The sequence below is a fragment of the Camellia sinensis genome, chromosome 5 (assembly GCF_055761805.1).
Source record: "Camellia sinensis isolate YWXY chromosome 5, ASM5576180v1, whole genome shotgun sequence".
Lineage (NCBI taxonomy): Eukaryota > Viridiplantae > Streptophyta > Magnoliopsida > Ericales > Theaceae > Camellia > Camellia sinensis.
This window is the reverse complement of record NC_138965.1, coordinates 97468661-97540749: the sequence shown is the minus strand read 5'-3', so window position 1 is coordinate 97540749 and position 72089 is coordinate 97468661. Positions and strand designations below refer to the sequence as shown.

Below are 72089 nucleotides of genomic sequence, written 5' to 3'. Positions count from 1 at the left end.
CGGAATGTTGAAATCTTTCTTGGACATTTCTATTTCGAATGTCACTGCCAACAATATACAAAAATATTGCAACCTGCTCTTGAACCAAGACTTTTCGTCCAATTTCAAGGCCATAGTTTTTCTATAACAAATCACACAATTGATAAAATACCTCTCTTTCCATTCGAAATTTTTTAAATATTCTTGTCTGATTCCGTTCTTGTAATTCTACCATCCACTTCCACACTGTTAGAGAATATGTCCGAAATGGTTCTTTTATCAAATAATTTGTCGCATATGTCACTGTAACTGTCGTTGCCATAGCAACGAGCATATTATTATTTTGTTGGGTTTACAATGTGCTACGTTCATCTTCATCATCATGATCATCATTCCATTCATCGTCATCACTGTTACTCATCTTTAAAATACCAAACTCATTTAAAGGCTCCTTATTTACTATTACAAGAATGAAATGAACACACAATGATTTTTATTAAAAATACAACTAATTATTGAAAACACAATAAGATTTGTTTACCAAAATACCTGGGGGCAAAATTATGGAACACACAATTATTGTCTCAGCAAAAGACCTACTTCAAGACAGCTAAAACACCGAAATTGATGGATACTTGAGGCCAACACATTTACATATATATGTTTATATACTTAACCATTCACCCACCATTCATCTTCAAGATTCAAATAAATGCCACCTACCATTCAAATGACATCCACCTAATAAAAATTGCATCTGAGGATAGAGCTGAATGACATCCACCTAACGTTCAAAAATTACATCTCAGAATAGAGCTAAATGACAGCCGCCTAATAAAAACGAATGCCACTTACTACTCAACCATTCACCTACCATTCAACTAACAATGACAGCCACCTAATAAAAATTGCAACATCCAGCACAACCATTCAACCATTCAACTAACAAAGTCCAACATAATAAAAGTCTAACGGAATATTAATAAAAGTCCAAATAATGAGTCCAACATGAAAGTCCAACATACTCATACATAATATTAATAAAAGAAAAAAATAATGAGTCCAACATAACAATCCACCATTAATAATAAAAGGCTTAATAAAGGTCTTAAACATGAAATAATAATAAAATTCAAAAACATCCAATTTCAGAAACAATTAGCTGTGATAACCTGTGCTAGTCTCCTCAATCTCAATCTCCAACTTTAGAAACCTCAGCCGAACTTCATCCGTAGGAAGTGTCATGAAGCACTCACGATGCTTGTCTCTTAAGAACAATCTGGCAGCCCATACATACAGCTCATCATCCAGGGACACACCAGGAATGCTTTCCAACTTCGCCAAACATGCTGCAATTGAAGGATATCTTAATGAGGTTTGTGTTGAAGTTGTTGAAGATGACTCAACCACATTGACTATACGATCAAGTGTCTTGTTAAGTAGAAATGCACCAGAAACTTTCTTCTTTGTCTTGCTATTGTTTAATGAACCATCAGTGTTTGATGGACGTTTTTTGTTTAAATTAGAAGGATGAACCACCTCCAAATTAGCATCATCACGAAATTCAGCATCATGTAAGGTATGAAATTCCTCCAGAGTCTCATCAGTGTGAGGCATAACCCCTAAGCTAGGGGTGTATGACCATTCTCCTATAGCAGCTGCATCTAAGAATAATATGTCTAAGCCTTTAGTGAATTGCTACGACATACGCTGAAATTTAGCAGCATCAGGATACCTTTGTATCAATTACAAAGGAAAATTTAACAATTTCAACTTACAAAATTTGGTCTGTTTAAACAAAAAAACAAACAGAATATGTACATTAAGCAATTCACTTACCTCTAATTTCTTAGTCCACCACTCATCAGATACAGATATAGCTCCAGTCAATGAATCACAGCCTAAGCCTGTCTCACCTCTTAAAAGATTATTCTATAAAAGGCAATCTTTTTTCAACACATCCCAATGATTTTTCATTTGTATTCGTTGGTATGCTTTTCCAGTCATAGTTTTAAACTTACTTATCATATTTTCTCACCCGACCCTATCTAAGTGTGTACCAGGTCTGTGTCCAGCCTTCACTTGCTCAATACAAAAGCTTAATAAAAATTTCATTTGATTTTGCATCCAAGTGAGCTTTAATGGATGGTGCTTGACTTGATTTTCCCTTGTTCTTCCTATTTTCAAATTGTGTTTCCTCATGGGTACTCATTCTATGAAAGAAAAAAATTCTTTAAAATAAACTCATTCATCATTGCTTGCATTACAACAACTAGATTAGTACAAAATAACCATACATGGCAATTAGGACAGACATATCAACATTCATTGGGTACAAAGCTTAGTACAATGGTTCATGGCAAACTACATAGCACAAAAACACCAGGTATCTCTAAAAGCCACCTATCATCATTTGAAGAGTAATGCAACTGACATAACAATACAAATTATGAGCAGACCCACAACAAGCTGCTTCATGAATGTTAAGGATTGCTCAAGCATTTGGTTCTTGACTTTGAGTCCTACAGTCTCGATATTTTGATTTTGATAAAGCATTCTCTCGTTCCTCTACCTCTCTACCATCGTCACAGATTTTGGGGTACACCACCTCCAAAATTGACAATTTCTCTTCTCACAAATGAAATACAGTCTCCCTTTAGATGGCTTGTCAGACTCGGTAACCCTTATGGCAACTCTTAGACCACAATCACATTTCAAAGCCTCATACCTCAAGTCCAAGGTCTCAGCACTGGAAGAATAGTTACTAGAGAATGATATGCCTCTGCATTAATTATGAAGAATTGAATCCAAATCCTCTAAAATTGATTGGGAAGTTAATTGTATAATACATTTTATTTGGTCATTTTCTGATTCCAGTTTTATGAAAGTTAATTGAGATAATACTTCTCACACAAATCTAAGCACACACCTTACATATGAACCAAAAACAGACCAAAACAATAAAATGTTTCTAACATTATTCTAAAAGAGATAGGAATTCATTAATTTGAAATGAAATATAAAATATAAACTAAAGTTCATAGTTTGAAATGAGACAGGAATTCATTAATTCATTATAAACTAAAGTCATCATACCAGATTTGTTCAAAATATAATGCTATTGATTAGAAATTCATGACAATTTTTTATACAATTTACTAGTATCATGAACTTTTTGCTTCGTAAATGTGGAACCCAGAACACATCTATTATAGCCACAAAAGTGATGAGGCTGAGCATTGGATTTGGCAAATGCAGCCAAGAAGTATTGATTGAAAAAAAATGTTTCTAACATTATTCTAAAAGAATGCAAAAGCACTCCCTAATTCATATCACCAATGAACTAACTAAAGTCCATAATTTGAAATGAGACAGGAATTCAATAAAAATATAGAAATAATCACAGAGCAAGCATATACAAAGCACTCATTGGTCTTAAATTCCCAACAAGATAATGAACAACCAGTTTAGTTGCAAAGAAAGTCAAACAAAAACAAACCCAATTTTAACATGTATTCACATAAGATTTTTTTTTTTTTTTTTTAACTGAATGTATTCACATATGATTAATAAACATATGATTATAAAATGGCAATCAACACCCTGCAAAATTTGAGTATGAACACAACAGCCAAACCTTGCAAAATGTTAATTTCAATTCTCAACACAAGATAGAACCATAAAAAAGGGATAATTTGACTGACATTAATTGGCTTCAAATGTTATATTTCTATTATGACGTTCTGCACAATTGGTATCTCAATGCATTCTGAAGAGGAAAAAGAACAAGCCAACTACATGACTCTCACCAGTCAATCAATACATCAGCAAAGAAGCAAAGCTCCAAAACATAAAACAAAAAAAACAAAAAAAATTACATATTCAAGCAAACCAAATCATGGAGACATTTTCCTTCACAGCAATATGAAAAATACAAATGAAGTCAAAACCACAAGTTAAAAAAGCCTTACACTTCGCAATAAATTCCATAGACAAATTCAACCTATTTCCCAAAAAAAAAAAAAAAACCCCGACTGTTGGTATAGTATCAAACCATTTCACAGTAATCAGAGAGAGAAGGGAAAGAAGACAGAGAGAGAGAGAGAGAGAGAGAGAGAGAGCGAGGTAACAACTCGCACATCATTTCACAAAGCAACCCAAAAAAAAAACCCTAAATTGATGTGTATATATATATTTATCTATGTATAACATACAAAGGGCATGAAATCTTACCTTTTTTGTGCAGATCAACGGAAAACAAGGGACCAAACTAAACGATCGGCTACGATCTTGGAGATGTGGAGGAGTTCGACATTGGTCGCCAGAGAGGAGAGGAGAAAAAGAGAGGACAGTGTGAGAGGAGAGAAGAGTGTTATGTCAAGTGCGAAAAGGGTTTATATAATGGCATTTTCATAATTCCCTCAATTTTGGAGGGGCATTTAAGTCATTTAAGCCCTCCTTACAAACTGCGCGCATAAGTCATTTTTCAAAAGCACCACACGAGCTGCTTTGCAAATTAACCTGAAAATGGCTTAAATTAAGCTATAATTTGATGAGTTAAGTTGCACCAAACACAATATTTTAGCTTAAATTAAGCTAAAAGCTAAAATAAGCAGCTTTTAAGCTATGCCAAACAGGCAATCCCTCATTTGAACATCTCGGATTCAGACGTGGTTTGACCACACCTCAACCAATCAGAATCACCCACGTGGCACCTTGGCTAACCACCTAAGCCACGTGGACAACTCAAAATTATGTCCCTACACTTAGCATGATTTTAAAATTAAGTTATGATTTCTAAGTTATTTAATATAATGACATTTAATTTTGATTTATACATTTACTTTTGGCAATAAATGTGAATTGTAGATTAAATTTTAACAAATTAAACCATTCAACTAACTTTTGCACTGTTTCAAATTAAAAATAAATATTTTTTTATGAACGTATTTAGTCCTACCCGTATCTTACTTTTTTTAGATTTTATCGTATCGACGTATCCGTATCGTACTAGTACCAATACACTTACTTGTACCCATGCTTCATAGATTTCAGGCTTATCAAACCAAGCCGAACAAATAATTAACTGTTCAAGTTTAGTTTGAAAATTTTAACGATGTGTTTAGGCTTAGCTTGTTTAGTTAACGAACTAAGCTCAAACAAGCCGAATACAAGTCGAACTCGAGCTATTTGATTCATTTATCACCCCTAGTGACTATTGGAGATTTCTTATTTTTAAAAGTTTCAAAACTTTATTTATATTTATTGTGTTTATAGCGATCCTGGTTGTCCCTTTACTGTTCTGTTGTATTCCGGACTCGGTTCCGTGAAGTTGATAGTGGTATCTATCTTGTTATCATCCTTTAATTCCACTTGATTGAGTTTTAAGATGTTTTGAGCAGGGTTGTTACAGGTTGGTTAGGCCTTGGTTTCAATCCTTTGTTGTTCAGTTTTTAGACGGTCCGCTCGAGCGGGTCTTCTTGCGCTCGAGCGGGGATTGCACAGCTCCAGTATTTCGTGTTCCTGCAAAACTTCTGCAGGTGTGATTTCTACGCTCGAGCAGATTTCTTTACGCTCGAGCGGTGGCGCTCGAGCGGGTTCCTTGACGCTCGAGCGGGTAGTACTTTTTGGGTATAAGTTCTGGGAGGGGGAAATCTGCGCTCGAGCGGACTGGTTTTCATGCTCGAGCGGATGTGCTTTATTCTTGTGTCTTGGCGCTCGAGCGGGTCCTTTTGCGCTCGAGCGGACCTAGTTTTTGTTCTTGACGCTCGAGTGTTGTGTTTTCCACTCGAGCAGGAATGTTGTATATCAGTTGGCTGTGAGGCAGTTTTAAATCACTTTTTCTCATCCTTTCTCTCTCTTACTTTTCCGAAAAAGCCATTTGAGAGCCTCTCTCTCTAAAACCTTGCCTTCTCTCTAGGTATTGATCTAGCTAGGGTGCTTTCCTCACCTTTGGCCTTTACAAAAGAGTTGTTGATCGTCGAGGGCTATCTTTTGATCCGAGAAACTCGTGGTTTGGAGCAAGTTCCTTTTCATCATCATCTTCGTTGGGTGTCATCTTTTGAGGTAGGGATTCCTACTCACACTTATGGTCTTTAACCTAGATTTTTAGTTGTTTTGATAAAGTGTTGAACTTGGGAAATTTTGGGACTTAGGGTTTCAAAATGTATTAAAGAGGGTTTTGTGATTTTGGGCTCATAATATGTATTTTGGGTTTCAAATGGTGTTATTGATGTTGGTTGTTGATATTTAGACCATTAGGTCAATATTGAGAAATGGGGTAGAAAACCCTAATTTGGTTGAATAAATTAATTAGTATAATTAATTTGGGAAAATTTGTGGACTTATGGAATTGAGTTGGAAATAATGAAATTGGCTCATTATGTTGTGAATTGATGGAGTTGGATTTATAAATCGCTCACTTTTGAAAACATTGATATTTTATCTGTTGGAGCTATTATTATCTGTTTAGAAATAATTGCTTGGGCTACCCGTGGAGGGTAGTTTTGATTGTTGTAGACAATGCATGATGATTAGGCAAACTAAAACTAATCAATTGGATATGTCATAGAGTATGACGGTTAATAGAATACATTAACGTTATGTATTGATTGATTGCATATATGACCTTTGTGTATATATGTTGTGTGTGTGGGAGGAGATAGGGGATGTACTCCACGGTTTAGAGGAAGATATGGGATGGACCTCTAAACCGAATGTTGTTTGAGAGGAGATAGGGGATGGACTCCACTGATACAGCTCATATGCTTGTCAGATAATGTGTTGACACAGCTCATATGCTTGTCACTGGAAGTATTGATACAGCTCATATGCTTGTCATTGGAAGTGTTGATATTGCTAATATGCATATCTGTTGAAATGTGGATACAGCTTGTATGCTTATCTGTTGAGATGTTGATACAACTAATATGTTTATCTATTGAAAATGGGAAATGTTTAAAATAAGTCATTATCTCACACATGTGGTTGGCCAGGCTCTGAGCCGTTGTTAAGAATTGTGAAACTGATAAGAAATGGAAACTGAAATGAAATGAGACTGAGTTATGAATTGGTTTATGGAAACTGAACATTTATCAATTTCTAATGTCTTAGTTATTGCTCATACTGTGTTTAGCATATCTCTACTGGGCGTTGGCTCACCCTTTATGGGACATTATTTTCAGGTACAGGTAGTATGCCACTTCCAAGGACATAGCTTGGATGTTGATGAGAGTTGAAGACTCTTCTTTTATTTATTTTGATGTATTACATGTAAATTCAAGCCAAGGGCTTAACATGTATTGAGTTAGTACTCTTCTTTTTTGTAACCAAGTGTTAACTTGGAAAGCTGTAAGCCCTTAGGACATTTCCTTTTGTTGTTAACATGTAATACAGTTGTAGAATTACTCTGATAAATAAGAAATGGTTAGCTTATTTTATATCAATGCATGTCTAATGAGATGGGTTTTATCTATTATTTTGAGTGCGTTACAGTTTTATTATTATTTATTTATTTATTTATTGATTTATGTATTTTTTTTAACAATCATATTCGTTTGAATTTTAAACAAGTGTTTGATTTCAAAAGGAATGGGTGTGTCTGTTCTTAACAAACATCAAATAATCTATTTAAATAGGACTCTTACTCAGGAAAAATAATAACAACATATTATGATTTTCTTTCTCTCTCATCTTCTCTATATATTTTATATTTTTGGGTAACCGATACAAACTTGGCAAATCCATCTAGTGCAACTGTGCATTGTATCATATCCCTGTGAGTTTTTGGGTTGTAACTAGAGTCATTTGTGATTGCTAGAACTTGCACGGAGGGAGCGTATATTGACTTTAAGATAGCGTTTTTGACGTGCCTCTCACAATTAAATAGGCTATTTTTTGAACCACCTTCTTCGTCTTCAGTATTCTGTTATATATATATATATATAATTTTATCAGACTATATAAAATCTATTTTCAGAATATGTTTTATTTAATATCATTATTCTGCAAAATTGTTTTAAAGAATTTATTTTTCAATTTCCACAATAATCTAAAGTCGTTAGTTCTGTAAAATATTTAATCTTTTCGTTATTTTAATTTTGCAATTTAATTTGTTGGACTTGAATTAGTTCCTATTTTGTAGTATTTTAAATTAGTTGTGACGTGTAGTTTTTTTTTTTTATACTTCGTTCAGGGCACTAGTTGGACTTTTACACTCTATTCGATTCAAGGATTATATCATTTCGTTTCAGGTGAGTAGTTTCATGCTACGTATTTTTATAAATGTTCCCCTACCCTGAACTGTTGGAAAATTAAATTGTTGTTTTAAGACTAAACTGTTTTGATAAATTATTATATTATCAATGGAATCAAATTATTTCTGAAACATGTGTGAACTTGGCATACTGTAAACTATTTGTTTTGGTTATTAAAAAAAATTAAAATTTATGTTCTCCATCAATTCGGTAACATGGAATAGTAAATTTGTATTGCACAAATATGTTTTATCTCGTTGACTTGTATTGCATAAATCTGTTTGATACATTGACTTATACACACACCCACACACACACATATATATATATATATAGATTAATTCTTACAAGTTGAAAAACTTGTTTGTTCTGTATAGTTGTTTTTTTTAATTAATTATTCTTAGGAAAGTTGTTGAGTAAAATCAAAATTTTCACATGATAAATATTAAATTATTTAAAAGTATATAGTTATCCGATGTTCTCTTAAGTATAGAGCACTTTATACAATTTATGGTATTTAACTAGCATTGTTCATGTTATAAATTATTATGTTCAAATTTGTTTTGTATTAAATACTGTCACATTTTACCATTATATCTAGTCTTAAATTGTTGGTAATTAAATTTACAATTATAATAACATTAGTATTTGTTTGATCGTTATTTGTTACAGATTAATATCCTGTTTTGCTCTCTTGTTCTTTAAATATTTAAAATGGTTAATTTAGAAGAAGTTGTTAGTGTGAAGCCTGAGAAATTTAATGGAAAAAAAAAATTGAAATATGGCAAAAACAAAAAAAAAATATTGGTTAACCGTATTGGATCTTATGTCTGCTATAAAATATCAGGATTTTGTTGGATCTTGGGTGTCACCCAAACAAATTGAATTTTATTGCTATAATAGAATCTTTAGTATTTTGTCTGACCATTTGTATGATGTGTATGAGTTAACTACCTCGACTGCAAAAGAACTATGGAAAACTTTGGAGGCCTAATATGGAATTGGAGATGTTGGTATTGATAGGTTCACATTCTCCAATTTTAATGTGTATAAAATGAAAGATAACAAACTTGTAAGAAACCAAACACATGAATTTCAAGAACTACTCAGAAAAGTAGAAAAGAAAGGAATAGATTATTTTGACACCTATTCACATGTTTTTATGATTACTACCATTAGAATCTTAATTGTTGTAGCATCCATATATCATATAGAAATTCCTTAAATGGACGTTAAAGATGCATTTTTAAATGGAGATTTAGATGAAGAGATTAATATGAAGTAACCTAAAAGTTTTGTGGTTAAAGGACAATAACATAAAGTTTGCAAGTTAGTTAAATCTTTGTATGGACTTAAGTAAGCTCCTAAACAATGACATGAAAAGTTTGATATGGTAATTTTAGAATATGGTTTTACGATCAATGAACATGATAGATGTGTATACTTTAAAGAAAATAATGGAAAATGTATTATTTTGTGTTTATAAGTTGATGATGTCTTATTATTTGGAACAAATTTAGAAATAATTAAAAATGTGAAATCTTATTTGTCTTCGAAATTTGATATGAAAGATTTAGATGAAGTTTATATAATTTTGGGTATGAAATTAGAGAAAACAACCAATGGTATTATATTAAATCAATCTGGAATCCTAGAAAAGATGTTTAAAAAGTTTGATTATTAAAATTTCAAACCTGTTTCAACCCCTTATGATCCTAGCATGAATTTAAAGAAAAATAATGGTGCACTTGTATCTCGACTTAGATATTCTCAAATTATTAGATCACTTCTCTATATTGCTAATAAGACTAGACCCGATATTGCCTACACTGTTGGGAGATTAAGTAGACACACTCACAATCCTAGTAAAGATCATTAGGTTTCTATGGAAAAAGTTTTTAAATATTTAAGAGGAACTTTATATTATTTACTTTGCTTTAGTGATTTTCCTAATGTGGTTGAAGGTTATAGCGATGCTAATTGGATAACATATAGCCTAGATGTTAAGTCTACTACTAGATACATATTTATGTTAGGTTTAGTAGCAATATCTTGGGATTCTAAAAAACAAACCGTTATCTCAAAAAGTACAACAAAATCAAAACTTATAACTTTAGATACTATGAGTATTGAAGCTGAGTGGATTAAAAATTTACTCTTTGATATTCCACTTGTGAAAAATCCTATATCTGCTATTTTCATACATTGTGACAATAAAGTTGTAATAGAACTTATGAGACAAGTACATACTAATAAAAAGATGAACATGCATATGCAAGTGAGGCATAAATCTATAAGAAGTTTGGTGAATAAAAATGTTGTATCTTTGAACTATGTGAAATTTAAAAAGAATATTGTTGATCAGTTAACAAAAGGTTTATCTAACAGTTAGTCTTAGATTTATCCAAGGGGATGGGTCTAAGCCCATAGGGAGTCAACTAAGGAGGTAACCCGACTTCTGTGATTAGAGATCCCATAAAGGAAGTTCAATGGATTGAAACAATCCTTATAACGTGACTTTTATTCTAGAACTTTAAATAAGGAGACTTTTATTATGTGTGTTCTCTTGCTCATCCCTAAGATACTGATATAAATGTGATAGTTAAGAAAGAGTACTTAATCTAAATGAATTCAAGGCAGGCATACTCTCGCAAGATAGATATCCGTCACTTCTATCTTTGGAGGATTCACCTAAATGAGAACGTCGTGAAGCTGTGACCGTAGGAATATGGATGTTTCCTAAAATTCTCATGAGAATCAAGATTGAGCGCATGGCTACTAATAGTGCTAACTCACGCTATAGTTATGTAGCATACCATATGTATAACATGTGGAATTCTGGTAAAAGAGATTTAGTTCAAGACCTCTTTCACTAAGATTTCTTCAAAATGAAGCTATTGACACTAAGTGAGGTTCAAGTTTGAAAAATACCCACACCCACTGTATGGTTTTAGTGTTGTCCATATTATCATTATTATTTTTGTATTTATTTGATGGTTTTACAAAGTTTTGAATCGTGTGGGCAATTCTTGGAGATTTCCTATTTTAAAATCTTCAAAACCTTATTTATATTCATTATGTTTTGTTATTATTTATTTATTGATTTATGTATTTCTTTTAATAGTCATATTTGTTTGAATTTTCAACAAGTGTTTGATTTCAAAACAAATGGGTGTGTCTATTCCTAATAGGCATCAAAGAGCCTATTTAAACATGACTGTTACTCAGGCAAAATAATAGCAACGTATCGTGATTTGCTTTATCTCTCATCTTCTCTGTATTTTCTATATTCTATTTTTCTAGGCAATCGATACAGACTTGGTAAATTCATCTAGTGCAATTGTGCATTATGTCAGATCCCTATGAGTTTTCAGGTCGTATCTTGGAGTCATTTGTGACCATTAGAACCTATACAGAGGGAGCATATAACGAATTTAGGCCAGAGTCATTGACGTGCCTCTCACAATTATACAGGCCATTTTCTTCTTCTTCTTCTTCTTCTTCTTCTTCTTCTTCTTCTTCTTCTTCATCAAATCTATTTTCAGAATCTGTTTTATTTAATATTATTACAACAAAATTGTTTTAGAGAATTTATTTTTCAATTTCCACAACAATGACAAGGCACTCTATATAAAGTTTTGCATCACAAGAGATACAGGTTTGTGCCCCAAAAGATGCATATACATGTGAATTGTGTATTCTTTTAATTGACTTTGTGTATTCAGTATTAGTGAATTATTTCTGACTTTAGCATCGAAGTGTTGTAACATGCCTGAGGCTTACCCACGCGCGTTAAGCAGTTCGGACCTTCGATTTCGTTTATCTAGGCTCACGAGTGCAATGTGACATATAACATGCCCAGGGGTTACCTGCGCGTGTTAAACAATTCGGACCCTCAATTTCTTTGATCTAGTCTTACGAGTGCAACGTGACACATAGATGAGAGTCTAGATTTGGCAACTTTATAAAAAAATCCATTTTATTACAAAACCACTTGCCAAAAATGGACTGCGTCATCAGATCTCAGAGTCGCTACATAATGTTTTTGGAAAATTAGGAAACTTGTGACTCGTGCCAAGGCGATTGTTCGTCGTAACCAATGATGTTTGGCTCGGAATCTTTGGTATGAGAGGGGAAGGTCATTAATTGAGCACCCCCCCCCCCGGCTCACCCAATCAATAGATAGGCCTCTACTAAATCATGATATGAGTTTTATTTCCTTTATATGTTCATATTCTGATTATTTAATAAATCCTAAAATTTACTATGTAAAGCATACAAGTATAGACTATGCCATTCATTTTGGAGCAATTTGATTTCATGTGTTTTGAAAGAGTTTTGAAGATGTACAACTCGATAAAATTGAGTTTACAAACATGAAAATCAATATTATTCCAAATTAAGCGACACAAACTCTATCCACCGGCATTCATACAGTTATATCAAATAAGCAAGTAGCCTCATGGTAGAATACTAAATATAGTAAGCAAAACATACACAAGTGAGATGCTAAAGCGTAAAAACTTACATATTTACCAACATCCCGCGAACAACTTCAAAACAAAGTTAGTAAAATATGCATGATCTTATATACAAAATCCTAATGCAATTCATTTATGAAATGCAACTAAAGATTTATCTTCTACTAGATGACATGTGAATCACCTCAAGAACATGAAGTAGCGCACATAATCATATAAGAATCAATCAATATCCATAGGTGCAAATTTAGCTGAATTTTATGGCATTAAACATGGATTCAAAGCATGAATATGATGACAAGAAAAATAAACTACATATTCACAGATATGGAAAGCAAATAAAACAACGAGATAGAAAGAAGCAGAGGTGGGAAATTATTACAATACTTTTAAATATTACAAACCCAAATAAAAGGAGGAGAGGAGAAAACAAATATTGGAAAAAAAATATTAAAATCCTCACAACTCAAAAAAAAAAAAACAACATAGAAAGAAAACAAAGTCTTCATATGCCTTAGAGATCACTGGAAACATGTTCGGTTCACCGCTGGAAAGACTGCTCGGTTTTGTCTCAAGGTCGTGGGCACGCTGGGCTAGGGAAAAGGGGTTGGCCAGCCAAAGAGGTGAGATGGACATCCAAGAAAATTAGCCGGCCGGCTGAAATGTTGACCGGTCGGCCAACTAGGCTAGGCCAAAACCTTGTTATGTTTAGAAAATTGAAGAAAAAACAAACAAAGGGTATGAGAGTGATTCAACTCACCACTTCTAGTTAGATTACAACAGATTATAACACAAAATTAAGACAAGAAACAAGATAGAAATGAAGGCAAGAGACTTGAAACAAATGGAAATCAAGACAAGAAACTTAAAACAATATGGAAAATACAAGGAAATGAAAGTGTGTGAAATTCACCTTCCAATGAGAGATGAACTTCTTGATTCACAAACTTCCTTTTTGATCACCCTCAAGCTTAGGAAGTGTGTTCTCAATCCTCAATTCGAAACCAGAATGGAGCTCAGGAAATGTTTGATGTGAAAAAGTGGCTAACTCTCTTATTTTTCCTCACTTTCAACAACACTCACTCTTTCCTTTGATCAATCACTACTGACATTCCATCTTTTATACATCCAAAACAACTCCAAAAATTCTGAAATAACTGAATTTTAGTAGTGATTGATCAAAGGAAAGAGTGAGTGTTGTTGAAAGTGAGGAAAAATAAGAGAGTTAGCCACTTTTCCACCACACATACCATCAAACATTCCCAGAGCTCAATTCTAGTTTCAAATTGAGGATTGAGAACACACTTCCTAAGCTTGAGGGTGATCAAAAAAGAAGTTTGTGAATCAAGAAGTTCATCTCTCCTTGGAAGGTGAATTTCACACACTTTCATTTCCTTGTATTTTCCATATTGTTTTAAGTTTCTTGTCTTGATTTCCATTTTGTTTCAAGTCTCTTGCCTTCATTTCTATCTTGTTTCTTGTCTTAATTTTGTGTTATAATATGTCGTAATCTAACTAGAAGTGGTGAGTTGAATCGCTCTCATATCCTTTGTTTGTTTTTTCTTCGGTTTTCTAAACAAAACAAGGTTTTGGCCTAGCCTAGTTGGCCGACCGGTCAATAGTTCAGCCGGCCGGCTAATTTTCTTGGATGTCCATCTCACCTCTTTGGCTGGCCCTAGCCCACCGTGCTCGCGACCTTGAGACAAAATCGAGCAGTCTTTCCAGCGATGAACCGAACATGTTTCCTGTGATCTCCAAGGCATATGAAGACTTAGTTTTCTTTCTATGTTTTTTTTATTTTAATTTGAGAGTTGTGAGGATTTTTATATTTTTTTTGTAATATTTGTTTTCTTCTCTCCTTCTTTTATTTGAGTTTGTAATATTTAAAAGTGTTATAATAATTCTCTACCCCGCTTCTTTCTATCTCGTTCTTTTATTTTCTTTCCATATCTGTAAATATGTAGTATATTTTGCTTGTCATCATATCCATGCTTTGCATCCATGTCTCATGCCATAACATTCGGCTAAATTTGCATATATGGATTTTAATCAATTCTTATATGATTATGTGCGCTATCTCATGTTCTTAAGATGATTCACATGTCATCTAGTAGAAACTGAATCTTTAGTTGCATTTCATAAATGAATTACATTAGGATTTTGTATATAAGATCATGCATATTTTACTAACTTTGTTTTGAAACTGTTCGCGAGACGTCAGTAAATATGTAAGTTTTTATGCTTTAGCATCCCGCTTATATATGTTTTTCTTACTATGTTTAGTATCCTACCATGAGGCTACTTGTTTTACTTGATATAACTATATGAATGACGGTGGGTAGAGGTTATGTCGCTTAATTTGGAATAATATTGATTTTCATGTTTGTAAACTCAATTTCATTGAGTTGTACATCTTCAAAACTCTTTCGAAACACATGAAATCAAATTGTTCCAAAATGAATAGCGTAGTCCATACTTATATGCTTCATATAGTAAATTTTAGGATTTATTAAATAATCAAAATATGAACATATAAAGGAAATAAAACTCATATTATGATTTAATAAAGGCCGATCTTTTGATCGGGTGAGTGAGGGTGCTCAATTAATGAACTTCCCCTCTCATGCCTAAGGTTCCGAGCCAAGCATCCTTGGTTACGACGAACAGTGGCCTTGGCACGAGTCACGAGTCACGAGTTTCCTAATTTTTTCAAAACATTAGGTGGCGACTCTGAGATCTAATGATGCAGTCCATTTATGGCAAGTGGTTTTGCAATAAAATGAATTTTCCATAAAGTTGTCAAATCTGGACTCTCATCTATGTGTTACATTGCACTTGTGAGACTAGATCAAAGAAATCGATGGTCCGAACTATTTAACGCGCGCGAGTAACCCCTGGGTATGTTACATTTTCTGCCGACTCTGTTAGGGATTGTATGAAACCTTCACTCGAACTCCATGATATGACTTTTATTTTCAATTATATGTTTATTGCATTGCATGCATTGGTGCGCTTAAAGTCCCTGTGTTGTCCAAATATTGGTAGGAGCACGGTCACACTTTTTGTGACACTACACCTATCTCTACGTTACTTTGGAGGCCTTGTGTTATAACCTTTTGAGATATGTCAAAAAGGTAGCTTTACTATCTAAGGTTCTCAGACTTCGAAGAGAGGCTACATTGACTCTTCTGATTTTCTGGGATTTTTATTGGTTATGACCCAAAGGACTCTTTAGTAATGTCACCTTGACTCTAACTCCTAAAGTAGAGCCAACCTTGTACATATAGTGAGCTATAGTACCTTTCAAAATTAGGATAGGATGCTCTCTCATTTCTAGGATGTATGATGCCATTTGTCTGAATAGTGAAGCACTAGATAATTTCAAAGCTAGGACATGGTAACCCTAGCCCCCATAGGGTTGTTTGTCCTTTTTCCTGCTATGTGCAATGTATAGGATCTTAGGTTCTCAAATTCTGAATAGTGGTTCAGGCATTTTAGTTTATGGGGTTCAGTTTTTTTCGGTGGGGGCATACAACGATCAATTGTGCGAATTGGGTCGAAGTGCTACTAGATTTCTGATTGGAAGTTCTGTTTTGTTTTTTGCTAAGTTGTTGTAGCACTATTGCTTCAGAAAAGTCAGATGTAACAACCCAACCCATGATTAACGTTAATCCTTGCTTAATTATGCCTTATTAGTAATTAAAGAGAAATTTTGCATCATATGTTGCCTTATATGTTTTTGTATCTATTTAACGTAGAAAGATCTGTTCATGTTTTCGTTTCGGTTTACGAATTGAAGGCCTTATCGGCATCCGATTCAGAAATTGACTTGATTTTTGTGTTAATTAGAATTTTTAGAATTTTATGGTAGGTTTAATTAAAATTCGGTTCATAACGATTAAATTAGATTAATTTAATGGCTCATTTGATTAGTCTTAATTAACTATCATTAGGCAAGCCTATATAAGGCTTCTTAAGTGCTCCCACTCATTCTTTTCTTCCACTCCAACACATCTTGAGCTCACAGACACACACACAAACGTGTAGAGAGAGTGAGAGACCAGGGAGCAGTCTTCAACAAGGAATTTACTAGAGAATTAAGGAGAATTGAAGAAATTGAACAAGAACTCACTAGAATTCAAGAAGTTGAGAGCATAAGGTAAGAAATCAAGTCTTTAGTTGTGTAATTAGGGTACTTATCATTTATATTCAAAGGAATTAAGTGAGTTGAAGCAAGAATTAAACTTAATGAAGTAGAAGAGAAGAGTACATACTTGCATGTGCATTACATTGCATTTAGAGCATGTTGTTTAAGAATTTTTCCCATGTATGTTCATATTTTGGTTGAAGTTCAAGGATTCACAATGTTTTTAAGTAAAATATCTCATTTGATCATGTTTTGGAAGCTATGAACTCAAATAAACACATGCACGACATGTTCACATCATGTTCTTACATTTCAAGTTGTATTTTGCACAATTGACATACTTTTGAGCCTTGATTTCATGAAATGATCTTCAATTCTTTGTGTTTTCCAAGGTTGGACATGTTTTCTCAAGTTTTGGGGCCCAAAGGTTTAGTTTAATGGCTTTGAATTTGAGTTTGAGCTTGTGAGCAAATCTGGAAATTCCAGAATTTTGCTCCTACACTCGAGCGAAAGAATCTACGCTCGAGCTACCACTTTGTGTGCGTGCACTTCCGCTCGAGCGACCAGAAGTCCACTCGAGCGTGAAATGCATGCTCCCAGAAGTTCTTATGTTTTGCAAACCGCTCGAGCGACAAAAGTTGCGCTCGAGCGAGGGCATGTCTCTCACGCTCGAGCAAGCGTCAAGCGAGCATCAAGTGGAAAAATCAAGCAACTAGCACTTTTGCAAAAGTTTGCAAACCTATTGAGCGACCACTCACGTTTTGCATGTCTACTCGAGCGTAGGAAGTTACGCTTGAGCGAAAACTCTGTTTTCAGCAATTTTTGTTAAGTGTTTTCAAATATATTTTTGCATCCTTATTGCATCCTAGGCATTCCTAGGCCAAGATTACGACATTATAATGAGAATAGAGAAGTAGAAACACACCAAAATAAGAAAGAACCAAGTTAATGACGTCGGGTGTGTAATTCAACACATATTCGTTCTGTATCTGTGTAGGTCACGCACCACAAAATCTCTTAATTGCCTACTATGTCCGTTTACTTGGAGCCATCTATTATCTGTGAGTAATAACTTAGTAAAGTTGTGTTCAAGTTAAATTATTTTCTGTATATGGAATAAGATCTGTTCTGTGAAATGCCATGTTTAATACTATGAATGATTGTCCAACTCTGACAAATGTTTGTGGTATTTATGCTATGATTCAAGTATGCTATCTGTACCCAGACCGGAGGTTCCTTATAGAACTGACAAGTTATCTATACCTGGCTAGAGGTTCCTTATGGAACTGACAAGTTATCTGTTCCCAGTCCAGAGGTTCCTTTATGAAACTGACAAGTTATCCGTACTCGACCGGAGGTTCCTCTATGGAACTGACAAGAATGATGTAAGATGCTTTGTAAATGATCTGTTAGCGCTAATGGATAAGCCATGTAAAATCAAGCATGAACTCTGGTTTTTGTATATGCTCAGAACAAGAATTTGATGTGAATCTGTTTCGATATGAACTCTGATTTCTGAATTGATTATGGGACATCATTCATTTAACCCTATACTCTGTTATTATTCACTGGGCTCCCGCTCACTATTTATATTATGTATGTAGGAGATCAGGCACGTGACCAGGCTCAGAGTTGAGGACTTGGTGTCTCAGTCTTTTTTTTTTTTTGTCAGCCAACCTTTGTGCTTCCCGAGGAGGTTCCAGATTAAGTCAAGTCTAGTGGCTGTGTTGTTATGAATGTATAAAACTTTGTTTCTTTTGCTCCACGAACAAGTTTTTCTATTTTTATGTACATGAAGTGACGTATAAATACTGTATCTTTTGACGTCACTCGCAAGTTTATGAAAATTTAAGATTATCTGTCTCATATATGTCTTCACAGCATGATGGACTATGTATATTTTATGTATTTGCCTCCGCGGTCCCTAATTGTATATTATTATGTTAAGAGGCCTTTGGTAATCCAAGGATTACTAGCTGGTTACAACGCTAAACCCATGGGGACGGGTTTGGGTCGTGACATCGGATATTCCATAAAGTCTACTATTGTAAATAAATATAACTTGTGGGATATCCAACCATTTCTGTGAATGGGAAGTGACCACTTATTGATTACACGGGCTTTATTTTGAATGTTGTGGGTGGCCCATACTTTGACTAGCAATTTGAGAATGGTTTTATTCTAAGTTCTGAATTAAGTGTTGAGTTTAAGTTTGATTCCACCAAGTCTGTAGACTTGGGATTAGGCTCGAGGCATTCTAGTGAGTCAGAGTCTGTTGATTTCGAGAGTGCCAACCTAGACATTTTCGTCCTATCTAGGTCTTCTTTGTCATTTTCTCTTGAGTCTGTCGTCATCGCTGAGTCGGAGTTTCTTTTGAATAAAAGCGCCATAGATTCTGCCTACTTTTCTGTGCCTTTAGTTCATTACATTGACCAAAAATTACAAAAAAAATTTCCAAAACTCTGACTAGCAATTTGAGAATGGTTTTGTGGGGGCCGAGTATTAGGAGTCGTAGAGATTCCAGATAGTCGGACCTGGGAGAGTCAAAATTCGTGGCACTCGGCATCGGCTCGCAAGCTCGGATCCACCTTTACTCGGCCAAATAGCCGATTAAGCAAGGGGCCAAGTAAAGAGCGGTCTACTACAAAATGTGCCGAATATGGAGTTGGAAATGGACCTAATCCTGAGGCCCATGGAAGAAAAGATATAAATAGAAAAACATCAACCAAAAAGAGGCAGGTGAGAATTGTTGTGCTTAACTTAGAATACAAGCATTCTTGAGTGTGGAGACTAACTTGTCCGTTGGAGTGCTAATTTCGGCACCCCCGACTGGAGTGTTTATTCCTTTTCAGATGACTAACAGCGGATTACGAGCGTCCTCCAAGATCAGAAGAGTATTTCCAAACCACTTCTCCACAATGGGCGCCGTCTGTGGGAATACTCAAACACATCCATGGCGGGCGCAACGGAAGACCCTCTGATAGCCACTGATGAAACAATGCAAAGAGACAACCTCACTCCATCAAACATGCTTGGACCGGACACCATCCCTGTAAGACGCGCTCTGAACTTCGCTTCACCCTCGACTCCAAAGCATGAAGCAATGCAAGCGATCATGGAACAAGCAAAGCAAAACGAACAAAGATTGGAGAACATGATCACGGAGAACGAACGTCTTCGTGAAGATTTGGCCTTGGAAGTGGCGAAATCCAAACAAGTTGTACGCCTAAATCCGGAACGATCTCCAAAGGCAGGTGGTCGACGATCTCGAGCCCGACAACAAGATACTGATAGCAACTCCGACCCATTATCCTCGGAGGCCAAGAATAAGGGACGATCCAAAATTTCTAGTTCTTCTTAAAAGAGTCCCCGTACAAGGCGTAAACGAAGAAGAAACAATTCGGATGAAGATCAACACGATCCTTTTGTATGACGGATTGCAAAAGCAGTGCTATTCAAGAAATTCAAAGCACCATCATTCACCTCATATGATGGTAAATTAGTACAAGAAGGCCGGCTACAACAGTACATCCGAAAAGGCAACCCAACCAAAACAATAGCCTTAAGACAGGATTCACATTCGCTCCGCTTGATCCACATGATGTACAGCCTGCCAATGTCATCGGCGATGCACGCGATTCAATCGAAGTCTAACCCTCAAGAGCAACTCACTCCGACTAAACGGCCCCATGAAGCCGAGGTTATCGCTTTTGATGATTCGGATTTGGCTAGAGTAACATTGCCCCACATTGATCCCTTGGTAATTGAGTTACACGTAAACCGATTCACAGTTAAGCGCGTACTCATTGATCCGGGGAGCACATCGGAGATTATGTACTACAAGACATTCACCAAACTCGGCTTCTCCGAATCAGATCTCTCTCCGGCCCCTTATCCACTATTCGGCTTCAATGCCAATCCAACGTACTCGTTTGGGAAAATCAGACTTCCCGTTTGAGCAGGTTCCCGAACAGTGGATGTAGGATTCTTGGTCGTCAAGTTGCCGTCGCTGTATAATCTCATCATGGGGCGATCCTGGTTGCATACTATGCGAGCCGTGCCAAGCACCTATCATCAGCTGCTCCGCTTCCCGACAGAACGCGGTATTGAGCAAATCCGTGGCTCCCAGAAATCGGTACATGCGTGTTATCTCCTTGCTGAGAAAATGCCAAAGGAACTACAGGTGAATTCCATTGAGATGTCAGATCGAGAAAGCCTCGACGATATTGGGCGGCTCCCAAATGAAAAGGCCACGGAAGGCTTAGAACGAGTTGAAATCGATGGAAGCCCAGACAAGTTCTTCATGGTCGGCACCTCTTTGAGTCAGGCCGACAGACAGCAGCTAATATCTTTCCTGCTCAACAACCTCGATGTCTTTGCGTGGACTCCGTACGAGATGCCGAGTATAGATCCGTCAGTTTCACAGCACCATTTGAATGTCGATCCTAAGTGCTAGCCGATCATTCAGAAAAGCTGGCGGTCAGCCGCAGAGCACACTGCCACCGTTGTCGAGGAGGTTGACAGGCTGCTTGACGCCGGGGCAATTAGGGAGGTGACCTACCCTACATGGCTCTCTAATACAATGGTAGTGAAGAAGAAAAATGAAACTTGGCGAGTGTGCGTCGATTTCACTGACCTAAACGAAGCCTGCCCAAAGGATTGTTTTCCTCTTCACATGATAGACCAACTTGTAGATGCTACGGCGCGCCATCAGCGTATGAGCTTTCTTAATGCCTACAGAGGTTATCATCAAATCGCTATACATCCGGAGGACCAAGAGAAAACTGCATTCCTCACCACAGGAGGAACCTATTGCTATAAGGTAATGCCTTTTGGGCTGAAGAATTCAAGGGCAACCTACCAGAGACTGGTCACCACCATGTTCAAGGAGAAACTCGGCAAAACTATGGAAGTGTACATTGACGATATGGTGGTCAAGTCCAAAGAAGAGCAGAATCATATAGCCGATCTGGAAGAGACATTCGTCATCCTACGCAAATATGAAATGAAGTTGAACGCTTCCAAATGTGCGTTTGGTATCGACTCTGGCAAATTCTTGGGCTACATTGTAAACCACAGAGGAATCGAAGCCAACCCAAGGCAAATCACAACAATCCTGGAGCTCGACTCCCCTCGTTCAGTAAAGGAGGTTCAAAAGTTGATGGGGATGGCTGCCGCACTCAACAGGTTTATCAGCCGGTCCACAGATCGCTGCCGACTATTCTTTCATACACTACGGCAGGGCAAGGCTTTTGAATGGTCCGCCGAGTGCGAAGCCGCTTTCATCGGCCTGAAGACCTACCTCCGCTCAGTACCACTCCTGACAACACCCTCTGCTGGCGACCCGCTCATTTTGTATCTGGCAGTTTCTGACCGAGCCGTCAGCGCCGTATTGATAAAGGAAGAACTGGGGGAACAGCGGCCAGTGTATTATGTGAGCAAGGCAATGGTTGACGCTGAAACACACTATCTTTCACTGGAAAAGCTCATCCTAGCCCTAGTTATGGCGGTAAGGAAGCTCATGCATTACTTCTAGGGGCATAGCATTAGGGTACTAACAGATTATCCCCTCCGATCAGTACTACGCAGTGCAGAAGCATCTAGACGTGTTTCAAAGTGGGCTCTGGAACTTAGCCAGTACGATATTCAATTTATACCCAGAACCTCAATCAAAGGACAGGTGCTTTCCGATTTTATCGCCGAATTCACTGGGGACCTTGCCGACTTCAAGTCTGGTCTTGCCGACTTCAAGTAAGATGAAATTCGACCGAAACTGAACTGGAGGATTTATGTTGGGGACATCTGACAGTTGTATTGTGATGGATCGTCCAATCAACGGGGCAGTGAAGCTGGAGTTGTAATCATGACTCCCGACGGCGCAATAATTGACCAGGCCGTCAAGCTCGGCTTCGAAGCATCAAATAACGAAGCCGAATATGAAACCCTTCTAGCCGGTTTGTGGAATGTGCATATTCTAGGTGCTCGGCGTCTGCTTGTGTTTTGCGACTCAAAACTGGTGATCAATCAGCTAAAGGGGGAGTACACGGCAAGAAACGACCGTATGGCGGCCTACATGAAAACGGCCAATTCCTTGTTGGCAAAATTTGACCATCATGAGTTAAACTAGATAACACGCGATCAGAACACCCATGCAGATGCGTTGGCTTGCCTAGCCTCCGCAATCAACTCAGAGATTAAACGGACCATCGAAGTAGGATTCATCCCAGAGCCAAGCATTGGCCCTTCGGAGGAATTCCAAATCAACGTTATAGAATCTGCACCAAGTTGGATGGATCCCATTGTTGCATTCCTATCTTCTGAACAACTCCCAGAGGACAAGAAAGAAGCGCACAAGCTGCGAAACAAAGCCATGGGATACTACTTGGATCCGCAAGGAAGGCTTTATAAAAAGTCACTCTCTAGCCCATATTTGGAATGTGTGCACCCAGACAAAGTCGAGGACCTTCTGACTGAGATACACGAAGGCAGTTATGGTGCCCATTCTGGCGAACGCTCTTTGGCCCATCGAGCTATAACGCAGGGGTATCATTGGCCGACAATGAGAACGGACGTCGAGTGTTATGCAAAAAAGTGTAAACAGTGCCAGAAGTTCTCCCCGTTAAACTATCTGCCTGCTGAAGAGTTGAACTCTATCACCAGTCCTTGGTCGTTCGCCCAGTGGGGGCTTGATATCGTAGGACCATTACCGAGGGCCCTAGGGAACAAGCGATATCTGATCGTCGCAACAGATTACTTCACAAAATGGGTCGAAGTTGAGACATGAACACACATTCGAGATGCTGACGTTAAACGCTTTGTGTGGAGGAATATCACAACACGATTCGGCATTCCCAAAACTCTTATCTCAGACAATGGTACCCAGTTTGATTGCGGCGTGTACCGAGAGCTGTGCAGCAAACATGGTATCCGGCCTTACTTTTCTACGCCGGCTTACCCCCAAGCAATGCCCAAGCAGAAGCCTCTAATAAATCCATCTTGGACGGCATCAAGAAGAGGCTAGAGAAAGCCAAAGGCAAATGGGTCGCAGAATTGCCGAGTGTGTTGTGGGCTCATCGAACTACACCGAGAAGATTAACTGGAGAAACACCGTTTGCCCTATGCTTTGGAACCCAGGCAATCTTACCCCTAGAAATCGGCCACCCGACTCTCAAGTCGCAAGTTTTTTATATGGGCCGAAACGACATGATACTGGCTTTGGATTTGACTCTAATCGAAGAACGAAGAGACCAAGCCCTTACGTCCATGACACAGTACCAGCAGTAGCTGGCAAAGTCGTATAATCAACGGGTTCAGTTACGCCGCTACGCACTAGAAGAGTTGGTCCTGAAGAAGGTGCTTCCAGCTGACAGGAAACCGGCCGATGGAAAATTAGGTCCTAACTGGGACGGCCCCTATCAGATTGATTCGATCGCCGGAGTAGGGGCATATCGGCTCAAAGACATGTCAGGAAGGAGTCTGCCACGACCCTGAAATTTCACGCATTTACGCAAATTTTATTATTAACCCGACTTGTAGGACATGATGCTTGTTCCGAACTGTTCGCCATGAACATCTCTTTTTCTGTAATACAAAGATTCTCATTCACCTACTACAGAATCTAGTTCAAAGATGTTCTGATTAAAGCCTCCGGATTCGGAGCCCCATCGGCGAATGACGTCTTTGGGCCGATTAAGCCTCCGGATTTGGAGCGCCCTTCGTGGATATCACGATTGGCCAAATCAAGTCTCTGAATTCGGAGCCCCATCGGCGAATGACGTCTTTGGGCCGATTAAGCCTCCGGATTCGGAGCGCCCTTCGTGGATATCACGATTGGCCAAATTAAGTCTCCGGATTCGGAGCCCCATCAGCAAATGATGTCTTTGGGCCGATTAAGCCTCTGGATTCGAAGCGCCTTTTGAGGAAATCACGATTGGTCAAATCAAGTCTCCGGATTCGGAGCCATCGGCGAATCACGTCTTTGGGCCGATTAAGCCTCTGGATTCGGAGCGCCCTTCGTGGATATCACGATTGGCCAAATAAAGTCTCCGGATTTGGAGCCCCATCGGCGCATGAGGTCTTTGGGTCAATTAACCCTTTGGGTCATGCATAACACAATGATGTCGATTAAATCAGGCCGAACAATGTCCATTCAATCGTCTGAAATACATTTATTCAAACATTTATATAACAAAACACATGCAAACACGTGTGTGCCGAACAAAACTTATAACAAACCATTGAAAATAAAATGTTTTTTATTTGACCAACCAATAATCACACAATTTTAGATGCAATCCGCATTTGAACATTTACAACGAATATTTTTATTCGGTGTCTCCCTCATCATCGCTCTTTTCAACTTCAAAGGCGGAAAAGGGCAAATGATCACGATGATCCAGGCCACATAAGTTGGAATCGACACCCTTCACTCGGAGAGCCTCCGCGGCCTGAAGAGCCGCGATCCAACCATGCTTAAAGCCCCGATTCTCGCATCAGCAGACCTCCTCAGCAAGTGTCTCTTTCGTTTTGTCGATCCTAACCTTCCGGCCAGCATGGAAGCCCTACTCGTAACCCTTGGCCCTCGCATTTTCTATGGCAAACATGCTTGTCATATCTCGGTCAGCGATGGCATGACTCAATAGCCGTTGGGTCACCCTCTCATCCACAATCAGGTTAGATTGACCCACCGCATGCAGATCGACGACTTTAACCTTCCTAAGCTCCCTAAGCTCGCCATCGGCTTTCTCCGCACGAGCCTCCGAACTGCAGACCCGTAGCGCGCAGACGCATGCCGACTTCGTAGGCAGTGTACAACCCCTTCACCGCCCCATGAATACCTTCTCGAAACACTTCAAAATCTTATCGTCCAACCATCGATTGTTGGACTTCCGGTGGAAAGATCTATCAAGTGAACTCGACTGCTACACCCGGATCATTAACGATGGAATCTGCCTCAGTCATCGGTTTATTCCCCACGAACACTGTAAAACTCAATGGTCGTGGCGTCGCATTTGACTCATTACTCGGTCATGGTCGTGGGGAGCTTCCTCGTTGATGCTTCTCTCTTCGAGGCGATCTGCTTTGATGGCTTGAAGGTTGACATTTTTCGTTTTCTTTGGACGTCCTTCCTCCCATACGCGCAGGCTCGCTGCTGCGATTCATCGCAGTATCTAGTTCAGCCAGCATTCGTCTGTCTCCTCTGCTATTGAAGAACAGTCTGTTTGACATTCGCCCTCGCCCCAAGCTAGTCCGAATCGAGTCTAAATAAGAATAAGTGGACCCACTGGCACGAACTCACCCCTATTATTCGTAGGTATGCAGCGACCCCGAGGTAATTTCATTAATGCTTTTGACAGTCTCCAAACGACGGATGCCGATTGATATGTGCCACAGCCACTTCATGCACTAATTTTTGGCTTGTTAAAACGGCCTAATTATCTAAACGGCAATTATAGGTGAATGCCTTGAAGTCCATGCACTGGCTGGGGCAAGGGCAGATTTATTAATCTAACCGGCTAAGCATCTTGGCCCCATGCCGATTGATATGTGCCACAGCCACTTCATGCACTAATTTTTGGCTTGTTAAAACGGCCTAATTATCTAAACGGCAATTATAGGTGAATACCTTGAAGTCCATGCACTGGCTGGGGCAAGGACAGATTTATTAATCTAACCGGTCGAGCATCTTGGCCCCATGCCGATTAATATGTGCCACAGCCACTTCATGCACTAATTTTTGGCTTGTTAAAATGGCCTAATTATCTAAATGGCAATTATAGGCGAATGCCTTGAAGTCTATGCACTGGCTGGGGCAAGGGCAGATTTATTAATCTAACCGGTCGAGCATCTTGGCCCCATGCCGATTGATATATGCCACAGCCACTTCATGCACTAATTTTTGGCTTGTTAAAACGGTCTAATTATCTAATCGGCAATTATAGGCGAATGCCTTGAAGTCCATGAACTGGCTGGGGCAAGGGCAGATTTATTAATCTAACCGGCCAAGCATCTTGACCCCATGCCGATTGATATGTGCCACAGCCACTTCATGCACTAACTTTTGGCTTTTTAAATGGCCTAATCATATAGTCGGCGAATATACAGAACGTTTGATCTAAAACAGCAACAAAACAATACCATTCATTAAATACAGCAAAGAGTAAAATGAATTTTCATTAAGTAAATTGGGCACAAATTGTAGCCATTTACATATGAAAATTACTAAACAAAAAGCTGTAAAATGCTGAAAATTACTAAATAAAAAGCTGAAAACATACACGCAAATCCTAAAACAAAAACAAGAGCCGCCCAAATTAGTCCTCGGAGTCAGACTCCAGCGGCTCAACATCCACTTGCTCATATGGAATTGGCGTAGGCAATGTTACATCGACAGCAGCAAGGGCTTTGAGCCAGCCGTGTTTGAATTCCCGATTTTCAAATTTGGAGACTTCGTCTACGTATTCATCAAAAGCAGATTTTTTCCCGGCATCGAATGCGCTAGAAGCCTTCAGATCAGCTGTTTCCTTCGCCGCCTTTATTTCTTCCAACTCAGCCTCCAATTTAGAGATCGCGTCCTGGGCCAATTTAAGCGCGTCGTCGCTCGCATCCGCTCTATTCTCGGCGACTGATCTCAATTCTTCAGCATTGCGAGCTCTCTCCACCTCGAACTCGGCCCTACTCCTTTGGCCGTCAACCTCCGCTTGTAAACAGCCAATATGCTCGACGACATCGTGATGACGACAGCCCATCTCGGCTATCCTTCCGACGGCCTGCAAAACAAGAAGTTTAGACCAAAACAATATTGGCGTTAAGTGAAAAGACAGTCAAGATATATACCAAAAGAGCCGATTGCGCGGCCAACGCAATTGCAACCAGATCCAACTCCGCCCGAAAAGTCGCCTTGTCAGTAGGCAGTGAAACGGACATGGCCATGCCGAGTGCGACCGCTAGATCTTTGATTACTGAAGCATTGGAGGAGATCAGCGTATTTTTTATCTTCGGCTGAATAACAAAAGGTGAAATCACATCCGATCCTTGCAAACGAGGTCGTTTGTCGACGCGGTCTTCTTTTGAGCCGGCCTCGACCTCGGCAGTGCGCTTCTCCACCCTTTGCTCAACCTCTACACTTGCCTGCACAAAAGGTTCCGCCTCGACACTCCCGTTTTTTGTTGTTCCCTCCTCAATAATAGGCAAGGAGGATTGGGACTCGCCAATAGGTGGGGGCTGAGATTCGGTAGCCCGAATGGCGTCTGCCCTTCTTCGCGCGGCCATCCTTTTCGCGTTCACCTTCTTGGCAAGTTTAGTGAGGCTCAACCCAGCCATATCTTCTGTGTACGCACCGGGAAGATCCTCCAGACCGTGAAAAATATCGTCAAGTGGAAGGTCCTCTCGAGCCGAAGTGGATGGAGGATCAACCGAATTAAGGCCAGCTTCTTCGAATGCTAACTTCAAAGCCTCGTCGACCTCGGCTTCGGATTGGTCTGACTCGGTGACCTCAGCTACTTTCGGTCGCTCCTAATCTGATCCCCCAACACCGACTTGCCTTACATTTTTGAAATCAGTCAAGATAAGGGCGGTAAGAAACTCCTCACCCTTCGGAATTGGGATGTTTTCCGCCGCCGAAAAGGTTGTATAAGTCAGCTCGTAGCGGAGCAGAACATGGGCCGCCCTCCCCTGTTTCTGAAGACTCAGCCGGCCAAAATACTTGAGCGCAGCCTGGATTTCCGAAAGGACGGCGTCGTCGGTTGAGGTCAAGACTTTCTTCAAATCGTTTCCTGCAAAAGCAAAACCATGAGGTCCCGAAAATGAAGCTTCATAGATTATAACAAAAAGTAAATAATTAAAAGAAGATACTCGGCCACCTGGTTCGCCCCTTTGCCTAGGAATACAATCAAGGCGGTCCTCGCATTCGCCAAATTTCCAGTTTCCTTGGACAACGACCATAACATCGTCGACTCGCTTTCCCAGAGCTGGAAAGCATGGTCACTAGTTGATGGTCAGTGTCTTTCGCTCTAAGGAAATAACGCCCATGCCGACCAGAAGACTTGGCCAAGGCATAGCAATGCCGAATAACGGGAATGCCAAGGCTAAGCCCACGGCGATGGTTTAGTGCGATAATCCCCATCACGATCCTAAAGAAGTTAACATGGGATTGGGAAGGGATTAAGCCCCAATGGCAGAGCACGGCCCTAAGGAGTGGGTGAAGGAGGAAACGGACTCCACCCTCTGCGATTGATAAGAGAGGGAAGACGATCGTGGTTTCATCAACCCTCTCTATATCGAGGGTGCCGTCTGTCACAAGTGACAGACGAACGTCATCAGGAATGGAGAAATGGCGTCGGAAGCCAGAAATTCGATCCAATGAGAAGAGATCTTTTAAATGTTTCGCCATTTCTCCCAGCCAATAGGAATATGCTAAGCTAAAAAACAAAGCAAGGAAAGAGATTCAAAGCAAAGAAGGAGAGAACTTACAAGAGGCGAAGAAGATAGAGAAGAGAAGGAAGTTGCAAAGGTAATTCGGAAGGCAGTCTAGCGACGAGCGTCTAAAAGCGTGTATGCATTTGAAAAGACGTCGAAATTTTAAATCATAATATGTAAGGCCTAATCCCTACCCGTGAACTACGTAAGGCCTAATTCCTATCTTTGGGATACGTAGGCAGCTTCATCCTGAAGTTCGGTCCCAACCAGTTTTCAACTTGCTTGTCTCATCCATGTTTGCTTGGTTTATCTTTATCCAACTCAAATGTCTTATCCATGTTCAATTGGCTCATCTTCATTTGGTTCAATTGTTCTATCTCTTTTTCATGGAAGATTCAATCGCAAGACAGATCCTGCTCAGGTTACTTGATTTGAGGTTGTGCATCTTAGGGGTTGATTTCATGTTGGTCGGGTAGTGATCATTCGCAAAAACAGATTTTGAAGACTTTTAATGAAGTCAACTAATGTTTCTCAAAAATTATTCCATTTTTGCAAAACCAAACCATTCTTTGGACCAAAAAGGGGAAAATTTTCAGTGCTCACAGTTTGACTCACATGGTTTTAAAACAGAGAGTGGAACAAATATTTAAATCTAACTCTCATGTTGGTCAAAATCTTTTTACAGAAAATCAAGAGAAAAAGTCAAAGCAATGAACTAGGGGCATAGTTAAGTCAAGTCTTCTATATTTTCCCTATACTCTCGAGTCCTCATTACCATGATCACATTTCACCCCCGTCGTACAATTCTTCAGTCAGCCGGTCGTCCGGGCGGTGGACCGGTGGTGGTTTTTGTTTTGCAATGCCATGCCCGCGATATTCTAAACCGCGCTCGCAATTGTTTTGGTAGCGCCCGCGATGTTTATGACCGCACCCGCAAAGAAGTTTCAAGTTCCTTTCATTCCAGCAAATGTAAATAATGTGTATGGATTGCTTTTTCTTGGTTTTTCTTTCATTGAGTCATTTTTTGATTTCTAGTTAGTCAAGGGCTCAATGTTCAATTCAGAAGTCATTAAAATTCAATCATTCGCAGATTCAATTTCGAAACAAAATGTTTTCATGCTCAAGTGATGTGCCATTCACGCCATGATGTGCAGAATAAAACCCATTTTATTAAGATTTAGGGTGAGCCCCCCGATCAACATCAAATATAAAAATAAATAACTAAATAAAAATTTCAAAAAAAAAACAAAAAATTTGAAGCATTGGTGCTCATTCCTCAGAAAAAGAGAAAAAGAAAAAAAATTCAAAATAAAAATAAATAAATAAGGGAGAGAACTTTTTCTCAGATTCTGGCAACAGCCCAGCAGGAAGTGTAAGGGCCCATCCGCTTCCATTCTCAGTTGTCTCATCTTCACTCTCAAGACACCCTTGAAGACCCTGCCTCGGTATTTGCGGAGCCTTTAAAAGCAATCATCTCTCGTCGGCCATTGAATGCAGTTTATGAAGGAACTCTAAATCGGGCCACGGATGTCGCCTGTCGTTTCAGCTCCTTGTTCTGCTTTTTCAAATCACAAATCTCCCTTCGGGCATCTTTATACATACGTTGAATCAAAGAGAGTTGCACTAACAGTTGATGCACTTCAAATGTCCTGTTCTGCAGTCGACGAGACAAATTAAAGACTGCAGTCACAGTCTCCACACATGACCTCAGCGTATTTGAGTTAACTTCGATGTCAAACTATGCTGCCATTATATGCTCAACTGACATCGCTAAAAAGCTGAAAGCAGGGAAATGAAGAGGGGAGCGCAGTTGAGGTTCAAGGGATTCGGAATCGATTATCTCTATCGTGGACTCATTGAGGTTTGGAAAGAGAGTGAGAGAACCGCAGGAAGAGGCCATGTCAAAGGAGAGTAATGCAAAAGAAAGAGGTTTCAAAGTGGTGGCAGAGAAAGTTTGCAGCCTTTTGCTCTGCCTCTCTCATAGGCTTCGGCTTAAGAAAAGAACGAGGAAGAAAAAGAAGACAAGGTGGGAGAAAAAGCTCGAGGCATCGTTGAAGATCGAGGCAACCTGTCGATCAAGTGCTGCGATTGTTGAAATCGCATGCTAGACACGACGCTCAAAGAAGATGAAGGAAAAGAGAGAGAGAAAGAGAGAGACAAAAACAAAAAAGGAAAGAGAGATGTGTATACATATACATATATGTATGTATGTATGTATGTGTGTGTGTGTATATATTATGTACATATATGTCTATGTACATGTAAATATGTTTATATTTTGTCCGTATTTGTATATGTGTGTATCCGTATATGTATATAGTTTGTCTATGTGTATATGTATACGTATGTAATACGTATTTTGTATATCGTTCGTATGTATATGTATATGGATGTATATGAATACAGTATATCGTATTTATTCAAAAAAAAATACATATACAATGAAGAAAATAAAATGAAAAAATAATTTTGTGCATCCATCAAACCATCTTTGTGAATCGACCGTTCATGTGCATCTATCGCATAATTCAACCGCTCTCATGCATTTATCACACAACATGTTACATCTGTCGTATCCCACCAACTTTCCTTCTTTCATGTGAAACGCGTTAAGATTTGAAGTTCACTCGATTAAAGCCTTCTCCCTCTCCGTATGAAATACAGTTAGGTATGCTTGTTGGTTACACTACTTTTCATCATTTCGCGTGAAACGCGTTAGGATTTCAAGTTCACTCAGTTAAAACCTTCTCCCTCTCCGTATAAAATACGGTTAGGTACACTTGTTGGTTACACTAGTTTTCCTCCTTTCACGTGAAACGCGTTAGGGTTTCAAGTTCACTCGATTAAAACATTCCCCCCTCTCTGTATGAAATACGGTTAGGTACGCTTGTTGGTTACACTACTTTTCATCCTTTCGCAAGAAACGCATTAGGATTTCAAGTTCACTCGGTTAAAACCTTCCCCCTCTCCATATGAAATACGATTAGGTACGTTTGTTGGTTACAGCACTTTTCTCTTTTTGCATAAAACGCATTAGGATTTCAAGTTTACTCAGTTAAAACATCCCTTTCCATATGAAATACAGTTAAGTATGCCTGTTGGTTACACCATCTTTCTTTTTTTCATGTGAAACATGTTTGGAGTTGACGTTTGGTTGCTCCTTTCTATGTGAGACATGTTGGACCTGTTTTAATTAAGCTTAAGGCTTGTTTCATATGCTGTTATCTTGCTATATTTATCATCATTGCATTGCATAAATTTTCAAACAACCAACTTCGCGAAGTGTGTAAGTCCAACTTTCAAATTGCATTTTGAGCATGTCATTTGCTTTTTACCCCTGGACCACACTGGTTTAATTCCTTGTAAAGGGATACATAGGCAACCTTCGGGTTTAACCAACTGTATTACATCTTGTTTGTTTGCCCAAGTCTTACGGACTTGTCAAAAGGGTCGTCTTCAAGCTTTGACATTCACTCACATCAAGAAATGACTTTGAGTTCTGTCAAAGAGGGACAACTGTAGACACCCCATTTTAACCGACCCTAAGACTTAGGTGCTTCATTTTGATTGCCCGATGATGAAAACAAGAAGGTGTTTCTCATAGAATCCTCAATAAGAAAATAGAGTTTGAGCTTTATTTCCAATCCTAAGTCTGTTTTGGCCAAGTGTTTTAATTAGGAACAAGTCTTCCCATCAAAAAAATAGTCACAAATTACCTTTCCAATAGAATATTCCGTTAGAGAGACGAATATTCCGTTAAGACAAGGAATATTTTGTTAAGTCAATGAATATTCCGTCCATATACAGAATATTCCGTCCATATACAGAATATTCCGTCAATGCTGACTATGACGCTGACGTGGCGATCTTGATGACGTGGCATGACTGGATTGGTCTATGCTAATGTGCCTGTTTGGCAGAAATTATAATCAGCTTAATTTAAGCTATTTTGATGTGTTTGGTTTAGCTTATAGCTTATAGCTTATAGCTTTTTGGAAGTCAGAAATCAGCTTATTCTTTGAGTGGGGCAGGAGATGCTTTAAGAATAAGTCAGAAATCAGCTTATGTTCATAGTTATAAGCTATAAGCTGTTTAGGCATAAGCTATAAGCACTTTCCCACAGCTCTACCTAACAGGGCTAATGTTGTGGTGCTGACATGTCTTTACCTAAAAAAAAATGAAATAAGAATGCTAGTAAAGAGGTTTAAACCCCCAACCAAAGACCCAACATCCTAAACCTTAACCACTCTGCTAAAGCCTCACCTTGTGTTATATTTTCCCTCAAATAATATTTGACCATTTCAAACCAACAGGCAGAGAAGGTGTATTTTTACAAATTTGTGTTTTTTTTTTTTTTTTTTGTATGGGACACTCCCTTACCCCATTGCCCCCCCCATATATCACCAAATACATACATAACCATCCCTCATTGTCAAAAAGAAATTTGTTTGCATCCATAAAAGAGAAATACAATCTAACCACCTTGAAAACTTTGCCCTACTATCACATTCTTGTCTCTCACCTTCTCTTTGACCTTAGCTCTTCCTCATTGCCTATATACATCATCAGATTGTGTAGAGAAAAGGAAAACCACAAAATTGAAGAGAAAAGAGAGAAAAAAGAGATAGAAAGTTCAAGTTTTAAGCCAAAATTACTTCCATCTTCCATATACACCTTCCATGGCTTATACACACTGAAATTCCACCTTTTATACATCCAAAAAAATTCCAAAAATTCTGAAATAGCTTAATTTCAGTAGTGATTGATCAAAGAAAATAGTGAGTGTTGTTGAAAGTGAGGAAAAATAAGAGAGTTAGCCACTTTTCCACCACATATACCATCAAACATTCTCAGAGCTCCGTTCTAGTTTCGAATTGAGGATTGAGAACACACTTCCTAAGCTTGAGAGTGATAAAAAAGGAAGTTTGTAAATCAAGAAGTTCATCTCTCCTTAGAAGGTGAATTTCGCACACTTTCATTTCCTTGTATTTTCCATCTTGTTTTAAGTTTCTTGCCTTGATTTCCATCTTGTTTCACATCTCTTGCCTTCATTTCCTTCGTGTTTCTTGTCTTAATTTCATGTTATAATCTGTTGTAACCTAATTGGAAGTGGTGAGTTGAATTGCCCTCATATCCTTTGTTTGTTCTATCTTTGGTTTTTCAAACAAAAAAGAGTTTTGGCCTAGCCTAGTTGGCCGACCGGCCAACATTTCGGCCACAACCGGCTAATTTTCTTGGATGTCCATCTCGCCCCTTTAGTTGGCCAGCCCCTTTTCCCTAGCCCACCGTGCCTGCGACCTTAAGACAAAACCGAGCAATCTTTCCAACAGTGAATTGGAAAATGTTGGCCGGCCAGCCAACTAGGCTAGGCCAAAACTCTATTTTGTTTAAAAAACCAAAGATAGATGTCACGACCCAAACTCGCCCCTATAGGTTTAGCATCGTAACCGGCTAGTAATCCTTGGATTACCGAAGGCTTCTGAACAGATTAACAAAATTAAGAGGGCTAGCGGAAGCAAATACATAATATAATTGTCCAATGAGCTGTGCTGACTTATATGAAACAGAATAATTAAAACTTTATATACATATCCGATAGCCAACCATACGTTATACCCACACACATTACAGTATTTTAAGTACAGCCAACAACAACAAATCAAGTCTTAAACGTAGACAGAACCCAAAGGACTGAACATAGGACACTTCGGGAACCTCCACGTGAGGCGCAGTGGTTAGTTGACAACAGAAACACAGCACCAGGCAAAAGCCTTCGGGCTTGAACTCCAGAACGTTCACCTATATACATATATATACAAACAGTGAGCTAAAGCCCAATGAATAACATTAAGGTAAAGGGGTTAGTGAATGAAATCCGAACATATCATAAGCGGAAAACAGATCAGAGCATAATCATTCTCATATCAGAACATAATAATGGTACATCCCATAGAACACATTACAGAACGTCTTCCGACTAGAGTAATCGATTCCGGATACCGATTAAACACATATCACCACAATGAAGTGGCTAACGAGATCTCGTAATTACTTGTATGTCATGGACCCGCATTTTCATGCCGTCCCCCATGACTTGGGACTATCTATGGATGCCATAATAGATTTCAAACTTGGGATGTTCGTTCACGTAAACAGATATCATTTCAGAAATCATAGCTTATCACATTTCATTTGGAACATAATTCATATCAACATATCTTTACAGAATTGTTACTCACAGTGGTTCCAATAAGTGGTCAATCAATCCTCGAGTCTTGACCTACAATCACAAAATACATAACACAAGCATGTCTTATCATTACACATTCAAGTGGCCAACACGGCTTAGCTTACATTACGTTGGTTCTTATTCTTTCTTATCACATTGCCTAAAACACACACACACTTGCAGTCTCGGAACTTGGTACATCCTTTTCTTAGTGTGTTTCTAATCCATAACCTCATTACTATGGCTTAATTAAGGCTTAGGAATGCCTAGGATGCAATGAGGATGCCAAAACATGAGTTGGAACACTTAGGCAAATTTTCTGAAAATAAGGTCCCCGCTCGAGCGTAGACTTCCTCGCTCGAGCGGACATGCAAAACGAGAGGGGTCGCTCGAGCGTGACTTCCTTCGCTCGAGCGACCTGTAAACTTGGGAAAAAGTACTGGTTGGTCACAATCCACGCTCGAGCTACAACTCCCACGCTCGAGCGGATCAACAACATGCAAAGGGTTCGCTCGAGCGTCAAAGTGGTCGCTCGAGCGGAGAGCTCATGTTTGAAAAAAAATACTGAGAGCTCGCATTCTCCGCTCGAGCGCAGGTTTCCTCACTCGAGCGGACTGTGAAATTCTGGGTTTCCAAAAACAGAGTTTGAGCTTCAAAATGCCATTTCAATGGCTTCACTCATGCATAGCTTGATCAAAACACTTGGCAAACTTTTCTAAAACACACATATATGATCATTTTCAAACCTTTAGCTCAAGACTCATGGATTTAGCAAATTTGAACCTAAAAGCTCATGCATAAAAGATTTTCAAACTATTTTCTTGATTTCTTCAAAACATGCAAATGGTTGGTATGAATCCATGAATTTCCAAAACATTATGCAAGATATGAACTCACATGCTTGCAATGACTTCAAAACTCTAACTCAAAATGATGGAACCAAAAGGTTAACCTCCAAGGCTGCACATGCAAGACATCTACAAGCCCAAAGACCCACTTCTCTTGCTAATTTCATGAAAATGGTTCAAAGATATGTTGAAATCATGATGCATGGAGGAATAGCTACAGAAATTAGACATATAATCCTTACCCAAGGCTTTAATTTCAGAAATGTGAGATGAATTTCCTAGTTTTCTTCTTCTTCTTCTAACTTGTGAGTTCTCTCTCTTAAGCTTGAACTCTCAACTTAATGAAGTATAAAGGGCCAAGGAATGTTGCCTACATTCTCTCATATCTCATCAGAAATTGCACAACACACACTCTCACATTTGAATACACAACACGTGCACACACATGCACTACTCCAACATACCCACAAGGATTTATCCTCTACACTCAACACCACCAAATGCCTCAACACATTATACACTCAAATACATCTTGGATCATTAATAGGATTAGATTAGGTACCAATCATGCATCATTTAAATCAAACACAAATAACCTTAATTAGTCAAGATTAGCACAAAATTCAATTATTCAAAAATAGTTCCAATTAAGGCTTAATTTAATCACATGCAATTTTACAAAACTGAATCAATTTTTAACAAAACTTTTCAGATGGTTCTAAAAATTCTAATTAGTCAACCCATGAACTCAAATTCGGTTTCTAAAAGTATTTAGGCTAACAACTTCAGATTCTAAGTAGAAACCATAATAGATAATTCTATGAATAACAGATAGAAAGCCAAATCATGAAGAATTACGTAATAAACTCATAATCCATTCTATTTACTTAATTAGTATCCTTAATTACTGATTAGTAGCTAATTACGAGTCGGGGTTATTACAATAGAACAAACAAAGGATATGGGAGCGATTCAACTCACCACTTCTAGTTAAATTACAATAAATTATAACACGAAATTAAGGCAAGAAACAAGATGGAAATGAAGGCAAGAGGCTTGAAACATAATGGAAATCAAGACAAGAAACTCAAAACAAGATGGAAAATACAAGGAAATGAAAGTGTGCGAAATTCACCTTCCAAGGAGAGATGAACTTCTTGATTCACAAACTTCTTTTTTGATCACCCTTAAGCTTAGGAAGTGTGTTCTCAATCCTCAATTCAAAACTAGAATGGAGCTCTGGGAATGTTTGATGGAAAAGTGGCTAACTCTCTTATTTTTCCTCATTTTCACTGAAATTCAATTATTTCAGAATTTTTGGAGTTGTTTTGGGTGTATAAAAGGTGGAATTTCAGTGTGCATAAGCCATGCAAGGTGTATATGGAAGATGGAAGTATTTTTTGCTCAAAACTTGAACGTTCTCTCTTTTTCTCACTCTTTTCTCTTTAATTTTGTGGTTTTCTTTTTCTCTACACAATCTGATGATGTATATAGGCAATAAGGAAGAGCTAAGGTCAAAGAGAAGGTGGGAGACAAGAATGTGATAGAAGGACAAAGTTTTAAAAGTGATTAGATTGGATTCCTCTTTTATGGATGCAAACAAATTTTTTTTTGACAATGGAAGGTGATTAGGTATGTATTTAGTGATATATGCGGCAGCCAATGGGGTAGGGAAGTGTCCTATACACACAAAAAAAAAAATGCAAAAATACATCTTCTCTGCCTACTGGCTTGAAGTGATTAAATATTATTTGGGGAGAAACATAACACAAGCTGAGACTTTGGCAAAGTGGTTAAGGTTTAGGACCTAAAGTCCTAGGTTGGGGGTTCAAACCCTTTTGCTGGCATTTTTGATTTTTGTTTCTTGTTTCTGGATAAAGACATGTCAGCGCCACATCATCAACACGGACAAATCTAGTCATGTCACATCATCAGCACAGACCAATCTAGTCATGCCAAGTCAGCATTGACGAAATATTTCTTGACTTAACAGAATATTCTTTTTCTGGGTAAAAATATGTCAGCGCCACATCATCAACACAGACCAATCCAGTCATGCCACGTCAGCAACACCGTCACGTCAGCGTCACAGTCAGCATTGACAGAATATTTCCTGACTTAACAGAATATTCCCTATCTTAACGGAATATTCGTCTCTCTAACGCTAGAAAGGTAATTTGTGACTGTTTTTGAGACGGGAAGGTTTATTCCTAATTAAAAAACTTAGCCAAAATAGGTTTAGGGTTGGAAATAAAGGCTCAAATTCTATTTTCTTAATGTGGATTCTATGAGAAACACCTTCTTGTTTTCATCATCGAGCAATCAAAAGAAAACGCCTAAATCTTAGGGTCAATCAAAATGAAATGTTTATTAATGTCCTCTCAATTGATAACCAATCCGAACAAATATTAATCTTGGTCTTACAAAAGTAGATCTTTGCGAATTCATCTCAAAGTGTTGCCTACTTCATTTCCAGTAATCTCTTGATTGTGTAATTAGATTTTAGCTCACACGCCTACTATTCAAGTTCATTTCATGAAAAGCTTAATTAGTTCAATTAATTTTATTCGATCGAGAATATTAAATACATTCGACAACCTTACTATTGTGTGCTCTATTTATTTATTTTATTACAATAAATTTAAAAAAAGAATAAATTAAATTACTCAGAGATTCAAACTTGATAATCATATAAGAAAAGGCCTCATCTCTAAGAGGTGCGTCTGGCCAAGTTCGAGCCAAATTTGTATTACATAGTAAGAACATTTATATCTTCCTAAATCTTTCTCATTTAACTTTTTTGGATTTTGGAGGGCTATTAATTAAATTGGATACACTACAAATACACTCCTTCAAGTTTACTTAAAATATAAATTGTTCTATGTAGTTTTGAAAATTACATCATGCCCCTTCAAATTTCTAATCACATAATAAATTACCAATTTTATTAATAAATGAATAAGTCAATTAACAGTTTTTAAATGTATAAGAAAAATATTTCAATTAACAATTTAGGTAATTTTATTATTGAATAAGAGAGTAGTTATGAATTTTATTTTTTCTATTAATTTTGTTATATAAAGAGTTCTAACTAGGAAGTATTTGTAATATTCAAAAGTATAGAGGACAATCCATATTTTAAGCAAATTTTAAGAGGTGTATTCGTAATTTACCCAAATAAATTTGACCATTCTAAAATTATTTGAATTTAGATCACTAATAAAATCCAATTGTAATAATTTTGTACCTTTTAACAAATGTTTGAATTCAAGTTCTAAAAATAAGCATGTATGTGTTTTTAATTTCTTCAATTTCTAGTTTATTATGTAATTAAAAAATAAAAAAATTATTGTAAAATGAGCGAATGGGGCTAAAATTTTTCATTCCAAATCCAACCCAAACCCCATGAGCTAAAATATTATCCAAGCCCTAGAAATATCGAATTGAGTACTTTTCAAAATTGGAAAAAAAAAAATAGGTCTCATTTGAATTTAATATCTACACCACACATTATATTTTCTAAATACTATTGAAATATTTTGCATTTCTATACCTAAATTAACAGAAGTTAACCAGAAAATAATAGTTTGCCACAACGCTTAATACATAAAAATAAGATAAATTACAGTCACCTCCCGTAAGATTTGGAAAAAAAAATACAGTTTGTTCCACACATTTGACATAATTGTTCTAGACTCCTTTAAAATTTTAATTCGCATAATACTTAGACCATTTTTTATCAGTTATTCGTATAAAAAATTATTTTGTCATTTATTTTAGTGTATACTCGACATCTGCATTAATTTTAGTTGCTCTAGCCTTATAAAAAAGGAAAGTAGTATAATTAGGTCAAATGTGCGGGACTAATTGCATTTTTTTTAAACCTAAGGAAAAGCAAGTGCAATTTACCCTAAAAACAATATGCTTTACCCTAAAATTGTGTTTAGATTTCAAATTTGAGAAATAATTTGAAAATAGGAAAAAAGAAAAGAGAAAGGGAAAACATATACATATATATATATATATATATCTTTCATTTCTCATTTTCCTTTTTCTTTTTCTTTTTGGCTTTTTCATTTTTCTTTACAATTTAAAATCCAAAACAAAACTTCTTGTACCATGTAGGCTTGAATAGATGCAAAACTTCCTCATCAGCATGGACCACTCTTAACATATTTGGATATCAAATATACCGAGAAAGTTGTGAAGTAAAAAACAAAAAATCAAAGGAAAGTGCAAAGTTTTTCTCTTATTCCTTCACAAATCCCTTCATAAATTTCAGATCCAAATACAGCCTCGACGAATTCACAATGCAGGATTGCACAACTACTAACATTTCCTTTCCAGGGGAGAAAAATACTTCAAAATTCAAAAGTTGTTTTTCTTCATTTTAATTTACATCTAAAAACATCATAAAAATAGAATAAACAGGCAATTTCTAATTGAAGTTCACTGGATTCATCAACCGTACACAGTTTGTCCAAGCCTGAACTGCTTGATTTGCCACAATATAGCAATTAGCAGAGACTCGGAGGAATGGCATGAGGAAAGAGACGAGGAATAAACTTTTAATTTTTCAAGAGAATTTCTAACCAATTTTCCCGAGAAAATAAAATATATTCAAAGATGGTTATATCATTTCCATATTCAAAACATTCAACACAAATAAAATAACTAAAAACAGTTATCGTCATGAGAAAAATTGTTGATGAGACATGTCAGAAGAGCGCCCCACAAAAAATAGAATAAAATAAAAAATAAAAAGTGAAACAATTATTGAATCAAAGGGCATAGAAACTAGTAATGCTAGCCTGAAAGAGCGGAGTTGAGAGCACTATGCACATCCACTCCGATTTGGGCTTCGGCTTTCTCCAAATCGGTTGTGGCTGAGTTCAGTTTCTGGGTGAATTCTGCAAGACCCTTTTGGACCAGGCTTGGGTCAATTTGATCAATTGGCACAGCCTCGACGGCAATTATATCTGCATAAGAGTTTGCATGGATGAACGCAAACCCGCTGCTAACAAAATACTTGGTCACTTCGTTGCCTTCATGCACTGACAAAATCCCGGGTTTCAGCTCCGTAATTGTTGCTACATGTCCAGGAAGAACACCCATCTGTCCAGTTGAAGCTGGAATTATGACCATGTCAACCTGCAAGATCACACATCTAAAAGTAAGATAGATGAAGACAACCATACCATTGTTTCACATGTTTAAATTCACCACTGCTGAAACTTGTATCCTTATTCCCATTGAGATATGATGTCAAATTGTGTGTTAGAACGAACAGGGTAGTTAAGTTCTTATTTATGTGGGATACAGATCAAATAAAGAGGATTGATTTTAGATTGCCCCACCCCTCTTCAAACAGAATTTCATTGAAATTCTAATTCTACAGGTAACAATGAAGTCTTCTTTCCATGTCAATTCCAGTTCTAAGCACAACTCAATTCTAAAAGATATAGTTCATAATATCAGCCTTTAAATCTTGATCTACATATCATTTGCGATATTACAGTTGTGTAGTTCTTGAGGTATTGCCTCCAACAGAAGCTCTACACTTAAGCGCAAGTTTGTTTGGGGGACACAGCCTTGAGATTGGATTAATAATAACAAAATACATAATCCCAGTTTGGCTAAGAAAATTGGTTCGGATAATAGTTCACCTAGACAATTCCCAATATGGAGGGATATTGAATCCCAATAAGAGGGGTGGGATATGAAATGGAGGAATAAGAAAAGGTTCAGACCAAGGTTTTAAGAAGCGGCCGCAACCGTTACGTAACGCCGTTACGTAATGGTTTTGGCAATTACCGTCACCCGTTACGGTCGCTTTTGCAGTGTGATTGAGATTCACAGGTGTGTCGGCCGTAGCGGCTGCCGTAGCGGTCGTAGCGGTGCCGTAACAACCGTAACGGCCTGTTATGCACCGTTACATAACGGTTCCAAACTGTTTCTTTCGAAAAAAACACACAAAAAAAGGCTGAAAATGGGGGAAGAGGGATAGAGAGAAAAGGGAAGATAAAGAGAGAAAATGGAGGAGCAAGAGATAGAGAGAGAGAAGAGGGAAGATGAATAACATGTTATTGATTTGTTGAAGCTGCTTCACCTATGTTATTCTATTCAGCTGCTATCACTAAACCATTTTGTTTGTGTGCGTCTATCTATATATTGTTTGAAAATAATAATAATAATAAGTGTGGTCATTATCTATTTGGCTTGGTTAAAATATGTATATATATATATATATTTAGGCTCTTATTTATTCTCTTATTTTTGTCAATGTTTATCTTTTATATAATAGTTAGTGATTGATTTTTTGTATAATATAAAATCATTAATTATTAAAATAAAATGTAAAAAACTCAGTTTATAGTAATTTAAAAATATGAAATATATTGGATCATACTAAAAAATTTATAAAAATTGATCAATATTTATTTTTAACCCAATAAATATGATCATGGAAAAAAAAATATGTGTATCGATAAGTTTTTTTCAAATTGTGTGAAAAATAAAAAAATTCACGATTCCGGTTACCGCAACCGTTACACTACGACCTTTACACCCCGCAACCGCAACCGCGTCACCACCACCGTTACGGTGACCGCAACTGCTTTTTAGAACCTTGGTTCAGACTAATCGACTAAATGACTATATTGATAAAAAATATTATCAGTCCCTCCTCATAATCTTGAACCAATCCAAACATGAGATAGGATACACAATCCAAAGAGATTGATAATCCCAAGACTATCAATCCTCAAATGCTAATCTCATCTATCCAGTCCATCTAAACAAAGATGGCCTGTGAGTTTCAGTTTGAGCGAGGAGGAATCAATCTATACACATCCATTTCTTTCTTGCAAATTGCAATTCTGCAAAGAAAAATGCTTCAGAGCTTGAATTTTCTGTGGCTCCAGTGGCCCGAAACGAAAACGACATCGTTTTGGATTTTTTTTTTTTTTTTTTCCTCTTTTATATCTGAAACAGAAACAGAGGGAGGAAGGAAGAGAGAGAGAGAGAGAGAGAGAGAAGGAAGAAAGAAGGAAGGGGGAAGAGAGAAGGAGGGGAGACCATCACCAGGACTCGCCATCCTCTGTGTATACATAGATTTGTGTAGACACATATAGATCTGTGTGTGTATACACAAATCTGTATCTCTCTCTCTCTCTCTCTGTGAAGTCTCTGTGTGATGATGATGATGTGTTGGTTGTTGATGATCTCCTCCTCTCTTCTTTCTTCTTCTTTTGTTTTCTTCTTTCTTCTTCTTCTGTGAGTTATGGAAAGGATGAAGAAAAGGGAGGGGGGAATCCCAAAACGACGTCATTTTGGGATTTCGGGCCACTCGAGCCACGAAAAATTCGAGCTACATGGTGGGATTGTTCTGCAAAATACATTTGGACTCAGTATTTGGAAGCCTCGTCAAATCAGTAGATATAACATTCACTGCAAACAAAGTATATTTGACTGGAGGAATCTCAGTTAGCATTTCCAGGAAATCAATGTGTATCTCATTGAAACACCATAACCTTGCCAGTTACGGTTTCCCTTTTTGGAGTCAAAAGGCTTGTCAGTTTGTGATGCCTCAAAGCATTTTTTGTTGCACATAAATTAATAAACGTTACTAAATGTAAACAAAACATGGGACTGCCCCCAAACCACAGGAGGTCAAAAAATTTATCCTCGTAAAGCACAAATAGTACTGAAAAGTTAAATGCACAAAAGTAAACAATCCCTATTCACCTTCAAAAGAACACAAAACCCAGCAGCACCAGCTGTCGAAGTCCATCCAACTGTAAATATATCATATACCCAGTTTCCACCTTCTTGGTGGATGTATTTCTTTACCACAACTGGGGAATACTACGACTGTAGGCAGAAACAATGACCAAAAGCAACTACTCGAAGAAGTTATTTTACAAACATTACAATTCTTTTTTCTTTCTTTTTTTTTTTTTTTTTGATAAATACAAACACTACAATTCTACTATTGAGAAAGTACATTTATTACCCATGTGAAGCTGCCCAATACCAGGAACTAAATATCATTCAAAAATCATAGTGAACTACCAAAAAATCACAAGCTAATAATGCCAACCTTGATTATTGGAAGAAATTTAGATGACAAAACAAAGCTATCATCTTATTCCTTTTCATTTTCTTGTTTTTAAACTTGGCCCAAGGAAAAATCAGAAAAGTGAATCAGTGGCTCTTATGATGATTGGACAAACAACACTATTTCCATGCATTTTAAAGGTGAATCCATCATAGCACACATAGAATAAATAACTGTACAAGTGTTAAGGAAAATAACATATAAATGTATATACAAATACCAATTTGCATCCTGGAGGAAAACAGACAACCAAAAATCATATCAATAATAGACTCATAGCATTGCAACAGCCTAAGAGAAGTTTCAACAAGCTCTATCTCACAGCATGCTAAGCCTTTAACAACCATGCAAGCTCTTCATGAATGACAACTCAGGTGGACTCTAAACAGAGTTCCAAATCTTTTATTCAAGTTTTATCAAGCAACCACTAATCAGATGTAACACAAATAAAGAAAATCCAGCCACATCAACCAGAATGCAATCAACAACATTTTAGCTAAGTAGTCATACCAAATAAATAAACAAAACCTTAAGAAACACTAGAGAAATTGAGAAAATAAGGCCCTTAGAGCCACAATGCTCAAAATGGCTCTAATCGAATTTTCCATTAGCAAGAGTTCTACAATAACATTTGATGACACCAACAGAGTATTTAGAAGAGCATATGGTTTTCATAGATTTAGAAAAAGCTTATGATAGGATGCCTATATAATATGGTGAGTGTTGAACAAAAAGATTGTGATCAAAAGCGTATATTGATGCGATAAAAGATTTGCTTTAAGACTTTTTAAAGGTTCAAGGCACAAAAAATATAAGGACCATTACACCGAAGACGGACGAGCTAGACAAGATTTTAGAGAATTTGAAAGCTGAAAGGTGAAAGGTGTAAGGTGTAAGGTGAAAGGTTGAGAGTTACAAAAAAAATATAGAACCTTAAAAAAAGTGAAGAGCAACAACACTAAACACACGCAATGTGATGGAAAGTTATAGGAAAAGGGTTCCAAACACACTAATTGTATTTTTCTAGACCATGTGTATTTTAGGGCTTTAAATCCCTAAAACTTTAATAAAATAATTCTTTTGTTTAAATTTTCTTTTGTCAATTTTTTTGCTTTTCATAATTGAAGGTTTCACTTGTTTACAATGTGTAATTAATTATTTGGAATCCACTAAGAAGCACAGACATGGATACAGATGCGGATGTAGACACGAATGCGGACACAGCGATTTCAAAAAATGGGGACACGGACACGGCGACTAATATTACATCCACAAACAATCAATATTAACAAAAACCAACTCTAATTCTATTTTTATTTTATTTTTTTGATAAAAAAAATTTAAATTAACATTTACAGTTTATATCTTTTTTTATGGATGATCTATTAAGTATTTAAATTTAAGAAAAAAATAATAAACATTCAACATTCATCAAAAGTACTAAATAAAATGGGAGAAAAGACAACTTGGCATGTCTCTAGTGTGTCCCCGAAGTGTCCCTTGCGTGTTCCCTAAAAATAAATTAATTAAATAAGGAGACATGCCACACGTGTCCCCGAAGTGTCCGTGTGTCCAACACGGATACGGCACATGTTTTGAAGTGTCAAAGCTTCAATCCAAATCAAAAATAGGAACTTACAATTAAATAATCAATATTGTTTAGTCCAACAACTAAACAATGGATGTTAGTGACATGAACTTCGAAATGTGTTAAAAAATTTCACATTTCAAAATTTATGTCTACGAGAACATTTGTTGCATTTTTTAATCAAAATACAAGGGAATCACTCCTCGTGTTTTATATAAGTCATTTAATGATGCACAAAGAGATATTGTTGACAAAGAAGTTGCTTGGATTTTCTAGGCCATTGGTTTACCATTTAATCTTGCAATGTCTCCTTACTTCCGGAAGTACTTATGGACTCTATTAAGGGCTAGTTTGGCATGTACTAAATAAGTCAAAAAGTCAAAAAGTCACTATCTTATTTAAGTCACATCATCTTATTTAAATCACATCACCTCTCTAACACATCACATCAAACCCAACCCAAACCCAACCCAAACCCACCAATAAGTCAAAAAGTGCACTTTTTTAGGACATCCCAAACCAACCCTAAATATCAGTACTCATAGAGACTAGTACTTATAGACTCCAGTAAAAATACTCCTTCATATGATTGGCTACGTATGACTTCACTATCACAGGACAAAGAACATGTTAACAAGTTACTCCAACCTATCAAAGATACGTTGAGGGAAAACAGGGTTTCATTGGTCTCTAACAGGTAGTCAAATAGGCAGCGAAGACCTCTCATCAACATAATGGTTGCATCTGCAGGAGGAGCTAAGTTTCTAAAGCAATTGATTCAAGTCGAATTATAAAGAATATAGACTACAAGTGATAAGGATGTACGAGAACCAAATGTTATTAGATTGTAATTGATAGTGCATCCAATTACATGGTTGCAAGGCTGAGCATTGAAACCAAATATCCACATATATTTCAAACTCCATGTGTGATGCAAAATTTAAATTTGGCCTTGAAGAGCATATGTGACCCGTCAAAAAAATCAACTTAATATGCCCAATGTAATTGGATTTCAAATTTGGTTACTGAAGTACAAAATATTCATAATTATGTCCTCAACCATAGCATGGTATAGTCTATCATTAATGAATACTCTAGTTTGAGATTGTTAATTGTGGCACCGAAAAATTTATTAGGAAGATGGCAACATTGTGGTTGAAATTAAAGCCCGAGAGTCATGGTCTATGAAGCATGGACATGGCAAAATCAACGTCGTGGCAGTGTCGGACAAGGGGACACGTACGGGACACGCCATCTGCCGTGTCCCTTTAATTTAATTTTTTTTTTTTTTGTAGGAGACACGCCCGGGACACGCATGTCCAAATCTAGACACGGCATGAGACATGGCAAGGAGAGAGAGACAAAGGAAAGAGAGTGTGAAGGAAGAGAGTGAAGAGACAAACTTGTCGAGCGATCGAAGGCATCCAATTGATCGATCGAACATCCAATTGTCGATGATCTCTATCCCTTCGACTTCACGACTTCCACCGTAAGAATCTCTCTCTCTCTCGCCTTCACTCTCGCCCGCGTTGTCTTCTCTCTCTTCATCGCTCTCGCTCATGTCTCTCGTCTTCTCTCTCTGTTGCTCGCGTCTCTGTCTCTCTCTTGCTTGCCTTCTTTCTTATCTTATATATATATACATATGTATTAGTATATATAAGATAATATTATTTTATAAGTATATATAACATATTATATATTATTTATACATATTAATAAAAAAACACATGTATATAAAATAAAATAAAAAATTATCAAAAACACATTATTTAAAAAATATAATAAATAAATAAATAAAATAATTAACGTATATTAAAAAATATATATTTCTATAAAAAAAAAATTGCCATGTCCCCTGCTGTGTCCGTGTCCTCATTTTTTGAAAATTGCCGTGTCCGTGTCCGTGTCCGTATCCATGTCCGTGTCCGTGTCCGTGCTTCATAGGTCATGGTAGGATAACTTAGATTCTATGAAGCATGGATACTTCTAGAAGGCAATATATGTATCGTACTCGTATCGGATACTAATACTTCTTGGATACTAGCAAATACGTAGCCAATACTTTATATTAATTTTGAAAAGTTTTGGATACTCCAAGTCACGTTTCCGAACTATTATGAAATTAAGATTGTAATAATTTTCGCATGGTATTACAATATAATTGTTACGGAAAAAAAAAAAAAAAAGTGAGATTAAATTAGTACCCTCCTTTTTTCAAAATTAATCAAAGTAATAACCTACTCTTAATATGTCATACATGTGTCCATATTTGTATTCATACTTTGCAGAAAATAAGGATAAATAAATAAATAAATAAATAATAATAATAATAATGCTAACATCGGATTTCTTTCTCTACACTTCAAATTTATAAAAAAAAAAAAAAAAAATCATTTTATAGGACTCATGGCATGTATGTACACAGTCAATGTAAAGTCTAATTGAAATACATAGCAAGGGACAGTGGGCCACTGCCAGTGGGTTTTATGAGTTAGTAGAGGCAGTTAGATCCAACATGGAAGCCATGGCTGGTGCATTAAATTTTGAGAACAGAGCAAAGAAATTGCTCACATGTGTACGGGGTTGGTTTGGCTCGGGTTCACCCCCAAACCATCCATCGAACCGACACTATCGGGTTCAAACTCATTCATCCAATTTCAACCGACCTATTCTTTGAAATCGACCAACCAAAACTACTTGGTTTCTCGGTTGATTTGGTCAATTTCGAATCGTCACAAGAAAAAATGGGGAATAAAAGATTGAAAGTTTAAGAAAACAAATCTCAAACTCATAATCATACAATACATGTTGAGTTTAACAAAATCAAATCACAAATCTGTGAGAGAAAATAGAGTGAAGGGAAAAAATAGAGAAAGCATGAACAAAATCAACTCATCGCCACCACTGCTGCTGATCGCCATTGCCACCGTTGATCACCACCGCTACTGCCTATGAAACACGGACACTTCTCTAAAGGCAACATACAGGTGTCCGACACATGTCCGACACGAACACGCGGTTAACATGCAATGGACAAGTGTCTGACACTCTAACGTGTCCAGAATTTTTTTTGATTTTTTTCTAGTCGGACACTTTGCGGACACACTCAGACACTTGAAGGACACTGCGGAGAGAGAGAGAGAGAGAGAGAGAGAGATGGGGGGAGAAGAAGGCTCTCACCTATAAACCCTAGGCAAAGCAGGCGAAGCTTTTGAAGGTCCCTATTCGCAAGTAGGTCTCTCTCTCTCTCTCCTCTTCTCTGTCTCATCATCTTCGTTCTTCTCCCTCTACTTCGTTGTCTTCTTTACTTTTTTTTTCCTTTAGACTCTGTTTTTTACTCTCTCTCTCTCTCTCTCCATCATTTCTTTCTCTCTCTTTTTTCTTCTCTCTTTTTTCTCTTCAATTATATATTTTTTGAATTTTATTCTTCCCCCTTTTATGAGGTCATCTATTGGATAAGAACAAAAAATTTGGCAAGCCCTCTATTTTTTAATATTCATCTTTGGCTATAACATGCATAGAGCAAATTAATTTTATTTGAAGAAAAAATAAATTTCTTGAAATTGCTCAATTTATTTATTAGGTAAAGTGTTGAAATTAATGAATAGTTGTATATATATTTTAAAATATTTGTTAATATTATTTTACATTTTTTATTACTTATCCATTTTTTTTAAAAAAATTTATGACATAATAAATAAATAAAATTATATATTTTGAGCGTGTCCTCAGTGTGTTGTGTCCCTTATTTTTTAAAATTTTGCAGGTCTGCGAGTCCGTGTCATGCCCGTGCTTCTTAGGCTACTGCTCATCACCACCACCACTACCCATCATCACCGCCACCATGGATCGAGATTAGTCTCCATGATTATCCACCACCATTGAAGAGCAAGATCAAACACATTATTTGATCTCTGAGAGGAGATGTAGTGTTTAAGAGATGAGAGAGAATGAAAGGAGAGAGGCGTAGATGAGAGAGAAAGTGGAGTGTACAGATAATAGGTAGAGAGAGAATGAGTAAGAGACAGTAGAGAGAGAGAAAAAAAAAATAGAGCGGGTGGGAGAAATCATTAAAGATGGTTCCAGAGAATTGTGAAACCATCTGTCTCTCATTGATATATCAGACTAATTAAATAATTGAAAGCGTCAGTGTAATTGGAAACATAAGTCTAGTCTCTCAAACAAAATAATAAAGCCAAATAAACGGAACTATAATATCTTAATGTAAGAGTATGCAGTCGGGGTTAGTTTCGACAAGCCTAACAAATTTAGAACCGTTTTTCGAACCAAGAACTGAAAATCTCAAAATTTTCAAACCATAGGCGACCATAGGCTTATTCGAAATCGTCCGTATCTGCATCGGTTCAGGCAGGTTAGGCAAGTGGGTCAGGTTAGGTGAATCCATGTACACCCCTACTCCATAGTACAAAAGCACAAGAAGCATAAATAGGAATTAATTTTCAAAAGTGTTTGATTAGGATTAATTATTAGAGATCGTGTTATTTTTGCCGAATACTTGTTCCAAATTACTTAGAGCTCGTTTGGCAATTCGCTATTTTAATTGGTTTATTCGCTTTTTACAAAAAGTTATGCAAAAAAATAAAGAGTGTTATGATTGGGTGTTTTGACTTTTTGGCTATTTTAGCCAAAAAGCCACATGCCAAACATCAATCCACTAACCAAGCAGCAACCTACATCCCCTAACCTCAAGACCTAAAACAATGCTTGAAATTATAAAACAACAAATCTTATTCATTCTTGTTCACGACACAACAATTAAGTGATACCACTTCCAAAGATTATGTGATTATTTACAACGGGTTAGTCCATAATCCATAGAACAAGCATACAAAATAACTTCAAATGGCACAATAAACCACTAACTTCCTAGAAATAAGTAATATAGTGTCTTTCAAAACCAGACCACCTAAATAACCAAAACATTAAGTGAACGAAAAACTTCTTCTAAATCTAATAGTTGACCAACTCACTGAATAGAGTAATAAGCCCACTACACTTTGCCCCGACATAGTCAAATGGTTTCTCCACTTCTTTTGTGGGGAGGGGGGAATGTTCATCCTCAAAGATAAAACACTCACCTCAATTGTTGCCATGGCTACTAATTAAAAAAAAATATCTATAGTACATGTTGGGTACACAATGTTAGTTCTTGCAATTGCTCTAAGAACAACCATGAGGATGCAATGTCAAATGTCATAAAAGACATGTAAAGTCCTCCCTAACCTCATATGATTCTATGCAAGATGGTGGAACACGGTCTGACCAGTCGTATCAGTCTAATAGAGTAGACAATAGATTATGTTCAAACCTCACCGCCTACACAATAATTAGAATAGTTGCACGTTTGACCCCCTTACAAAGAAGAGTCTAGTCGTGTGAGGGGGAGTGTTGAAGATACAAATAATAAAGTTGGCCCCCTCTCTCTAACAGCTTAATCTCTTGGAAGAATTAGTGGTTAACAATTCAATAGTTTCACCTTCTCCTCCCATATCTCAATGAAACTAAAAATGCCATGAGTGAGGAAGTATTTACGATCCGAAAGGGGCCAATGTTGCACTTTCCTACAAGCTTGAGGCTAAGCTTTTAAGTTGCCATTCCAAATAAGTGTAAACACTTCATAGTGTATATAGATATCAGTTCTGCTGGGATACAACATTTTCTACCTCACTCTCATTGTCAGTAGGCGGCAACAAATTGTGTCTCCATAATGTTATTCATATAGATCAGTCCTGCTACAAACACACCATTTTCTACTGCATTTTCTAAAAATGCAAATAAACATACAACACTATTTAATTAGGGAAAACTATAAAAGGGGCTTGATAAAATTTCCTTACCCTCTCAGGTAAACAATTGGATTCACATGCCCCATTACCGCTATTACCATCAACAACATTTACAGCACAATCAGACTAGTCACTAGTTGGCACGCCACATTTCGTGTACTGCACTTTTCACAGAAGATGCATAAATTAGAAATCAATGATACCAAATGAACCAACCAATTCATATGAAAAACCCAGTGACCAGACAAAGAACACCACAACCCACAAAATCCAAGTTTTTTTTTTTTTGTTTGTTTGAAATGATTAGCATCGAATTGATAATAAACAGAACCCAGATGAAAGAAGATCGGAATGGAACAATCAACATCAAACCCACATAAATTGAAGTGAAAAAACAAACAAAAACACATGGGTTTCCATGACTGACCTCTTTGGTGGAGAGCTCAGAAGAGTAGGGAAGGACAAAATTGACAGAAAGCTTGGAAGGGATTGAAGATGGGGTGGAAGGGCGAGGAGTCATGAAGGCCATAGGGGTCTTGGGTGGTTCGATATTGGGGATCACTTTCTTCCACGACTCCACGAAAGTCTCGTCGGCGGTCGTAGCGGCCGGGAGGTCCGTGGAGAAGGGCCGAGCTCTGTTGGCGGCGGCGGGGAAAGCCATTGTGGATCGCGAGAAAATGCGGGTGGTGATTTGGCGGAACATGGTGGTTGGTGGTGGGGTTGGATCGCTCGGCTCGCAAGGTCGGAGAGATGGTGGCAATAGGGGAAGGGTGGGAGAGGGTCTCTGAGTTTAGCTTCTGGTGGGGTTTCTCTCTCTCTCTCTCTCTCTCTCTCTCTCAAGTGCATAGGTGTAAAATAGGGGCCAGCAGCAGCGGATATATGGATCGGAATTGAATTAATTCATCATATTTTGGACAGATGTATAATGACGAACAGACGGTTGCGGATTGATTTTCTCTAATCCGTCAATTTAGCAGACGGATGACGGTTTTAAAGTTCCTTTAACCGTAACCGAACTGCCAAACTGCGAGTACCCTTAATAATTTATAACACTTTGTATTTTTAATTTGTTTAAATATTTTGTTTGTGTGTTCAATTGAAAAAGAGTTTAAATATACTGTTGAAAAAAAAAATTCAACTTGAATATATTTTTTGAAAAAGAGTTCAAATATTCTGTAGAAAAAAAGTTTTCAACTTGAATATATTTTTTGAATTGAAAAAAATAAACGTATTATTTATGTATATTTTTTGATTTTTAAATCTAACTTTAAAAGTAATAAATAGAAAATATGATATATGCTCGTTGGTTTTGTTTTCAAAAACATATATAAATGTAACAATACAGAGATATACAATCTCTGCTATTACTTTGTTCATAGTTTTGGTGGTTTGAATTATTTTTATATTTTAAGAACTAGTAATATTTTATATAGATGAGGCATACTGTGATTGTAATATGTGGATGAGGCATGCAATGATTGTGATATTCTAAAGTTTCAAACTTTCTTTCTTTGGATAAGGCATGCAGTAATTGTAATACTTTTTTAAGTCATTAACTGTAATATTTTCTTCTTTTTTTTTTTTTTTGAGGAAGTGCACAAGTTGAACTATGTTGAAAATTTATAAAATTTTAAACCACCAAACCGATTTGCATCCATCCGCTAAACCGCCAATCCGCTCAATCCACATCTGCTGGATTGGCAGACGGATGCGGATTGATTTTCTCCAATCCGCCAATCTGGCGGACGGATGACGGGTTGAAGGTTCCGTGGCCGCAACCGACCCGCGCGCCCACCCCTAGTGTAAAAATGGCTTGCTGATCCGAGCCAGCCCGATATGAAAAAATCTTTTCAAGATCCGCCGGACTAAATTGGCCGGCCCGGCCCAACCGTTAGCGATTTTGCCCAATAAGAGTGACTCGTATCAAATTCACCCATAGCCCGTTAGCTGAACCGGTATCATTGATTTAGGACATCACTCAACCATTGTCAACTAATTTACAGTTCAAAATCAATTGATTCAAATTATTCGGTTGTGACACCCCGTATTTTTGAAGTATTAATATTTAGTGAGTGGTATTGGTGGTTTATTATGATAATTTAATGGTGAGATTTTTAAGATAAGAATCTAATTTTAAATTATTTATTTGTATTTATCTCATCCCTTTTATATCTATCATATTGTTATTTATTCAGATATAATAATAAACTAATTTTCCCCACAATTCCCCATCACGTGGAAAAAAAAAAGACAAAACCGTAGGCAACCCACAGTTCTTTGACATGGCATACCAAACCCACCATTCCATCACTTCATTATTCCATTTACTTTTGATTTTTTAATCTTTTCTTTCTCTCCTTTATTCCTCTATAAATCAGCAGAGTGAGAGGAGCTCCTCACAATCCTTCCTTCATTCAGCTCTTCCCTCTCATAAATTGTGTAGAGTAGAAATATTAAATTTAGATATAAGAGTGTTTATAGTGAAAATGAGTATTTTATAAAATAAATAAATAAGTTGAGAGTTGTAGATTTTATTAGATTATACATACTTTATGCCTTAGAAGTTTAATGAGAGTTATTTTTGGAGATCCATGGAGCAATTTCAGATTTATGGTGACGAAGTCAATTATTTTGAAGTATATTCGGATTTTATACAATATGCTCTATTTAAATCTATTTGCAAAGAGTTCTCTTATTTTAAATTATCCTCAATTTGTAATCTATTTGATTATTGTGGTAAAATCATTTGTTGTCGAATCGTTGATATTCTGATCATTTGGTAAAATTCTCTACAAATATTTCAGTATTAAAATGGTGATTTGTCTGACTGAATGACATGGAAATACTCCGTACATGGATCAAGTGAATCTTATTAATTGTTTACACCAATATGCCCGGATAAGCATGGAGCTTGGGTGAGGTGGGTGAATAAATAAATTTATTCACTGGCCATGTACTGAGTAGGACTGAGTATTTGGTCCTAGATAAATTATAGTTGATTTGTTGTGCAATTTGGTAAATTGTTTGATTATCGTATCATTGATTTAATGTCATAAATTGTTGGATTCCTGTTAATTTATTCTGTATCCGAGCCTTGTATTCTTGTCGTATTGTATACTTTCCTAATTAATTTATTTTTCAGGTGCGAAGCAGATTTTAGTGGATCTCAAAATTGAGATTAAAAAGATTTATTAATATAGAGATTTGGGACCCACCACTGTAATTATTAAATTTGGAGATAGATATAACATTGTTTATTTTGGAGATAATTGTGCTATAGAATATTTGGAGGATATTGTGCCATTTGGAGACGATTTTGTAGTTATTATTTTTTGGGAGCAAAACTTGTAATTTTTTTTAGGCTATTTTAGTGTATTTAACGACTCGGGAGTGGGGTGTCACATCGATTTTGCAGTCGGTTCGGTCGATTCCGAAAATTTGTAAAAGACATAGAGTGAAGAAAAAAAAATTGGAGAAAATGAGATTTTTAAAGTTCAAAACAACAAATGATACTCATACATACATACATACATGCATACATACATACAGAACATAGATATGTAAAAGAAAAAGATGGAGAAAAGAAAAGGAGAGAAATAGGAAGAGAGAGAATACTCGTCATGCCACCACAATCATCAATCAATGTTGTCGTCGTCTCGACGTTGCCATCAACATCTTTCACTACTTACGGAAAGAAGAGAAAAAATCACTTCCTATGTCTTTTTACAAATTTTTGTATCATTCACTTCCTATCATTCACCATAGATGGAAAAAGGAAATGAAATATCAAAGAGCGGAGGGAAGAGAAAAAAGAGATTGAGAAATTGATTTTTATATTCGTTTTTTTTTTATTATTATTGGTAAAAGAAAAATCACTTCCTTTGAGACTAACACGGAAAAACGAGACAGAGAGTAATGATGAAAGAGACAATCTGTATTCTAGGATTTAACTTTTACTCTTGGAAGTTGGAATATGATAGAGAAAGCTGAAAAGGTTTTGGAAAATTGGTGTTATAGGTTGTTTAGTGAGAGATAAAGCATTAAAGGGTAATTCAAATCCAAAACTATTCACTACTTTGGAGGTTTTAATGTAATAAATAATATTTTATTCGATCAGGTCGAATTTATCGGGTGTAAATGTGGTGTACTTGCTTTCAACCGTGAATTTGCAAAATCAGAGATACAAAAACCATAGCCGACCGTCTAGACATTCAAAACCGTCTATTTCTTCTCGGATCGGTCTAGATCGGACAGCTTGGATGGATCCACGATTCTCATGCACAACCCTAATAGGTATAATAAATTTTTTATAAAAAATTTTGTAGAAAGAAAAAAAAATAAAATAAAAGAGAGGTGAAAGATTAGGAGAAGTATACATACAAAGCTCAACAACTTTTCACTATATAAAGCATATATGTACATATTAGTTAATCAAGTCATAGTATATACAAATTCAGTCACAATATAATCAGGTGTTCGGGTTAGCTACGTACGTGCATGTCGAGTAATCCCCATTTAAAGTCAAAGCAAATAACCAGTATGGATTGGTTCCAAAAATCTTATTGTAGTTAAGAGTGTGCGTGGTGCGATTCGGACGATTTGAGAGTAAAATTATAAACCAAACAAAAGATTGGTAGATTAGCGGATTGATAAATAATCAAATCAAGATTTGGGCAATTTGAGGTGAATTGGTGGGTTAAAGAATATTTTTAACTAATTATCAAACATTTTCCTTTGCCAATAATACTATAGAGACTCACAATTTAGATCCCTAAATTTACCCACTATGATAAGAGAGGTAGGCCCTACACAATTGAGTATATGATCAATAAAAAATTGACATGTATCGGACCACATTATTGTGGATCAAATTGTATGAGAGTTTTTGTGGGTCTTAAACATTTTCTTTTGCATAATATATAACACGAATTTGCATAATATTTTTCATATATAACACAAACTAATTTTACATAATATTTTATATATATATATAACTACTAATTTGTAACAAATTTCACATCTTAAATCTCTTTCACACTCATTTTTGCTTTAATATTTCATTACAAATTAAAATATATATATATGTATTAACTATAACGGAACAGAACGGGTTAAAAGTAGATTATAAATTTTAAAGTTTAATCTGCGATTAGTAAATAGAATGGTACAGATCGATGCGATTTTAGCGGATTTGACAGTATTTTGCCCAGCCCTAATTGTAACTAGCTAGCAAACACGCTGTATAGGCTTCGTTTGGGAAGTAGTTATTTTTTAGGCTTTTAGGCTATTTGGCTATTTTAGTAGGCTATTTTAGTTTTTGTGTTTGGAAAGATGAGATGAATTTTTATTTGAGTTGTTGTATTGGAAAATGTGTTTGAAATGATGTTTAAATTGAAATGACAATTTTGTCCCTGACTTTATTTTTTTCAAAATTACTGTGTAGGGGTAATATTGTAATTAAACCTGTCTGCAGCCTGCATTGTTGGTGGCAGTGTAGGCTGCGTTGCTGCAGCAGCCGTAATTACTTGACTTTTTTTTTTTTTTTTTGAAAATCATGCACAGGTGAGGCTTTTTGGCTATTTTCTCATTTGAGGCTAAAATAGCCCAACCCAAGGCTTCCCAAACACCCCCATAGATTGGCTCTAAAGAGCTTATTGAAACTAGTGAGTATTAAACCTTAGACCTGGACAGAGCACACTCTTAGACTCCAAGTTGTGCTCGCTAGGCCAACTCCTTGAAGTAAAATATAATATGCAATTTTTAAAAATAAATAATATGTATTAATATTATATTAAAAAATTATATGCAATACATGAAATAGTGTGTGTCATTTAATATACATGAGGTGCATCATAAATGTGAAAATTTTCAATTTAATTCACATAAAAACTTAATAATTGATTGATATATAATGAAGTTTTTTAGCACATATTCCAAGTTCCAACAAGTTTCTTGTTCAAAGATGGTCTTATATGTAAAATTGTGATTTTTTTTCTTTTCATATCACATACCACTCTTGTGATCTTTCTTCTTATGGTACATACAACTATTGTGATCTTATATATATGAGTTTTGTCATACCAATCTTGTGATCTTTTTTGTGTTACATGATCTTTCTTCTTATGGTATACAAAACTACTGTGATCTTGTACGTACGAGTTTTGTCATAACAATCTTGTGATCATTTTTATGTTACGCGATCCTTCTTTTTGTGGTACATACAACTATTGCGATCTTATACAAATGAGTTCTGTCATGAGGTTTCCATACACTTTTGCGATCTTATACAAATGAGTTTTGTTGTACCACTCTTGTGATATTTTTTATGTTACGTAATCTTTCTTCTTATGGTGCACATAACTACTGTGATCTTATACATATGAGTTTTGTCATGCCAATCTTGTAATCATGTTTATGTTATGCGATCCTTCTTCTTGTGGTGCATATAACTATTGTGAGCTTATACAAATGAGTTTTGTCATGAGATTTTTAATATTGCGTGATCCTTCTTCTTATGGTACATACAACTGTATTGAGATCTTATACAAATGAATTCTTTTCATACCATTGTAATCTTTTTATGTTATGTGATCTTTCTTCTTATGGTACATACAACTATTGAGGCTCTTCTTTCCCAAATTTCATTAAAACATTGTTCTCCTGTAATAACTATTTTAGAGTTTTGGGCTTGTGCAATGATGTCGGTTTAGATTATTTAGCCACATAATGCCCTACATGTTTTGGTTCAGACTTATCTAGTTTTTTTTACTAGTCTTTCAATACTTTTAGAACCCAATTAGAGGTGTGAGGAAGTGGTTATGAAATAATCCTTCAGCCCAAACACGCCCTTGTAGGATATTTCTAGCTATCATCTGAAACAAAAATAATGTACTGCCCCTAAAATATAACCATAGATTCAACCGAGTTATAAATAGATAATTAAATAAATCAGAGTGTAACGTTCTTACATTTCATAGAGTTAATAGTACAAAAGAGTTAAACTTAAATAAATGCCCTATAGGCTTACACATTTCCAAGACTTCGCTTGGTTACCACAAAATGAGACTAGCGCATACAATTTAAGCCCTAGGCTATACAAAAGTGAAACAAAACAAAAAAGCTCTTGTTTCCCCAAAAGAAGTCCCTCCAATGTTGTTGCCTTGGTGGAGGCATGCCATCACTGCCTGAAAATATTTTTTTCCAAATAGGGTGAGCCACAGCCCAGTAGGAATAATTTAACACAGTATATGAGATTTAACAAGGATATAAGTGCATGTGCATGTACATGTACGATGTACAATGCGCAGGATAAAACATTCACACTCTTATATTGCCATAGAATACCAATTCCATATTCCATTTCATTTTCCTCCAAAGTCTTTTCAATATATGAGTCACTTTCATTTATTTATTTAATAACCCAAATGAGACTACAACTCAATGGTTCTACAATCACATCAACAATATACAAACACTTCGAACTGCCATTTTACATGTGAAGACCCTGAAAAATGTATTCTCTCTAAAGACCCTAATGTTTGAATTATTTTCTTAAAGCCCTTCAGTTCCTTGAATTATTTCGAATCTTGTCGGTTAGCATTTTTTTTTTATCAAAACAGGAATATCCTAGCCGAATTAGGTTCCCTAGCCTAATTTAATTTAATTTTACATAAGTAATGTTCCAATACATGAATTTAATTCCAAGCCCTCACTTCTTTATTTAAATTCAAAAAATTTCCCAAAACTAGTACATGTACCTTTATACTATAAGTACCATCAATCAAATTGAGATATATATATATATATATATACATTAGGGAGTGTGTCCCTAGTACCTAAATTGAATAAAAAATTGCCCCATCTCTCTTCCCAATGGCCAGCCACCCTACGAAGATGTGAGGAGCCTATTTTCAAGAATTGTAATTATGGTATTCTAGAAACCCTAACACCTAGTACCCCTAAACCTAGGGTTTTGTTTCTAATGCTAGTTTCATTTCAACTAAGGACCAACTAAATATTGTCTAATCCTATGATTAAGCTCCTTAATTACTCCTATTCCATTAGACTCCAAGTAAATCCTAGCTTTCCCATCCAATTCCAACTAGTGGGTTTTTATGTCTTTTTACACCAAAATTTGCCTATAAATACCACCACCCCCTAGCATGGCAAACAAAAATAATACACTCACACACACATTCGGCCTAGAGGAGAGGAAGGAGAGCAAGAGAGAAGTCTTGAGAGGGAGAGGAAGGAAGAAGAGAGCCATCTTGTTCAAAGCCTAGCAAGTAAGCCACAACACAACCTTCTCTTTCATTTTTCTTTTTCAAATACATGTTCTTAAGGGTTCTAAATAATGTTTTCAGATGTGTTATTGATGAGTTACTTGTGTTAAAAATGATAAGAGTTGAGCCTTGATTCTACCTCTCTTGTATTTTCCCTCATTTCGGTACAAAATTATCTTTTTCATACCGATCTCTCAAACTTTCCAAACGCACACCTTCAAGCAAATTTTCTGAGTTTAATATATGTTAGTTAGCATGTTTTCATCACAAAAGAAATGAAAATTTTCCCGTAATGGATCTCTTTTCTCACAAATCTTCTTGTTTTAGGTATTGTGCCTTAGAATCTGTTTTTGCAGCCAACTTTCAAAATTTCTAGAAAAATGTAGAAAATTATTCTGGACCTCTATTTTATTTCAAAATCTTCCTTAAGGATTTAGCTTTCAACTAAAATTGGTTTCATTGAAAAACAGTGAGCGGTTTGCAAGAAAATCAAATTTTCGTAACGGTCGACAAATCTAGACAGCGCTGGAGTGTTTTCTAAATAACTTAAAATCTAGAAAAGCTATCCCATTTCCGAAATATGTTCTGGAAACTAGATTAAATTCTCTACGAACCATAGAAAGACCAAGTCCGGTGAAAAATCTAAAATAGTCCTTTCATTCTAATCCTTATGTGATATTGAATCTGGAAATTTTGTTGTGCATGGATGTTTTATGCTCTTGTGTTCATGAAAATGCTTATTAGCTTATAATCATATCTTGACATGATAATATATGTGTTATGGTTATGTTCTTTATCTTCCTCATCTTAATGATACATGCTTATGTGGATATTATTATCTTGTTAAGTTGGTCTAACCTTGATTTAAAACATTTAACTCAACGAAAAACTTAATTGGGATGATATTGGGTTTTCGATCACTTGAGTAATGAAAAGATGATAATGTGTGATGTATGGATTGTTGGGATGCGTTCTCTATTTGGAAGTTAAAGTCTTGCGCAAGTGGTTTTCGGAACACTTGAACGGAGCGGTTGTATTCGAACCCTAGGTGGTTTGGTTTAAGGAGGGATTTGGGCAAGGCCCATTATTACCGTCTCTTTTGAGGCCCTGCAGTTGGCACTATGCGGTATATAACCGTTGGTAGGCATCCGAAATTAGTTTTGCAACAAAGCAGCAAAAGAGGAGGCATACTGAATAATCCGCGTTCAATTCTTGTGGTTGGGAGGATGAAATCTCTTTGGGAAATTTCTAGTTTACTAATATCTAACTTGTAACCCTTTATTTGTTTATTTAGTTGAGTATCATGCTTTACTACATGATGTTATATTTGTGATTGTGTATTGGACTGGGAAAAAATGGGCGAGGTGTGTGTGTGTGTTTACTGGACATTCAAAGCTCACGACGTATCATGCCAGGTGCCGAAAAGGAGTTTATAGCTGGAGACGACGAGCCTGAAACCTTCGAAGACTTTTGGCTATCTTAGGAAAGTTAAAAATTCCTTTTGATATTTTGTAAGGCTCATGTGAAGATCTAAATTTTCTTTTTGGGATGTAATGTAATGGAACAAGCTTTTGAAATTAAGGATATTCGTGGTTGTTATGTACTTATATTCTAATATTTATATGTATACACCTTATCGTTGCTTATGAGACCTTGTGTCAATACCTGTTAAGATCTGTCAAAAAGGTAGTGCGCTGCCTAAGAAAGTCGGACTTAGAAGGGAGGCTAATTTGACTCCTCCGGCGATCTGGGATCTTACTTGGTTATTGACCATAGGACTCATTAGTGACTCTCCCTTGACTGCAACTGTAATAACCCTCACCACTGCTTACCGATAAACATTGATTACCGTTAAACTGAACTGATCATGACTGATAATTGAACTGATTAAAGTACTGAATTGACTGACTGAAAACTGGAACTGAATTGACCGAGTATGTTTACTGTACTGTTATGCTAATGGATGTACCACATATGACTGTACTGACTGAACGACTGAAATACTGATTTAATGAACTGTTTTCATTACTGTAAGGACATTCATTCTTAACCCCTTTACGCATTATGTTATTCACTGGGCTTTAGCTCACTGCTCATATATATATGTAGGTGTCCAGGCACCAGACCGCAGCTAGGAACATCGAGGCTAACTCCAGTTTTGTCAAGCCAACCTATGTGCCTCACTGCGAGGTTCCGAGCCTGCCATGCTAAGGCTTAGGGGTGTTTTAGGACTCCCCCCTTCTGTACTGTCTTGCTGTTATATAGGGATTAAGTCCCTATTCTGAATGATTGTATATATTGTGCATACTGTTCTGTACTGTTTGTGTATATATGTACGAAAAGTCTTTTTGCATACCGACTGTCACAGCTCATTGGACATTGTTTCTTTACTGTATTGGCTTCCGCCAGGCCCTGTACCCTGTTTTACTGTGCTACTGTTAAGCAGGCCTTTGGTAATCTCGGATTACTGGCCGGTTACGGTGCTAAACCCATAGGGCCGGGTTTGGGTCGTGACAGCAACCCATAGTGTAGATTCGGGGTGTCACATTACGGATATTTCGTCCATGGAATCGTCACCCATGTATAAATTTCAAGACTTTGACCTAGGACACTCGGACCAACTTAATTATGATGGAATCTATCCCCTTTCTCCTTCAAAACAGTCACATATATACAATGTATTTAAATATATAATCACACTTGGAGTACATCCCATTTCTTCTCCCAAATAATCATACATATACAATGTATATAAACATAGTCATATTCAATGACAACTAACAAGAGATTAGTTTCAATTCACCTAATCCACATGCAATTTTTATAACAATCAAAGCTGTCCTCCACCGATAACCCAATATAGATATTTCTAAACAGATAAGCAATCTCAAAATGGATGCTCTATTCAAATTTTCCAAAGATGAGACGTATCACCTATTTAATTTCATCATTTATTTCAATATTTGCCCAATTTCATGTTCACAACACTAATTTCAATTATTTATACAAAATTATTATGATAATCATTTGAGGGCAAAAATCTCCTTTTTCAAAATATCAATCCACGTACCAAAATCAACCATTTTGACACAACACGGTCTCATATTCAAACCCCACACTCATTTATTTCACATTCACAAAGAAATCCCTCATTTCATTTCAAACCCAAACTCTAGGTTTGTCTAAACTACACCCAAATCCCACTATTATTACACAATGACAAATAACTAAGTTAAAAACCATATTAAAGTGTAGAAAATCCCTACCTCAATGAGAGAAGATGAGCAAAGCAAAGGTGGAACTCCAAAGACACTCAAACCCAACTTTATTCGGTTCAAAATGTAGATCTTGAGATGGTTTATCTCTTTAACAAAGGGATTAGGGTGAGGAAATCACTAGAGCTAGATGAGAATGTAGAGAGAGAGAGAGAGTGTTTTAGAGAGAGAAGGTCTCACCTCAAGGTTTTGAAGTAAATAGATTTGAAAAAGTGTTGTAAAAAGTCATTTTCACGATCTGATATATACATAGTCTGCTCGAGCGGATAAGTTGACGCTCGAGCGTCAAACACAATAATTTGTTCCGCTCGAGTGCAAGAAATGGCCCGCTCGAGCGCAGAATACACACATCCAGTATTTATGCAGACAATAGACAACCCGCTCGAGCGCAATAAAGGTCGCTCAAGCGTAGAAAACATTGCTCGAGCGTGAAAAACATCCCTTTAGTACTTTTGCAAACGTGCAAAGTACTAAGAGTTTGCATATCCTGCTTGAGCGCAATAAAAGCCGCTCGAGCGAAGGGTCAAAAATCTGGGCAACACAAGTTTTGAAAACCAAGCAACCAACTTGTTCCAAACATACAACTACAATCTGAAAGCCAATTCTAAAGAGATACAAGGGGAACAAGAGGAAAACAGTAATATGAAAGCATTAAACCCGGGTTTGGAATACAACAAGTGACGGGTCAAAGCCGGAATCGCTATAAATAAAACTCTGGTCGGTGGTGTCGGAATTAGCACTCTGACGAACAAGTGCAAATCAAAAGTTTAGGATTTAAATTGACAAAATTAAAAATTAAGAGTTTATTTCGTTAAAAGAGTCAAATCCTAATTTATTTATTTATTTTGTAATTTCTCCTAATTTTTTTAGGTAAATTACACTTACCTCCTTTGAGGTTTCAAAAAAATGTAATTAGACCCTATAGATTTGACATAGTTATATTGAAATGAAGCGATCAAAGATAATGAAATGATGAGTAAATACTAAAATAAATAAAAATAAACATATTTTCTAGCATATTCGAGATGACAACATCACATTTTTATCTATATGATTCACAAATTATTAATAAAAAAAAATGACATAAGTGTAATGTAAATTAAAATTTGAAAAGAGCCTAGTATAATTATATAAAAAATATAGGACTAATAATATTTTCTCAAAATCTTAGGAGGTAAGTGCAATCTACCCAATTTTTTTTAGAGACATGCCCTCTCTAGTTTGCAATTGGACTAGTGCTGTTGGACCATTGTGGGCCCTAATCCAGGCACATACTGATGGTCTAACTATTCAATGTGTAAAGTATGTCAAGTATATCATTTTTACAAAAAATAAAATAAATAAAAATGAATCAGATATCGATAGTCACTCGATCAGATCAAATTTCTATCAACAATTTATTTTGAAAATTATACTTGTCGTTGACACAAATGTGATATGATCAAATAATTATCGATACTTGATCAACGTAATTTTTCTTTTTTGCAAGAATAGTATACTCAATAAGTTTTACATATTGAACGACTTATATTATCGATATAAGCTTGGATCCAGGCCCAACATGGTCCAAAAAAACTTCCTCCAATCAGATTGTGGATTGGAGAAAAACTTATTCATTTTTTTTAAAGGTAAGTTTGCAAACGAACTAGACAGTCCTATTGGGCCTTAGTGGGTCTGACTTCGGTTCCATATTGATGATCCAAATTGTTCAATATATAGGGCTCATCGATTACATTATATTTGCTAAAAACTACATTGATCAGATATCGATAGTCACTTAATCATATTGCATGTGTGTCAGTGATTTATTTGTAAAATCTTAATTGCTATTGAAACAAATGCAATAGGATCAAGTAGCTGTTGATGTCTGATCAACATGATTTTTTGTAAGAATAATATACTTGATGAGCTTTATACATTGAACAGTTTGATCATCAAGATGGGTTCGAAATGGTGGTGATGGCGGTGATGGTAATAGTGAGTTTATAATAATTTATGTTGATACTTATGTTTAGTATTTATAAATTCAGTTAGAATTAAATAACTGAGAGGGTAAGTTATACCTAAATTTGGCCGAGATGGGTAAATGGGCCAAGCTGGGTAAATGGGTTGTTCTTTGGACCACAGTAAGAAGGGTTGGATGAAAGGGGGCTTATAGTTAGCCTGGTCCTAGTAAGCCTTATTGTTATCCCGGTCCGAAAGAACCGTGAAGTTAATCCGGTCTAGAGAAGCTTTGCATATAGCCCGGTCACCGTACTCAAAGTTAGCCCGGTCATGGCTTATCGTGGTTATCTCGGTCAGAACCTTGTTGTTTGTTAGCTCGATCTGATCACACCATGGTTTGTACATAAGAAACCGAGGTAAGAGCAGTGAAAGAAAGAACCAAACTAGCTATAGTTCGGTCTAGTCTGCGGCTTAGCATAGCCATGCTTACCTCGGTCATATTGGAATCCGACCATGGTAAAACCATCTCACTTGGTTTAAGCAGCGAGGGGGTGTTGAAGGATAAGCATTGTCTTTCTGGAGTATGACTCCTAGGAGGACTCTACATGGATGAGTAAAAGTCCTACTAGGATTGTGCCACGCGAAACCTATAAAAGCTCATAACATCACCTATGGAGAGGTAACACAACTTTGATTCTCGAATACACAGAGCTTTGTCTATTTGTCTATTTTTGCTGACTTAGGTATCGAAGAGGTATCCGACACACACTCGCCGGCTAGCTCACGTTTGTGTTTTCAGGGAGTAAAGCGACAACGTACGGAGGAGCGCAGACTTGATCAACAGGATTATACGAGAATGTTTATTTCTTTCCCGTATAATAACTTTCATATCACTCAAACTTTTGAATTTTTAACATAAATTCTAAGAGGCACTTAATTTTTTAAGTGATATTAATTGTAACAAACTCAATTAATTATCACTTAATACATTCAATTTTAAATACTAAATTAATTTAACCTTATTTACATAGAAATCTCCTAAGTTACTGAAGAATATCACTTTGACCCCCTAAATTATAAAAACTTATAAATAGACATTCTGAACTATAAAAACGCACCATTGGACTCCTTAATAAAATGGGTCAAAATGAAATACGCCAATAATTTAAGAAGCTCATTGTATGTTTTTATAATTTAAGAGGTGAAGTAATAATTCTTAATAATTTATTTATATATTTTTATTTTTATAACTTAAGAATCAAATAATATTTTTCAATAATTTAAGGCCCCGTTTGTTTAGAGAGTTAGAGGGGGGATTGAGATTGGTAGTGAGGTGAGACCTACTAATATTGTGTTTGTTTTAAGAGATGGAGAGAGGATTGATAGTGAGCTCCGGATTAGGATAGGCCTCCCCAAGGGAATTCAGATGGACCTCCATTACTTAGTATTAGAAAAATAGTCCGGTAAACTAGAAATTATTTTATTTTATTTTTTACATGTTGGACATTTTTTTTGAACATTAATGTTTAATTTTTTTGTATTTTTTGTTAAGTAAAAATTATTATTTTATTTGTTTTATTTTTTTTTGAAAATTTTTTACTTTATTTTTATTTTTTAAATTTTTTTTACATGTTAGGGCCCCGTTTGTTTTGGGAGATAGAATGGAGGGGATTGATAATGAGGGGATTAATAGTGAGGGGATTGTTAGTGAGAGGATTGATAGTGAGGGGATTAATAGTGAGGGGATTGATAGTGAGGGGATTAATAATGAGGAATTGTTAAATTATTTTTATATAAAATAATAAAACAAATAAAAAAATATAAAAAATTAAACATTATATTTTAAAAAAAATTCCCAATATATAAAAAATAAAAAAATTTCTAATCTCCTCATTATTTTCTAATACCATCTCTACCTCCTTCTTACCAATCCCCCTTCCAAGGGTATTAGCAATACCAAGGGACTAATAGTCCCAAGGCTTTCTCTGCAAACAAACAGGGGCTTTAGCAATACCTTGGTATTACTAGTCCCAATACCCTCCCCATAGCCCAAAACAAACGGGGCCTAGGTATTTTTTTAAAAACATTAATGTTTAATTTTTTTATATTTTTTTATTATTTTATATAAAAATAATTTAACAATTCTTATACTAACAACTATCATAAAAAAAAATCATAATTTTATTTAATCCTCTCACTAACAATCCCCTCCCTATAAATTCTCCTGCTATCCATTCGTTCTATTCTATGTGAAAACAAATAACTCCGTTCTCTCTCAACATTTTTCCTGGGTTGACATGGCAACAGGACACTGGACCAGCTCAAACACCATAACCATTAAACCGCCTTCGGGCCACCCTGACTCTCACCCGGCTGCCAAACCATGACAGACCCGAAGACCCCAAAAAACCAGATCACAAACCCTTCCAACCCCATTGCCGACCTCGCCTGGTTCTTCCTCATCGCCACCTCCATCAAGCTCCTCCTCGTCCCCACCTACCGCAGCACCGACTTCGAGGTCCACCGCCACTGGCTCGCCCTCACTCACTCCCTCCCTCTCTCCCTCTGGTACTCCGACGAGACCAGTCCATGGACTCTCGACTACCCTCCCTTCTTCGCCTACTTCGAGCGCTTTCTCTCCCTCTTTCCCCCCTTCTTCGACCCCACAATCGTCCACCTCCACAATGGCCTCAATTACTCCTCCAATTCCCTCATCGTCTTCCACAGACTCACCGTGATTGTCTTCGACACTGTTCTAATCTATGGGGTTTATCGATTGACGCGGAAATTGGGGTTGAGAGAGCGAGTTTTGATCTGGGTTTTGGTTGTTTGGTCGCCAGGGTTGTTTATCGTTGATCACATGCATTTTCAGTATAATGGGTTTCTTTTGGGTTTGTTGTTGTTATCGCTTTCGTGGTTGGAGGATGGGAAGGACTTGATGGGTGGGTTTGTTTTCGCTGTTTTGTTGTGTTTTAAGCACTTGTTTGCTGTGGCTGCTCCGGTTTATTTCGTGTATTTGTTGCGGCATTATTGTCGGGGTGGGTTGGTGAAGGGGTTTGGGCGGTTGGTGATGATGGGGACGGTGGTTGTGGCGGTTTTTGTGGCGGCATATGGGCCATTTGTGTATTATGGCCAGGTAATATTTCTGTGTTTTAGTATGAATTTTGATATGATGATGTCATTTATGAGAATGGTTTCTTTATTTGATGCTACATTGAGGAACTAAATGAAAGTATGCCACCTGAATGTAACTAGTTGTTTAAACTTGGGTTGATCGTTTGCTCAAACAGAACTTGCTGTCATTGGGTTAAAAATTGATGTAGGCTATTTGGATTACTTTGCACAATCTGTTGGATAGAGTTGTAGAGTAGATGATAAGGTGGGTGGTGAAAATGGGAATTTGAAGAAAAGATTGAAACTGAAAATGAGAGAGAAATGGAAAATTGCATTCATTGAAACTGAGTTACAGCTCTGGGAAACGTTAGATCCAAATTTACTTTATTACCAAAATCATACCTTCCTCTCTCCTTCTCTCCCTCTTTATACAATTTCTCTCAACAATCCTAACAATTTCCACTAATCCCGCTCAACAACCTCAACTTCTTCTGCTAATCCCGCACCAATTAAATTAGCTTTAATTTATCTGTTATCCACTCCTCTGGCCCACCCTCTAGCCCATCATCCAGTCCAGTCCACTGTTCCTGAGTTCAGCCCCTTTGCTTGGCCCATGGCAGCTTCACTTCTAGTTGATGGCCTATCATTCCCTCCCCCTTGAAAGGAGCCTTGTCCCCAAGGTTGGAAAGTTGGAAATTTGGCTTGGAGATCTTGGTACAGCTCCCAAGTTGCATCCTCTGGGTATGAATTAGACCATTGTACCAATAATTGAGTTGCTGGCCTACCTTTATACTTGATCAAACGCATGTCCAAGACTGCTATGGGTTCAGGTTCAATGACACCATTAGTCCCTACTGGTGGAAGTGTGGCTTGTGGTGTGGTGTGGGCTCCCAACTTCTTGAGTAAGGACACATGGAAAATTGGGTGCAATTTAGAGTGTGGGGGTAGGTCCAATTGGTAAGCTACCTGACCGACCCTTTTCAACACCTGAAATGGCCCTAAAATCTTAGGGACAATTTGATGTTAAACCAGCATTGTAGTATACTTTGCTTGTAGGGTTGCAATCTTAGGAATACCCAATCTCCCACCTCAAATTGTCTTTCAATTTGATGTTGATTTGCCTGTCACGTGATTTTGGGTTTGGACTAGGTGTTCCTTGAGTAGCTTTAGAGTTGCTTCCCTATCCCTACCCCACTAGTCAACTGCAGCCACATTGGATGCCGCTGGGATATAGTGGATGTGGGAAGGTGGCATTTGGCCATACACCACCTGGTATGGTGTCAACTTGGTGGCAGTGTGGTAGTTGGTATTGAACCACCACTCAGCCGAGGGCAGCCATTGAGCCCATGCCTTGGGCCTATCTCCTGTCATGCACCTTAGGTAAACCTCAAGACACCTATGGACCACCTCTGTTTGGCCATTAGTTTGAGGGTGGTAAGAGGTGCTGAGGTTCAGTCTTGTTCCTTGTAACTGAAAAAGTTCCCTCCAAAGGTTTTTGGTGAAGATGGGATCCCTATCCGAAACTATAGATTTAGGCATGCCATGCAGTTGTAGATGGTATCCAAGAATGCTTGGGCTACTTCCACAGCTATATAAGGATGGGATAGGGCAATGAAATGGGTGTATTTGGACAATCTGTCCACTACCACAAGTATATGACAGTCTTGCTATGGGAATTGGGGAGTCTTTTCACAAAGTTCATAGATATATCAGACCAAATGCCTTCTGGGATTGGCAATGGCTACAGTAGGCCTGGGGAAGCTACTGTCTTAGTTTTGTTCCTCTGACAAATATCACATTGAGCCACAAAAGCATATATGTCCCTCCTCATGCCCTTCCACTAGAAGGATCTTCTTGTTCGGTGATAAGTTTTTTTGGTACCAGAATGTCCTCCAAAAGGGGTAGTATGTATCTCCTACATAAGCAATTCCCTGAGCTGTGCAGTTGATCCCACTACTAGTCTTCCTTTGTTGGTCAATAGCCCATGTGTCCAAGAAAAGCCTGGGTGTGCGGTTAGGTCATTGGTTAAGCCCTCAATGAGTGTTTTGAGGGTTGGGTCAGTATGCCATTCCCGTTTGAGAGAATTGAGCCACTCAGTTTGGACAACTAAGAGAGCTGAGATGGTGCAAACTTGCTCCATGCCCTGTTTGGATAAAGCATCTGTAGCTCTGTTCTCTTGCCCAGCCTTGAAAACAATGTCATAGTCATAACCAAACAAGTTTGTGAGCCACTTTTGTTGCATAGTAGTGGAAATCTTTTGGTCTAGTAGGTACTTAAGACTGATATGGTCAGCCTTGATGGTGAAATGTTGTCTCAAAAGGTAATGTCCCCACTTGTGGACAGCATATACTACTGCCAATAACTCTTTCTCATAGGTTGATAGCCCCAAATGTTTGGGTGCCAATGCCTTGCTAATATATAAGCTATGGGATGCCCCTCTTGCATGTGTACTGCCCCTATTCCTTTGCCAGATGCATCACACTCCAAAATGAAGTCCTTATCATAGTTGAGTAAAGCTAACATAGGTGTGGAGGCCATAGTTGCTTTTAAGGTGTTGAAAGCATTTTTTGCTTGCTCAGTCCATCCAAAGGAGTCCTTCTTCAATAGAGTGGTAAGTGGTGCACAAATTTTCCCATAATTCTGCACAAATCTTCCGTAATAACCGGTTAACCCCAAAAATCCCCGCAATGCCTTGATGGATGTTGTTGGTCTAGGCCACTGGGTCTACTACCACACCCTGTCCATAAATGATATGCCCTAAATACTCCAAAGATTGTTGTCCAAAGGCACACTTAGACTTCTTGACATAAAGCTTGTTGGCCCTCCATAATTGTAAAGTGGTTTGCAAGTAGTGAAGGTGGTTAGCCCAAGTTTTACCATATATCAAGATGTCATCAAGGAAAACCAGTACAAACCTCCTGAGATAGGGTTTAAAAGCTGAGTTCATTAGGCTTTGAAAAGTGGAGGGTGCATTGGTCAGCGCAAAAGGCATAACCAAAAATTTGTAATGGTCCTCGTGAGTTCTGAAAGCAGTTTTGAAGATGTCTTCAGGATTCACTCGGATTTGATGGTATCCAGCTCTTAAATCAAGCTTTGTTAACACTTTGGCACCATGCAATTCATCAAATAGTTCATCAATTATAGGGATGGGAAATTTGTCCTTAATCGTCAACTTGTTCAATTCCCTGTAATCAACACACATTCTCTAGGTGTGATCCTTCTTTTTCACCAATAGCACAGGGAAGGAAAAAGGACTCGTGCTTGGCCTAATGATTCCAGCATCCGGCATCTTCTTGACTATTTTTTCAATTTCATTCTTCTGTATGTATGGATACCTATATGGCCTCACTTGCACGGGTTCACTTCCTTGTTTTAGGAGAATTCTGTGGTCAATCATTCGTTGAAGGGGGAGGGTACTAGGCTCCACAAATACATCATTAAAATCCTGTAAAATGGTAGTAATATCAGTGGATACTTGTTCTACATACGCAGCTGTGATACTGTACAACTGGACCAGGTAGCCTTTGGTTGGTTTGCTGCAAAGCCTTGCTCACTTGCTTGCTGGACATTTGTTCCACTTTGCAACTAGTGTCTGCCTTGAGAA

The 72089-nt window shown here is 37.1% G+C and overlaps 2 protein-coding genes across 2 annotated transcripts in view; one reads left to right on the top strand and one right to left on the bottom strand.

Moving 5' to 3' along the window:
* Positions 1–40973: 40973 nt before the first annotated feature.
* Positions 40974–52737, bottom strand: LOC114270481 (ATP synthase subunit delta', mitochondrial). The gene is made up of 2 exons (XM_028212000.2): positions 52298–52737; positions 40974–41507 (listed from the first exon to the last, which is right to left on the bottom strand). Exons 1-2 carry the CDS (start codon positions 52571–52573, stop codon positions 41163–41165), a joined length of 621 nt encoding a protein of 206 aa, XP_028067801.2. The 5' UTR covers positions 52574–52737; the 3' UTR covers positions 40974–41162.
* Positions 52738–67604: 14867 nt separating this feature from the next.
* The window catches only part of LOC114270480 (ALG6, ALG8 glycosyltransferase family), an 11966-nt gene continuing 7481 nt past the window's right edge, over positions 67605–72089 (top strand). The window contains exon 1 of the mRNA XM_082869344.1: positions 67605–68507. Coding sequence (XP_082725470.1) covers positions 67755–68507 — 753 coding nt within the window. The 5' untranslated portion in view covers positions 67605–67754. The remainder of the gene's footprint in view (positions 68508–72089) is intronic.

What these genes read in the sequence shown, in the direction of transcription:
- LOC114270481 (XM_028212000.2), bottom strand. Translation starts at nt 52,573, where the DNA reads ATGTTCCGCCAAATCACCACCCGCATTTTCTCGCGATCCACAATGGCT. An exon ending in CTGAGCTCTCCACCAAAGAG is followed by an intron (nt 41,508 to 52,297) that starts GTCAGTCATGGA and finishes GTGATCTTGCAG; the next exon opens with GTTGACATGGTCATAATTCC.